Source organism: Brachyistius frenatus, unplaced genomic scaffold (genome assembly GCF_029030835.1).
Source record: "Brachyistius frenatus isolate BFR_SWC_R1_liver_20210118 unplaced genomic scaffold, ASM2903083v1 Contig_217, whole genome shotgun sequence".
In the NCBI taxonomy this organism is placed as follows: domain Eukaryota; kingdom Metazoa; phylum Chordata; class Actinopteri; family Embiotocidae; genus Brachyistius; species Brachyistius frenatus.
The window spans coordinates 1-71,579 of NW_027210816.1; the positions used below are offsets into that span (position 1 = coordinate 1).

General features: G+C 41.9%; 2 protein-coding genes across 4 annotated transcripts; one reads left to right on the forward strand and one right to left on the reverse strand.

Annotated features, from left to right (window-relative positions):
* Nucleotides 1-3,403: 3,403 nt before the first annotated feature.
* On the reverse strand, nt 3,404-15,021 carry nsd2 (nuclear receptor binding SET domain protein 2). Its single transcript, XM_069719561.1, has 22 exons — nt 15,008-15,021; nt 13,854-14,500; nt 13,242-13,410; nt 12,956-13,122; nt 12,208-12,648; nt 11,566-11,788; nt 11,162-11,271; nt 10,933-11,041; nt 10,700-10,815; nt 10,414-10,503; nt 10,177-10,303; nt 9,822-10,022; nt 9,182-9,361; nt 7,804-7,960; nt 7,499-7,701; nt 7,149-7,252; nt 6,761-7,030; nt 5,853-5,969; nt 5,378-5,519; nt 4,806-4,912; nt 4,354-4,552; nt 3,404-4,035 (listed from the first exon to the last, which is right to left on the reverse strand). The coding sequence occupies exons 2-22, from the start codon at nt 14,469-14,471 to the stop codon at nt 3,722-3,724; spliced, it is 4,164 nt and encodes a 1,387-aa protein (XP_069575662.1). The 5' UTR covers nt 14,472-14,500; nt 15,008-15,021; the 3' UTR covers nt 3,404-3,721.
* Nucleotides 15,022-17,996: 2,975 nt separating this feature from the next.
* letm1 (leucine zipper-EF-hand containing transmembrane protein 1) lies at nt 17,997-39,468 on the forward strand. Of its 3 annotated transcripts, XM_069719564.1 has the most exons (15): nt 17,997-18,355; nt 22,481-22,538; nt 22,813-23,305; nt 26,559-26,702; nt 27,178-27,315; nt 27,550-27,753; nt 27,843-27,962; nt 28,175-28,306; nt 28,501-28,659; nt 28,956-29,060; nt 30,311-30,445; nt 30,616-30,809; nt 32,066-32,098; nt 32,628-32,784; nt 33,721-39,468. In XM_069719564.1, exons 1-15 carry the CDS (start codon nt 18,271-18,273, stop codon nt 33,871-33,873), a joined length of 2,310 nt encoding a protein of 769 aa, XP_069575665.1. In that variant the 5' UTR covers nt 17,997-18,270; the 3' UTR covers nt 33,874-39,468. The 3 variants fall into 3 exon arrangements, with proteins under 3 accessions (XP_069575665.1, XP_069575666.1, XP_069575667.1); XM_069719565.1 differs by lacking the exon at nt 32,066-32,098 and having other exon boundaries at nt 17,998-18,355; XM_069719566.1 differs by lacking the exon at nt 32,066-32,098 and having other exon boundaries at nt 17,998-18,355; nt 32,646-32,784.
* The last annotated feature ends 32,111 nt before the right edge of the window (nt 39,469-71,579 follow it).

The following is a 71,579-nucleotide window of genomic DNA, read 5'->3' on the forward strand; positions in this document are numbered from 1 at the left end:
ATAACCTAAAAGTAAAATATGGATGACTAACTTATGCATGTAGTCCATCATGTCATGCATGTAGTCGTAAAAGTGACAAAGTCACACTCCAAGCAAGAACATGCAATCCTCCACAGACAGAGTTCCAATCCCCATGCTATAGTATGACTTTTTTTTTTTTTATCATATGTTAGACGACATGCTATACAGTATGACTTCTTTTAATATTATGACTTTTAATGTTTTGGACAACATACTATAGTATAACTTAATATTTTGGACAACATGCTATATCATAACTTAATATTTTGGACAACATACTATATCATATATATAGTATGACTTTTTTTTTCATATTTTTGGTGACGGTTTTTCACATGAAAAAAAAAAGTAATTAAATTATAGTATGTCCTCCAAAACATCAACGAATGAATATCTTCCTCTCACTTTTCTCGGTTAATGTAATCCTAATACTGTGTCGTACCTGCACAGCTTTCGAGCACTTTGGGAAGTTCAGTTTAGAAACATTAAAGACATTCACGCTGGCACCAGATGTAAGCAGAAAAAAAAAAAAATGCAGCGGTGCGGGCGGTGGATGCATGTTCCATCACTTTTATTGCACGATTCATCTGACGCGAGATCCTGCACAAAAGTATTTAAGCACTGCATCAAGAAAAAAAAAAAAATACAATGAAGAATACAAAGAACAAAAGAAACCTGTATGATATTTACAATAAATGCAACACTATTACCACTTATACATTATGTACATATTAGTCTCTGGTTTACTATGACAGTAGTTACAGAATGAAACCCCTACGTGCACGTTACACTTCAGCTCTACAGGGAATTACAGTGCTTACAAAAACAACTGGCTGGACTACATTCACTCAACACAAATCAAGGTTAGGATGAAGATTGTTACTTTAAAAAAAAAAAAATAAAAAAGGAAAAACTCAAGACTTGCTGCATCTCTGGACACGTCCCATTCACATGCCCTCGGGTAAAAAAAAAGAAAAGGGTGCAGGTCTTTTTTTTTTTTTTTTTAATAAAAAAAAAAAAAAAAGGGCCTCCTGTTGTGTTTGTACAGGTCAAATGTGGTTTTGGGGTTTTAGAGTGCGACAACAAAACGTAGAAAGTGGACTAAAAAGGTTAAACGACCACAACAAGGCACCTGCTCGGAGAGACTCCAAAACAAAAAGGTACGAGCACCTAGAGTCTCTGTTGCAGAACAAAAACCCCCAAAACTGACCAAAAGAGGGACCGACGTTGTCAACGGCAGCAGCAGTGGCATTTAAATACAGCAAATCCATTCAAATCAAAGCTTTTAGTAGCATAATAATCACTGTTTGGGTGAAAACCAGCACACTAACCAAACTGTAAAACGAGAAATGTAAAAATGTGCATTTTGTAATCAGTGACGATGGTTTCGGAGCTCTTCGTCACTCAGCTTGAAAGTCTCAGCTCTGTGTCGTCAGACTTGGCTCAACAGTGATGAACGGCGCCAGTCTTTTGCACTTTAAGCTCCTCCCTTTTCCATGTACAGTGATGACAACTGTTTGATTCATGTTTTAACATCTCCAGAAGACGTTGGGGAAATGTGGCCCCCAATGCTTCCTGGAGCAGAACGAAAAAAGAAACAACGAAAAAAAAATAAAAAAAAAATTATTTTGGATTTTTCTCTCAGTTGCTTCTTCACGAGTGAAATGCTGCACAATTTTACCTATTTAGACATTAAAAATTAAATGAAAAAAAAAAAAAAAAGTAGATGGAGGCTGGTATTAAGGTGTCATAGAAAAAAAAAAAAAAAAAAAAAGGTTTGCAGCTTTACTTTCTTTTGTGAACCAGCTGCATGAACCTCAGCTGCAACTAAAGCACCATCCGGATTACACTGCAGGTTTTGATTCAATATTAAGGAAATCATTTTTGGAGTACCTTCATGCACATGCATGTTAAAAAAAAAAAAAAAAAAACATGGACGTTTGAAAGTGACGAACCCAAACGGAAACAGATTTGAGCTGTTCACATATCATGCTATCACCGGTTAGCATTCACGCCTGCAGGGTTGGTCCCTTGACAATACAGCACAATACCCATCAGGGATCTGTCTAATTACCAATTTCTCAAACATCACATTGTTTTTTTTTTTTGGTCTATAAATTGTGCGCTTGAAGCTTGCAGTGACTCCTTTAAAGTGCTACTTTCAGACTTTCACCTAAAATGTCTGAGGCGGTGTATTTTGTATTTTTTTTTTTACAAATGGATGGAGATTTTTTTTTTTTTTTAGTAATGAATTAAACGGCCTAAGTTTTTCAGCACCATTAAACTTGAGGTTCACCGAGTACTTTATTCAAGTCTGTCTGACAACAGACCTGAACACGCTGCCCACTGCGCTCCATGATCTTTTATCAAGTAAAAAACATTATCAGTTTAACCCCAAATCTGAGTTACAAGGGTTAGCCAGTGTTTAAGTATTGAACAATAATCACAATGCAGTTTTGACTCCTGAGGATTGAGGAAAAAAAAAAAAAAAAAAAAAAAAGATAACAAGATGAATGTCAATAAAGTGACACTAAACCTCCAGAGTCCAGACAGCAGTACGGGAGCCTAGAAATCGTTGTACCTCAGATTTCACATGATGCAGTGGAACATTTATAAAATAAAATAAAATAAAATAATAAAAAAAAATCCAGCTTCCAAAAATGTTCAAGAGAATCGCTCTCGTTCCTTCATTTACCTGGTTTATCGTCTAACAGAGTGCGTTTCACACCTGCAGACCTCCCAGTAGTGTTTTTAATGTCAAACAGCAGTGCTCTCGTTTTAATACCTTCTGTAATCCCTTGTTTTCTGTTGTTATATATATATATATATATCTATAAAAAAAATTTAAAAAAAAAAATCCCCCCCCCCCCCCAAAAAAAATCAAATCTACAAATTAAAAACCGAGAGCTAAAACAAAATAACAGGTTGTAAAATAGAAACATGTCTACAGTTAAATGTGTTCTATGGCTACGAATACAAGTAAAGAGGTCATCTGAAGCCTATCCATAGTGTCTTGGTGTTTGATATTACATCTGACATATATATACTATATATATAAAAATAAAAACAATCCATTTGGCAACCTGTTTGATGTCTTACACTATTCCAGTCATAATAATTTTGGTCTTAGATATACACATATATAGATATAGCTATAAAACTCTGCTGTTCAAGATAATCCGTGTTGGGGGGAGGAGGGGGGGGGAGGACAGAGATTCAAGTTAGGCGTTGACTCTGTCGCTCGGTTTCACTTCCGACTGGGACCAGTCTTTAATGCAGAAACCACTTGGTTTCTCTTGTTATTCTAAATATCAATGAAATCAAAAGATGACAATAAGACAAAAAGAATATTTAAAAAAGAAAAAAAAAAAAAAAAGGCAGTTTTGGTTGGTGGAAGAATGAGTTAGAATCCAGACGTTTCCTAACCTGTGCTCGCTCTGCTGATTTGTGCTTTATCACGGATGGTTCCCCTCAGTGCAGACAAGCGGAAAACAAAATCAAAATGAATATGTTCAAAAATAAAATACGACGCGTCTGAGTGGCGAGCTGAAGGCCGTAGCAGAGCGTGTGAGAGATCGGCGGCTTTCCCTGATGACGAAGATGAACAGTGCCTCGGTTCCTGTGATCTTGAGAACATGATGTTATTTTGCTGATGGGGAGAAAAGGTGTCCGAGTCTTTTGGCTCTCTGAAAAGGACACTTCAGGCCTCTGCTGCTTTCCTCTTGGAGCCCTTTGTTTTGGCCTCGGCTCCCTCCGTCTTCCTGGAGCCTTTGGCAGGATGGCCGGCGATAGCGGCAGCGATGGCGGCGTTTATGTTCGCCTCCGAGTTGGCGTCCTGGGGGTCAGTTCCCTCCGGCTCCTCGTGCTCCGTACAGCACAGCTGTCCCGTGGGGGGCCAGGGGCGCAGCGCCCCCTCCTGGTGAGCCTTGCAGAAGGAGTTGGGGCACAGCTGGCAGAAGGCCTCCGAGTTTTTCCCGCAGACGTCACAGTGATGCCAGGGGCAGTCCCAGCGGCCTGCAGGAAGCGAGGACCCATGATATGAGCACGTACAGAATATAGGACGAAACCAACGATTCACTTTCTTTGTCAAATTTGAACCGAGTCAAAAATATACCCACAGCAAGACAAACAAAGAGGAAAAACAAACCCGGAAACCAGAATAAATAAAAGTGAAAAATGACTGTGAGTGTGTCTGTAAAACATTTTTTTTTAAACACAACCAGAATAATAAAATAATAATAATAATAATAATAATAATAATAATAAAAAAATCTTAAATGCAGTTTAAAAAGCACAAGAATTCAGAGTGAGTTGTGTTCAGGTGTTTCTTACCGAAGGGTCTCTTGGTGAGGTTCAGGCAGGACAGGTGATAAGCTTTGGTGCAGGTCTTCTTGCCACACAGCACCAGCTGCCCTCCGTCTCCGCAGCGGAAACACTCGTCCTCAGACTTCTTCTTCCCCTCCGACTTCCTCCTTTTATACTTTCTCTTCAACTTCTTTCCTTTCGTCTCGGCCGCTTGGCCGCTGGAGTTCTGCGTGAGGGAGACGCACATGTAGTTAAAGTGAGCTGCAACAAAGAGGGCAGCTTGGTACTCCCGAAGCAATTTATGCAGCAGCACGTTTTTGTTTTTTGTTTTTTCCCCCTGAACCCGTCTTGACCTCTTTAACTTCACCTGCGTCAATTAAGCTGCGGAGTGTTTGTTTCTGGCGATACGGGCAAACTGTGAATTGCATTAGTAATCTGGAATTGGATAAAGATAACACAGCTGTGATTGTGAAGCTCACCTTCGGCCGGTCACCGAGGAAACCGCTGCAGTTGGGCGCGCCGCAGCGACAGACGGTCTTCTCGTTGCCGAGGCAGTCCAGGTTGTAGTTAAAGGTCAACTCCGTCCCTGCGGAACAAACGAATCGATGAAAATGAATAATAACACGAAGGCTCCGGATTCAAAGAAGAAAAAAAAAAGGTGTCCATCTCATCTCTGATTACGTCCCATGTGGTTTAGAGCAGAAACGGTATGTTTATCTTGTGATTCGAAACCATCTGGACACCTGCTGATTCAATATGCAGCAAGCTTTTACATTTTAGGCAATTCTCGTTCCAATTTGATATTACAAATTATTACACTTTGAACTTTTTCTTATGGTCGAGTGTTAAATAAAAAAAAAAAAAAAAGTAAACAGACTTCAAGAAAGTTATACAAACAAGCACATTGAGAAAAAAACAACCTTAAATGAACCCTTGTCCCCCCCCCCCCCCCCCCCCCCCCGCCGCTAAAGGTAGATATTCCATAAACATATAAAAACTGCGATACTACGAGTGTTTATTAATGTACCTCGTGTTGACTAACTCATCTCACCTGCTGGGATGTCACAGACGGCGAACAGGCCGACTCGCGTGTCGCCGTTCACCGTCCACTTCTGTGTCTCGCAGTTGGGCTGACAGCTGTGGTTCATGAAGCGAGAGTAGTTCCCTTTTGGCCCCGCGTCGATGATTCGGTCCTTCGAGACCAAAAAAAAAAAAAAAAAAAAAAAACGGGAGGAAATTCAGACTCGGCGATTTACGAATTAGCCTTTTAAATCATCGGCTTTGACAGATGCATTTACTGGATTCAGCTCATCAGCTGAGGTTACGTTTGTAGTATTGACTACTGTAATGTTACAGTTGTCTGCCGTGCAACATTCCCAATGCAATACCATTGTGTTCATGTAGCTCGCAGTGGAAATGGCGCTGCTGCGGAGAAAACAGCCCCCCGACACACTGCGGAGCAAAAAACAACCGCTCAAAGACACTTTACGGCGCCAGCGCAAACACACTCGTTGTTGTGCACCAACCTTGTCGATAGTGAGCATGTAGAAGTCGGTGATGTTGTTCTCCTGGGCGTACTTGATTCTCGCCCTGCACTCCTCCTCGTCGATCAGCTCTCCGATGTACTCGTTCACAAACTCGCCCTGTTTGGGAAACGCTATCGTCAGACCCGAGACGCCATCCGGGTCGGGCTTTTTATTTGATTTTTTTTTTTTAAACTACGAGTGTTGACAAGAGGACTGGGATGTTTTTAGGTTTTTATCACATTACATCATAGAGGGATCGATGTCGAGGGGAAAACGGCGTCTGTGCTTTTAGAGGGAGATACGGCTCAAAAAAGTCACTATGAAAGCACCAGAAATGTTTCCTGATGTACGACAAGTCACGACAATCTAGGAGGACTTTTTCATCTTAAAGCTGAGGTTTTAGGTTAGTTTCTGATAATATAACTGAAAATAAAAGGATAAATTACTGTCTTTATGACAAGTGAGGGCCCCCCCCCCCCCATAAAATATGCTGATTAGGATATTTAAAGTTGAAAAACTAAATAATTTGTAACTTGAGAATCGCTCTGGTGGGAACGCTTTACAGTAGTGACACTTAAAAAAATATATATCTTTGGCAGTTCAGCTTCTTCAGTTATAGGCTGACATATACCTCATATACCGATGAGCTAATATCAGCCTGGCTGATTCATCGGTTGGAGTCTTGTTTCAAGTAGTTTAAAAAAAATAAAAAAAATTGTATTTAAAAAAAAAAAGCTAAAGGCATTACAGATATTGTAAAATCTGCTTGTGGTCCTTCAGAAAACCCAACAACTGAAACTTTTCAGAATCCATTTCTCAGTGTGCATCTTTGGTTTCCACGAGCCGGAAATATCAAAAACAAACAAACCCCCGAAACGTTTCACGGCAGGAACGCCACCTCTTCTCACCTTCTTGATGTCCCTCAGCGAGATCAGGCCCCAGCCTTTGCCGGGCGTCTTGATAATCTTGGTCTCCGGGTAGAGACGTTTGGTGAAGTCCTGGTTACAGCAGCGCTCCCCGTTGGGACACACCTGAGGGTGACACTCGTACTGCAGCATGCGGTTCAGGCACTCCGACTCAAAGCCGCACGGCCGCTCGTCTGTCGGCTTGCAGTTGCACTTGGGGATCTCGGAAATGTCGGCGGTGTAGACCTGGACTTTGCCGAAGGGCTTGTTGACCTGAAAGGAAGGGGGGGGGGGGGAACAAAAAAAACAAGTGTCCATTTATTTTGTTAATAAGCAGAACACAGTGGGTTTGTAGAATGCATCTGAAGAGTAATGAACACGGTTGTCAGACCTTGATAAATTTGTATGGGGGCGGTTTCCGGCTGTTCTCTTGGGCTTCCTTGGCCTCTCGTTTCACCTTCATCTCCTTAAATCGAGCTTCGGCTTCCAACAGAGCTGAGGAGAAAACAACAAAATAACATGTCAAAGCGCGTCACATTTCATTTCATCTGTACAAATATCCATTTTAACATGGGAGCTTCAGATGATGTTTTGTGTACATAAAAACCAAAAAGAAGAGAAGAACATTTTCTGCAATTACATTTGTGTGGTTGCGAATTTATTCCTCAGTTTGAATGAGATCAAAAAAAAAAAAAAAAAAAAAAAAAAGTTTAGTATATGTAAGACGGCGTGGTTCTTCACCATTCTTAAAGACTTTGCCGATGCCGGTCCTCTGATATTTGCTGCCCCTGTCGCCCTCCATGTAGGGAAACACTCTGCCCTGGTGAGTCCAGAAGTAATCCTTGGAGCCGAAGAAGAAGACCGGGAACTCTCCGATCTCGTGTCGAAGGTGCTGGATGTTTGTGGGAATGTTTCTGGGGTGGTGGATCTCTGCCGGCCACCATCTAAAGAGAAAAAAAAAACACACCAAAAAACACGTGTAAGATATTTATTCAGTTTAAAGACGCATCAGATGAAAAGAAACAACAGCTTCGATCTCTTCCTACCTGTATGTTCCCAGTTTGACCCAGATGATGTCTCTGTATTTGGGTTTCTTTCCGGCTCGGCAGTCGTTGCAGAACCAGCTCCCATCAGGCATGGCGATGTTCAGGCAGTCGGGGTGAAAAGCTGCGGGACACGACTCGCAGCACAGCAACTGGCCTCCTGCAAACAACAGAGAAATCCAATTAACACCAAAAGACATTTAAAACGGGCGCGCGGTAATTAGGATGGATATTTACAAGTCAGAGCTCCTATTTACAGTCGAGTCAACTGTACGAGGGTGATGAAAACAAGCACAATATATTGCAAATGTTTAGCCTGAATAATAACAACAACAACAACAAAAACCCTGCTGCATACCCACTAGTTTATCGAAACACGCACATGCTGCGGTTGTGTGTGTGCTCTGTGAAGCTGCCAGATACTGCAGGATTTTGCATTAATGGAAAAACTCCTGGCTGATAAAGATTAGCTTCCTTTCTGTGTTTCGGTATCATCTTGCCCACAATACATTAACAGCTGTCTCCGCAGAGCTGGCTGTGATTTCAACTGAAAATTGACTCGCAGAAACTGCTGCAGCTCAGAATTTCCTCTGCTCTTCAGCAGCAGCAGCAGCAGCGTGTGATTTATAGCTCCAAACCCGCCCCGATTCAGGTCCAGTCCAGTTAGCTTTGCCAAAATCATTTCTTATTATCCTTTATAGAGACGGGAGGGGAGATCATTTTCAGGCTTTAGAGGAACATTTGGAAAATCTACAACCTTTTAACTTCACATAATTATCTTTCTGTAAAGCTGTTAAATATTTAAGCAGAGTCTCCTGCAGTGTTCGATTTGAGCCACATCAGCTGAAATAAAAACCACCTCTGCAATTTTACACAGTACGTTGCCAGAATTTAATGAGCAAAGCTTTTGTTTATGCAATAATCTGCTTAATCAACTCTGAATGTGGCTGGCTTATCGATTCTGCGGAATAATTGAGGTGAAGGTCAGAAATTTCCCCGAACGGTTCTCCTGTAAAAGGTCTGGTTCGAGTTGTGATCTGACCTCCCTGCAGTAACAAATCAAATCAGCCACAATGTACAAAGATACAAAGAGGAAAAAGGATTGTAAACAATGTAAAGAAGGCCAGGAGAAGCGCCAAAGCTGCTTATCAATCGTAGCAACGTCATTAAAATGGACACTCACCCTCTAAGTATACAGAGATTAGGAGGTTAATGTAGAACGTGCCACTGCGCAGCTGAATTTTGTGATTGAATAAAATCAATGCACAGCTATTAGCAAGTGCAAGAGGTGCGAACCTTTAATGGCTTCGCAATTCGATTACGATTCAACCGTGATTCATCTTTCCACACTTTTACCAGATGAGAGGAAAAGCCGTCAAACCTTTGGAGCAGACGAAACACCAGCTGACGTTGACATGGCTGTGGTGGCTGTAGCCCTTCTTGGCGCTGAAGTGGTTGGTGCAGATGATAGCGGTGTTGGTGATCATCTCGCTTCCTGCGGCCACGCACAGGTCGCCGACGTGGTACGCGACCGGGCAGCGCAGGCAACGCATCAACCTGCCTGCAGTGCAGAAAGCGACGGAGGTGGGGGCAACGACAGATTACACAAATATACCGGAAGGTCACCAAGAAACTAAGACGAGCCACAATGCCAGAGGTGCCTCCGAGCACGGACTTATTCTTTTGAAAGTCTCGTCGCATGTTTGCATTTCTACACTTATATTCCTGCAGAGAGTTTTGCCTTTACTGAAACATTTCTGGCCATTGAACATGATCGAATCCATCTTTTCTGCAACACTCAAAAAGTCAAATTGTGTTCCGGGGACGTATTTTGTCTTTTTGTTTCGGTTCAATCACAAATTTCTATCCCACGGAGCTTTAAAAAAAAGAAGAAGAAAAAAAGCCAGCATAAAATCCCATCAACAATTTACAACTGCAAATGTATACAGACCAATATAAACATGACGATAAGTAAACCTCATGCTGCTTAACGTTAATGAATTCACCGACGAGAGCCTCACCTTTGGTAGACTTTTGCTTGGTGCGGCAGCCGTAGTGGCAGCTCAGGCAGGTGTGCAGCGGGCAGCGGAAGCCCTTGTTGTCGAACACGGTGAGGGGGTTGAGGCGCACGCACGCCTCGTGGTAGAATTTGCCGCAGTGAGGGACGTGGCAGCGACGGACTTCACCCTCCGGCTGCTTACAGTGGAAACACGAGTGAACTCCTGATGAGAGAAAAGAGGACGCAAGAATGGGTCAACATAAAAAAAAAAAAAAACATCCAGGACGCGCAACTGAAATGTCAAAAAAAAAAAAAACGTCTTGTTTTTGGTGGAGGAAAGAGGTCAGTGTACACAGAACAAAGTGTGAACTACTCACCCGTGCTGCACTCCTGGCACAGCAGCTTGTCGTCAGGTTTGAAGGACAGACCGAGGCAGTGCAGGTGAAACATCCCATAACACTGACCTTCACAGGGGACCAGGTCTTCACCAGCCTGCTCACACATCTGTAGAAAAACACGAGCACGCAGATTTAAACATATATGACACTGAAAGAACTGAAGCCGCCGAAACAAGGCGTGATGAAAATGGAGGGCTGCTGAGGAGGCAGAAGTACCTGACAGACAAACTCTTTCTTCCGTTCGCCCTTCTTCGTCCCGTCCAAGCTGTCACTCGGAGAATCAGGACGTTCTTCGCTCCCAGAACCCTGCAGCAAACGGCGACGAAATGAGGCAATCAGCGGTACTTCTACAGCCGTACCTTCGTTCTCAATGATGCACAATCAACTGAAGCCCTTTTATTTCCGTCACATCTGCGTGACATCCCAATCATATCCGAAGATGTAGCTTTGTTACTTTCCACCTCGATAATAACCTCGTGTAATTTCGGTTATTCCCGCTCACCTCGGGATCAGGACACGGGGAGGACCGCCTCTTCTTTGCCTTGGAGGGTGTGGGCTGATTCTCTCCGTCCTGTTTCCTTTTCCTCCTTCGCTTTGGTTTCTCTGCATCGTGGTCGTCTGTGCACAGTTAAAATGTTTGAGCCATCATTTCAAAGCAGCTGCAAGCTTCAGTAAAGCAGCCAAGTGGCATTAAGTCCGCACAGCGAATCACAGAGAAGTGATGTGGCTGCTTACCAGTAAAGGGGCCTTTTGACTTTGTCAGCCGTTTCTGGGGTTCTTTAACATCTTCTCCGGTTTTCTTCTTTCTCCTCTGCTTTTTGTCCGTTACTTCTGAAGTCGAAGCCTGGGAAGATAATCCAATTCAGTGCGTGGATGTGATAAAACAACTGAATCCAGATCTGAGTCCAAAAGTGCTTAACAGGTGTACTGTTGTGACTGGGGGTTACATCACACGTAAACTCACCTGTTTTTCAGTCTCTTTGCCAGTTTTGCGTCTTTTTCTCTGCGGTTTATCTATGTCTGCCGTTGCGTCTGTAAGTGGCCTTTTAGAGATCTTCTTTCGCTGCCTTTTCCCTAAAAGAAAATGTTATAAGCACTTTACTTTGGGTTGAATTTCATCATTAATCTCATGGAAATAGGTAGGACACGAAATGCTGTCAGGGTTTTCAGGCAGGCACCGTGTGATGAGTCCCTAACTGGGCTACAGAAAACAAAAAAAAAAAAAAAAAAAAAAAAGGGCCAAATAATAAGACCTTCTTTTCCCATGTCTGTGTAATTCTACACAATAAATGTAAAGCAGAATGCTCCACATTACTGGTAAATAAATGTCAGCACTAACACTTGCAAATGTTTCAACTTTCAACCAACCTGGAACTGAAACTGGAAGCGAGACTCCTCCCGAGATCTCGTCCGTCGCAGAAACCAGCTTTATTTTCCTTTTCCTCACGGGGTCACACGTGATGTCCGCTGCAGATTTGATCTTTCTCCTCCTCACTGTCTTCGCGGGAGACTGAGGCTGTTTGGATCGTCTCTTTTTCTTCTGAGGGACAACCGATACAGCTTCTATATCCGGGGCCGAATTTGTGGAACTCTGCAAAGCAAACAATAGAATATTTGTAATGATGCTTTTCAAACATGTTCTCAGGCTGTTAAAAGTTTGTTCATGATATTATCTCTAGTCATAAAATTCATTCCAAATTGATTTTATTGGGATATTTAAAGATAAAATATGGATGTCATGGGTTAATATGAGTCTCCACTCGGCTCAACGTCACAATACTTGCTTTGTTTGTTTCTAGAACTATGACTCTTTTCATCATTCATGCATTTCTCGGTTTCATCAATTTTTGTATGTTTCTGAAATGTAATGGACCAAATGATTAATCGAGAAAGTGTCATTTAAAAAAAGGACATTAATTATCAATTGCATTTGTATAAAGTCTACACAAGAACCTGAAGTCATGCATGACACAAGCCTCCCCCTGATGATTTGAGTGATTTCCTCTTAACCTGTGAGGCTGGTTGTGGTTGAAGAATTTCTTTGGAAGAAACCGTGTCGTTCGATTTGTTTTTTGACAGGATATTGTTTAGATGGCCCTTTTCCTCTTTTTGCCATTCTTCAGTTGTGAGATTTTCTCCAGGTGCTTGTGTCGTTTGCCCCGTTGAAGTGCTGTCTTGGGAGTGGGGGGCGGCAGGGGGTTCGTCGGCAGGACCCACCAGCAGGGAGGGAAGATCTGGGCGGAGCCTCGACTCCGTTTCCTGCCCGATCGAGTCACTGTCGCCTGGCTTGAACTTCTCCAAGATGTGGGGGTTCAGATGAGGCCCGTTGTCATCATACAGAAACATGAAGTTGGCCATGCGATTATCCAGCAACATGTTGAGTGCCTCCGTGGCCTGAATGATGCCCATGTTCCACTGAGCCTGGAATTTGCGGGGTACCAAGGGAGCCGTCTGTGGGACAAAAACACAAAGCAGCAGAGTTATATGACAAGTTACACAAAGAGAATTCTCAAGTCGTCTGACGCAAAACATTTCTTAACCAAACAACTATATTCCAGTAGTTCCTTCTAGGTTGTGTGTTTTTCACTTGCAACAAAGTTCTTTAACTTCCTACAAATGGAAGGGTGGTGAAAGTGAAATTTGTACAAAACATCTTGAGGAAAATGTTGCAAGGCGTCTGAACCAATACTTTCTCAAACAACAGCACATCACATCCTCTACAATATGGAGGGACACCACACGTAAAAAGCTGATTTACCTTTTTATGGAGGACTCGGGAGGCTGGTTGTGTGCTACCCTGGCTCAGCTCCTGGTACTGATCCTCTCCAGTGAAGGACACCATGTTCTTCTCAAAGATGTAGCCTCTCTCTGGAGCATCTCCAAAATACTGCACATGGTAAAGGAGGCCCGACCTGCTGTTGGCTGCTACAAAAAACAACCAAACATGAAAACGTAAAAATAAATTATTACTCAAGTCTCCACTCATTAACTTTGCAATAGAAGGGATTCAATTATGCAGGTGGCAGTGTGTGAGCGCATCTCACCTTTCTGTTTCTGCTTAAAGTGATTGTTGAATTCGGGGTCTGTGGTCACCATGCAAGGCCACCAGGGGTATCCTGACACCTTTGTCCAAACCAGATCCCCAACAGAGAAACGGTTCAGCAAAGGAGAATCTTCTGTTGCCTCTTCTGTGAAGTCTGACACGAGATCAGACTGGAGAACAGGAACAAGAATCAGTTAATCAAAAGATAAAAATACAAACGAAATCCTTGCTTACTAGTTCAAACATGTACAGAAAACTACTGGTATTATTCACATAGATTGTATCAAACTCTAGTCTTTAAGGACGTGTTCTTGTTGTGTAAATTTAACACACTTCCCTAACGGTAAAGTCTCATTTATTTTGAAATTAATGTCCCCAAGGTACTTGAGCAAACACTTGAATTTAATATCTTGGTTAGTCAACATTTACTGTGCAGACAGCTCTGCCTCAGAGGCCTGGTGACATTTATAGGTAGGTAAGAGGTATGTCAGAATAACTGGAGTACTTTAAGTCAATGCTCATCTTTAAAACCGAATTTGAATTGTTGCATTCTACAAAGTTTATATCTGCAATACAGAAATAGCATTTCTGTCTTTAGGAATAGAAGTAAAACCTCATCAGCTGCTGCAGCTCCCTCCACCGCATTTGTGTGGTCAAGTGGCTCCACGGGGATGACGGAGGAACTGAAGTTTGTTTGAGGTTTTGGTTTGTGAGCTCTCCCCCTCCTTTTCTTTGCGTCCTGCCTCTCATCGGGTCCAGATATAGCACCTTCGGAGGCTGTAGCTAAACTGGTCCCGCTGGCACAGCACGGCTCGAACAATGGCTGCTTGACCACCTGGGGTATTGTCACCTTGAGTTTGGGTTCAGCGTGAGGAGTGCAGTTGTGCTGATGGGTGCCATTGGTAGAAGGGGCTTCGGCACCCTTAAGCATAGGTGGCTCCGGGGTGCAAAGCTTGGGTAGCGTGTCTTGGTCACCGTTCAGCACACGGGAGGTGAGATCTTTGAGCCTCTCGTGACTGTGGTTGTTGTGACTGTGGCCAGCCATCTTCTGAAGGACGCTGTCTTGTAGTGTGGCAGCCAGCTGTGCAGCAGCTTTATCCATTAGCAGAGTTGGATCACTGCTCTTGTCGCCCCGGCTTTTCCGTACGCTGAGGGACTCCGGTGGCTGCTTCATGCTGATTGGGTTGGCTGGTTCGGGCATCGAAGGCAGGGAGCTACCTTTGCTGTCCATCCCATCTAACCCCCTCCAGGCTCACTGAGCTGCAGGGCAAAGGGGGACAGCACAGAACCGTCTTATTCCACAGGTTCAATCAGAAAACGACACCATGCAATAATTGCGTGTGCTCTTAATTGTGCCAATTTGCAAAATGGCATTCTGGGATATGAATTCGATGAGCATATCGTTACACATTTTTCAAAATGGCACTCAGTTGCTCGAGTGGAGCACGAAGTGAGCTTTGAGGCGACACTGAACACTGCACCTGTCACGGAATGTCCTAGCCGCGGAGTTTAGGATCCATTTAACAGAAAGTAGAGCGACTCGAGTCACCAAAAGTCAGAAGCAACAACACCTCCGGGTAGTAAAAGAACACTCATCCCTCAAATGAAATCCAGACCTATGCACTGATCACAACTCATATCAACGAGGTCAAGAAAACCCATCCTCGTTTACATCCATGCACGCGGAAAAAAAAACAAAAAAAAACAACCTAAAAAAACAACAACAAAAAAAACAACCACGCAGGGTCGGTCGGAAAACCTCCTTACCGCGACACTTGTACGTAGTTTTATTCTGGAGAAGGACGAGCTAGCTGCTAGCTGCAAGACTCAGCGGTGTGAGAGAGAGAGAGAGAGAGAGAGAGAGAGAGAGAGAGAGGCTGCAGCCTCATGCAGCGAAATGCCCAACGAGCGTGCGGCGAGCTGCGCCGCGTAACCAGCGAGAAAAGCCGCGGAAATGGAAGCAGCTGACGAGTCGGAGCGCTGCAACCGGGAGAGCGGATAATTGCTGGAAATCCGACGTCTCTCGCGTCGGTTAAAAAAAAAAAAAAAAAAAAAAAAAAAAAAAAAAAAAAAAAACCCAGCCAGCGTGCTCGTTGTGTTTGATGTGACGTGGTCGGTTGGATTAGTTGTAATATAACGGGGCAGCGCGCCTGAAGTTGTCTTGTTAAATGTTGAAGCGTCCGTTTACGTTTTAAGTTTGTTTCTGCCGGCCGAAAGCGCGAGAAAACCCAACTTCACCCGGTGGGCAAGAAAAGAGGCTCTGATTATCATAACGGATGATGGAAGAAGAAGCTCGGGGATCCCGGCGATGGGCAGGCGGACAAGCCTTCCTCTCCCCCCACCACCACCACCACCTCCACCACCCCCACCACCGATAGCGTACATCTCTGTCATCACCAGTCAGCCATTACACCGGATTCCAGCAAATAGACAAAGCCGCCACCCGGGGGAAAAAAAAAAAAAGCTAAATGCAGCCAACTTACAAGCTGAAAGATTAACGCAAACAAATAAAGCATATCGTACCTGAACGGCTGCAGCAGCTCGTTTAAATTGTTTCGCTACCGTTTCACCGATACGTTCCGATTTGCGGGCGCCATGACAGCTCCTTTCAAAAAAAAGCTACCCGCGCTAGCCGATGCTAACGCAGCGGACCGTCGACGCCGAGTCAAACTGCACATTTAACGTTAGCACGGTTAGCTCGCTCGCTAAGCTAGCGGAGCCCCCCCCTCCCCCCTCCGTCTCTTCGCTAAAATGGATGGTCGGCCCCGAACAAACTCGTCCCGGCCGCTCTCTCTCTCTCTCTCTCCCACCGGGGGCTGACAACAACGTGAAAGACCGTTTCTCTCCAGTTACCTGTTGAATCTCCTGTCGGCGGTTAAAGGGAGAAAATGCCCGCGTTCATCCCGTAAATTGGAGGATTTCATTCAAGGCGAATCAAAAGCTTGCGGGAAACTCAAACTCTGCGGCCAACCAGCGCGAAAAATACTCACTTCCGATTGGTCGGCAGCGGAGCGACGATCCAACCGGTCCTTTCAAAAAACCAACCGTAGGAAGTAGCTGACCTCGGAGTCTCCCGTATGTTTCCACTGCGTCGCTCCGTTTTCTGCACGTTTTAAATCGTGTGTGCAAACAATCTCTATATATGTTCATTTCCGTATTACAACAATTAAAAAAAAAATTAAAAATAAAATAATAATAAAAAAAAAACTTGCTCTTACTTTGCCAAAAATGCCGTAATTGTAGTGTTAAATATAAACAGTGACAGTATGTCGCTTGTATTTCTCCATTTGATATCAACCTTACTTCCGTAAAGGGTTGCAAATATAAATGTACTTCAAGTATGAAAAGTTAAAGTATACACTACTGAGTATATGACCTGTCAGTGTTTCACAAATATATCTAATGTTTTGGAGTAATATTACTGCAGCATTAATGTACATTTTACTGCTGTAGTTATTTCAAATTATGCTTATTTCAACTAGCCTACTTCCTGTGCTGATGATTATGTTAATGTACAGGAATGCATTATATTGTCATGTTTGTTTTGTTTCTGTCCTGCGAGAAACAAATATCTAAAAAAAGTCAACAACATCAGGAAAATAATGACTTTTCCAGCAAGTCCATGTTGGGTTTCAAATAATTTATTTAGCTTAAAGAGATTTTTCTAAACCCATTAAAATACACCCAACTCTCCCATTTATCAGAACAATTTTAATTTAAAATAATAAGCTGTCAGACAAATATAGTGGAGTAAAAAGTATATAAAGTATAAAGTTCTATAAAATAGAAGTATCCAAGTCCAGTACAAATATCTCAAATTTGTACCTTGGTTTAAGTAAATGCACTTAGTTACATTCCACCACTGTATAATTATAAACTCATTGTTCTGTAAAGGTAACAAACTTGGACCCTTATGCTGAATCATCAGGGGCCTAATGTTAATAGAGGTCTAGGGTTAAAATATATTTGAATCTAAATATGATACTTTAATAGAGTCATAAGTGGTCATGGAAAATATTTGAAACATTTCTAATTAGTTGTCAATGCTAAATGATGTGGACTAATACCTCGAAGCAACAACAAGGTTATGGCCGAGCACAGGCCTCGATGCTTCCTTGTTTCCCTCAAATGATGGACAGTAAATTCAAGCATACATCTACAGTACCAACAGGGGAACCTAGGGGGCATGAAACCTGCTGAAATAACAAATACTACCGGCTTCCGGCAAAAGTTGGCGTTTCCAAATAAAAGCCAACTATCCTTGATGGACAATAATAGCAATACATGGCAATGAAGTCTTTCACTAACACCAAGGCGGAGGTTCATTTTAATACAAGGAGAACACTGGGAAACAAACTTTTGGCATCCCTCAAAGTAGACATTTACAGGATTGTTTTTAAACTACACTCTAGTCAGATAGATATCAACAATGTGCAGTTATTGGTCCTTTCGATAAATTGTGTAAGTGGTTGTTGGTTTGGGATTTAAACAAGATGTAATCGTCAGTCAAATAATCTCATAATGGTCTCCATTTACTGGTTTTGAATTTGCTCTATAAATAAATTGACTTGTCTTAAAATATTCAAACATTTTAAATGGACGTGATAATATTCCGTTTTTTTTTTTTTTTTTTTTCCTGTGCAAAATCTGCATTGGAAATACGACATTTGCGAATATGGAGTTGTCGAAACTCATAAATACGGGCTTTTATTTTATAAACAAACCGGAAGTTTCGCCTTCTCGCGCACCCTAAACATAAAGTTTGACGTCATTCGGGATCCTGGTCTCGGCTAGCTAGCAGTCATCTAAAACGTAAAAGGGAAGGGCATAACATGGAGCTACATTTTCCGATGTGCAGTTACTTATCCGCCGCGGCTTGTTGAAAAGATTTAAGGATTGGTATTTTTTTTAATGTTGGGACGTTGGCGACACTTTCTTTTCAACATCTTGAATATACAGTAGCTAGCTGACCGGTTAGCTGGCTTATAACTTACTGTAACTGTTAAAGAGAGCGACTTCACACTGAGAGCATGGCGTTGATCCTGTTAACGAGGTCCCGGGCACCTTTAATGAAAACGTCCCGATCGCTGAAGAACGAATTCCGGAAAAGCAAAGGTAAGGTTTTAATGTTTGGTCCACCGCTGCGTATTGGTATTGTTATGCCAACGGTGACGACACAATGCTAACAACTAGCTTCGTCATATTAGCATCTAGAAGAGTCACGTCTTTACAGAGGCAGGTGGCCCTGTTTGGGTTTTCAGCAACATCCAAGGTGACGGCAGATAACTGGACACCGCACTTGAAACGGGCGATCATTTATATTTGACGTATAACACCTTTATTAATAGTTGTATTGGACGTTGGGAGTCGTATTGGACGTCAGGGCTACAACCTCAATGACAATACAAAAAAAAAAAAAATCAAGGACCCAGGATATCTGAGGACAACGTGGCTGGTCGCCCCCTCCTTCCACTGCAGTCTGAGAGGATGCTGTTGCTATGGCAGACAGGTTCCCTTCTGATTATTCAGCATCCACAGCAAGAAGATAAAAATCAGTTGGATCCAGAGACAAACTGTGTTTTAGTTTGGCTCTACCGTGCGCTTATTTTTGTCTGGTTGATTCAAATGCATTGTTTTGCTTCTATGATGGAGCACAGTTATTCTTAGTTCTGATCAATATTTCACCAGCAATGGGTCAGTATCCTGTGGAGGGTTGCAGCAAGATATTCTGTGTACATACATATACGATTGTAGAAGATTTTACGTGGGTCTATATCAGTTATTCCTGTGGCTAATTTACACCAACCAGCCTATCTATAAAGGTAAACCCTGCCAGTACCAAGTGATGATTTTAATTTGTATCTAAACGTGTCTGCCTACTGGCTCGTCTTGAACTCGGCATCAAAGCGAATATGACTCCACACCAACACAACAGTTTCATATCACTGCATATATTTGATAAGAAGCCTTTTAAGTTAGCTGTTGTAAAACCAGTTTAGATATTAAGGTGATGTCTCTTTGCACTTTAGTTGTTTATTTAATAGGTTTATTACAGTAGGCAGTGAATGACATTGAAGACAGAGGAAAACGTGTTGTTACGGTGATGTGTATCCTTAATGCATTGAGGCTAGTCTTATAAATAGATGAGAGGGTCATAATGGGGATTTGTCTGTCTGCTGCGGCCGGACTGAGACTGTTCTCTTGGCTTCAGGCCCAGATTAGCAGACAAATTGCAGGGCTCGAACAGGGAAAGGTCAGCGCCTCGTATTACTCTACGGGAGACGGAATGAGTTTAATTTTCCCGTTTGTGTTCGAGCTCATAAGATGTGTTACTTATAAGTTGTGTCTGAATACTTCTTTGCATAGTAATAAAAACAGACCCTGATGTTCTTTGACAAATGATCAACTAGCAAAACGTTTAATTAGGTACAATGAAGTTATATTTTACTTCAGATTTCATTCCGTTTCTGATGACAATCAATAAATCTAGGAGTTAATCCAGGTGTAACGATCAACCTGCCATGTATAAATAAGGATAACAAGGTAAACTTCAGCTTGACGTCAGTACTAAGTGCCGTGTCAGCTGAACAGTCTTTGCATAGTGGATGTCTAACTATCATCGACGAAGACGCTGAGGTCAGAGTTGGTTAAGATTAGAGTATTATCTAACGCAGTGGCAATATACCACAAGAGAAACAATCAAGCTTCACCTTTAGTAAGGTGATGGCACACGTGTGTAGGTGTACTGTTAGGTATTAGACAGGGGACATCTGCAACAAAATATTCAGTTGTCTATTTATTCGTTGTATTTACTCATTATGTGGTTAATTCTGCTGAGACCACTGGTCCCTGAAACTAAGTTTGCACTGAGACACCTGAAAATGTAAGTCTCGGTTGTGTCTGCACTGCTTTCAGTCTGACTGAGAGTGGTGTCGAATAGGAAATGACCCAGAAACATCAAATTTCATGTGGACTGTGACACCCCCGAAACCACGTACTTGGGACCAGTAATTCCATATTGAGCTGCTGTCTGGTATTTAGTTCACCATTATACTTTGTAATAAACACGCTTATTTTGAATTCATTCCAATTCTGCTTCCAAGCTCTGTTTTCTTTACGTGTGGTCTCTGTGGATCTCAATAAATACAGCAAGAATGTAGATGCAGTGATATACACGCTTTCCTTCATCTGTGATGGGAGGCGGTCAGTTCGATCAACCGGCCTCACACTTTTCATAGAACAAAGTACATCCAATATGTTGTTAGATGTTACGCCAATAACTTCATGTTTGGATTGGTTAAGTGCAAGACAACTCTGTCTGTGTGGACACAAAACGTGAGAAGTGAAGTGTCTTCAAAGAACTGGCCCAACTTCCCTGTTTGTAGCTACGCTGCTCACACAGGAAGAGTAATTATACGGCAGTTTTAGCACTTTACGGCCAGACAGCTGCAGGCTTTCGGTCACACTGGAGTTAACAGGTAGGAGTGAAGCAGGAGTCGGCGCTGTCCACGGCCAGATCAAGTTCAATAAGACTCAAGGCCAATTCATTGCCACACAAAAGTTCAATAAATGGTGTACAATACATTTGGATGACAGGTGTGTTCAGAGCGTTCAGGAGGCTGTTTCTTCTTGCCAAAGACTCAAGACCAGAGCTAGAATGTCAACATTTGGTCACCAAACGTGATTATTTTTGTCATCATGTCTTTAAACAAGCAGATTTGTAACATACAATAAACATTACATTTGATTTATTGCCTAATTCCCATATTTCAAGAAGTTTAGTTTAGTCAGGTTTCAGTAACAGAAGTGGCTCATGTTTCGACTCAAAGGTTTAATCTCATATTAAGTAGCTAAAAGCTTTTGGCCTTACAGGAATCATTTTGGGTTCTTGAACAGTTTTGTTTGAAGGAGGTTTTTGCACACAGTGGCTCTGCAGTCTGTGACCACATCACCAGAGACACTAAAATGAAAGTAAAAGTATAAATAGACAAATTAAAACAAATCTTTATACGATTAGTATGTAAGGCAAAGTACTTCAGGCAGTGTCTGTCTAAAAGTATTATATGATAGAAACATTATGGACAGACCACAGGTCCGCTGCATGTAAATCAGCATGATTTACATATAAATCAGCATGATTTACATGCTGCTTTGCATAAAACTAATTTTAATGTATTTTTATAATGAATAATGTAATGTGACTTGTCTTAAACTGAAAGAGAATGTGAAACCAAAACTATATAACCCCCCCAGGGAGAACAAACCCACACAGGAAGCCCCGCTGTAGAGTTAAACTGTCCGTATAGCTCAGGCAGTTGTTGCAGAGTTGAGTAATCTACTGTATTTCCAGGGTTTTCTGCCGGTGCTACAGTAGATGGCCGCTGAGCCACAAAGGAGACACTGTTCCAGTACACTCGTGTCCTCCTGGCCGCGGGCCACGGGCTGTCATGTTCAACCAGGCCGTGCTGGATTCACTCCAGTAAGCCACGTGACAGCCGGAGGAGAGGCGTGGCCAAGCCATCTGCCCCCGACGTGATTGGTTGAAAGAGTCTCGCCACTCCGCCCTCTCCGCATGCACATAACTGTAGTTTGTGAGTTGGAGAGCCCCGAGGGCCTCCCAGGGGTGTGAATATCCTGACCACCAATAGAGATGAGTGAAGATGTTAACAGCTGCTCTTCATTCATTGGCAGAGAATGTAACCACAATAGAAAATACTTCTTTTTTTCAATACCTGTCTTTCACGTGACTCTTTGTACATTCAGTGAATTCACACACTCGGGATCAGGCTTTATGCTAAAGATTTCCATTTGATGAATTTGCAAAGCCCACTCACCCACCCCCGAAAAGCTAAGCAGACCTCTGTTAGGTGTTCCTAGATGAATTATGTAAGGGGTGATGTCCCTTTATATTAAGCTATTGTGCAACCAGTCATAAGCACAGCATGTTTTCCTGGTGCCGTGAGGTCAGGAACTCATCAGGCCAGGCAGCCTGCAGATAACTGCTAATGTGTGATTTGCTCATTTTCTCATCAGCAGCAGTTCATGAAATCCCTGAATATACTCCGTGTGTGTGTGTGTGTGTGTGTGTGTGTGTGTGTGTGTGTGTGTGTGTGTGTGTGTGTGTGTGTGTGTGTGTGTGTGTGTGTGTGTGTGTGTGTGTGCGCGCTCTTGTGGTAATAGCTAATAGCTCATTTCCAGAACACAATTGCTCATGTGTTGTTGTTTTTTTCTTGCTTTCAGAGAAACTCCAGGACGGTTCCTGTTTCAGCTGCACGACCCTCAGACTCTCCGCTCCAAAGTAAGACAATTAGGCATGACGCTTGCACAGCAGATCATGAAAATATCTGAAAATGACTTAATTTAAATAATATGACACAAAAGGTCCATCAGTAGTGTAATATAACATATAAAGACTAAAATTCAGCCATACAGGTAATAATTTTGGAATTTCTAAGAAAAGTTGCCAGTTCTTTTAAAAGGAAGTCAATTGTTTTAAGGTAGTACTTTTTAATTTTTTTTTTTATCCCTGACTTGTTCTGAACTTTGTATTTTTCATCCCATTGTCCTTTTAGACTTGATGGGCTCCGACTTGGAAGCTTGGCCTCGGCCTCTTCGTTCGGTTCTTCTCTCCCCTCGTCAGATGAACACGTGGCTCCCTGTCCGAGCTCGGACTCATGGTGGCCCCACTGCGCTCTCGTGATGGGGGCCTGCGCCTCGCCGTACCCTGCGATCGCAACGGGGGCCCAGTGGACGATAGCACGACCTCGGGACATCCCCGGTGTGAGGTGGATACACACCTCCAGGAGGAGGTGGGACGACTCAAAGGTGGAGAAGTCACTGCGTTCGTTAAAGGACAAGAAGAAGAAGCTGGAGGAAGGCGGGCCGGTGTACAGCCCGACGCTGGACTCAGGGCTGGTCAGGGTGACAATCCGACAGCGGGTAATAGATGAAATCAAGCACTACTACCACGGCTTCAGGCTGCTGTGGATCGATACCACCATCGCCGGGCGGATGCTGTGGAGGGTGCTCAACGGAAATCCTCTGTCTCGCCGTGAGAGGAGACAGGTGAGCACGGAGGGAAATGTACATATTCCGAAACATTTTCTCTGGAGACGACAAGCTTTGATTGCGATGCACTCTCATGCAACCAATTTGGCAATTCATAAGATGCAATTAGGGGCCATTGTTAAAAGCTAAAATCAAATTAATTTATGCCTTCGTTTCTTAACTGAAAAATCATTTGCACAAACTAGAAAAGAGCATTTCTCCACCATTTAAATTCCCCATCAATTTTCAATTAGAGGTACTGTAGCACTGAGCAGCTGTAAGAGTTAAACTTGATGCGAACTACCAGTCAGTAAGCAGCTAAACCTCTTTTTTGCCTTGGACCTTCTGTCGCCTTTGTCGTCTAGCACAAATATTTTGCATGTAGCCATCAATGGCATTTTAGGGTGTTTTTACAGCATTTTTCTGTGTAAAACAAGTCAACCTGAAACATTAAATTAGTAGCTGAAGTCAGCCAGCTGAGGGGGCTTATGTTAGCTTCGTGAGCTTGTTACAACTGCATTTTATTCTATTATTTCTATTATTATCTTATTGCTTCTGTATGCTGCTGTAGCGAAAAAAATTTCCCCTCGGGGATTAATAAAGTAAATACCTACCTACCTACCTAAAATGTGGAACAGAAAGGCTATATGCAGGTGTAACAGCAGTAACTGGGTCGCAGGGCTTAGCGAACAGTTAATCACTGCTACATCCCTGAAAATTATTCTGCCAGCAGGAAATGTTTAAAAGTCTGTTCAAAACTTTGCTGAATAACAACAAATTAAAGGAATTCACGATCCACCGTTTCCAGTGAAAGGAAGCCATATTTCCGGTAGTTAACCAGTTCAGAGATCAGGGACGTCTGAACGAGGACTTGCAGCTTAGACATCTTGTCCTATAATGTTAAATCCGCTGCTTATCAAACCTAAGTGGATCAATTATAGAAATCTGAGCGTTTACTCACCCGGCCCTCGGCAGATTGTTCCGCTCGACGAAAGCTCTTTAGGTAGGAAGAAGCTTTACGTGCGGCAGCTGTGAACAGAGAACAACTCATTTAACATTAGCTTCACCAAATGTTTAAACTTAGTCAAACTCTCTCATCATTTTTTGCTTTAGTTGCGGGTTCCATGAGAAAAAAAACAACACTGGGAGCAGAGAACAAGCAAAGTGATCACGACTTCACCTACATTGATGAGATAACTTTTTAAAAATGTTACAAAATGATAGAACAGGAAAGTAACTCGTATTTTTCTAGTTTATACAGTATTACATCATCACAATTTTACTTCCTTTTGCAAGTGGTCAAGTAAACACTTTTTTTTTTTTGAAGGGACAGACTCTTCTCGTATTTCATGAACACGATCTTCAACTTGTTCTGAATTTCGTGGCAGCCTGCTGTCCGACGTGCAGAGACGCCGTTTGGACTCAGGCCCAGTGCCCACTGCAGTAATCTGATGAAGGTGCCGTTTCAGGGAAGGTGAGCGGGTCAGCTCAGCTCACACTTCCTGTTAGCACATCCCTCGGTGGTACAGGATGATGCAGATTGAGGTGACATGATTGGCAAAGCTGCAAATGCTCTTCTTAAAAGGTGTGATATATTGAGTTGCTGTCGCGGCTGATTGCATATCTCACTGACCTTCCCTGCAAATCTCTCCGTGTGCTTTGGTTTGAACACGTGGACAAATTCAAAACTGCTTTTTGCTTTTTAACCATTTAAAGTCAGATTAAAACAAAACAGAAAGACCTTTGAATGTTGTCTGTTAGTCTGCCGTGATTTAAATAGTTCTTCAAAATTTCCACCCAAAACTAGGAAGCATTGAGTGAGAATTTCCTTCTTACTCACAAACTTGATTTTTCTAAAGGAGTGTTATGTAAATACAGCTGCTTTATCTGCTCCAAAATGTCAAAAAGAAATCCTGTATTTCCTGATGAAATGGATCCTTTTAGAACATTTTAGCTGTATATTCATCTTTATTTACACAATACTGGAAAATCAGGAAATTCAGAATCTAAATATTTTATGCAAAAGAAGGAATGTAGAGGTGTTAAACTTGCAGAGGCATGTTTGACAATGTGGAATTTTTGCATTTCTTACTGCATTTCTTACTGATGCACAAGAACAATGGGAGCTCTCTTATTCTAACAGAGATGGTAAAGTTAAGAGCTGAAATGTCCCTCGCCCAAGTCAAATTTAGATAACAACATCATTTACTGCAGTAAATACATTTAAGGTGTACCGTGCTCTGTGTGGTGATGTTAAAGAAACTGTAGAAAGGAAGCCTCCCTGCAGTGCCAATGGCTGCAGGGCAGCGCTGATGATGACTACCGTTCCCCCCCCCATTAAAGCCACACCATGACCTCATCTGCACCTTTTTTCAAATGCATCAGCCTCCCTCGGAGCTGCATGGTCCGAACCCCATCCGCACCCCATTCATCTAACCTGGGCTGGCTTTGCCTCCTTAATCTCCTCCTTTCATATTACAATACTCTAGCCTCTGTCTAAGGCTGCCTCTATTTTAATGCGCCACCTCCCCCACGCTCCCTCTTCCCCCTCTTTGATGTGGAACTCTGGGAGATGATATACATGTCAATGGACCTGCAGACAAAGCCCTATTCACTCAGGCTGGCCTAAATCCTTCACCCCACTGGGCCACTGACATGCAGGTGGACAGGCTGGAGAAAGAAGGACTCGTGTTTTTGGCCTTCTCTCCTCGGGGCCGTTTTCTGTAGATGGGTGCTTTGGGATTGTGTCTCGGGCCGGTCAGAAAGCCACCGTCGGACAGCCGTACAATGAAGCGGCCCAGCGCTGGGCCGCAGCTTCTGTACTATGAGGGTTGTTCAGGTCTGTGCTGAACAAACGCGCTTCCTGTTGGATGAAGTGGACGATTTTTGAGCCTTGTGAGGCAGAATGTTCACTTTGGTCCACAGATCCGTGCAAATAAAGCACTAGTGAATTAGGACGTGCAGTCGGGGGATGTATGGGCACAGAAGTGCTGACGGCTGAAACTGTTATTAGAGGGACTGAGCAGGGGGACAAAAAACAAGTCTCTGTGTTGGCTTTGCACGCGCTGCTGCTCTCTGCTGGTGGCATGCTGGAGGCCCATGTCATGCATGCGTGAAGGCCATCTTTATTGTTGAAAAAGCAGACTCAGGCTCCGGTTGCCACACTGCTCGTTGGCCACTGTTTGTTGATGTCAAACCTGAGTATATACAAAGATCCCCTCACATGATCTTGTCTTCACATCAGTTTTCCTTTTCTAAATTTTCTCCCCAGTTTCTCAGAACATGTGCGGACGTCTTCAGACTTCTTCCCTTCCTGGTCTTCATCATCGTCCCCTTTATGGAGTTCCTGCTTCCTGTAGCTCTGAAACTTTTCCCCAACATGCTGCCGTCCACCTTCGAAACCCAGTCGAAGAAGGTAATCACAGCTGGGCATTTTTGGAAACAGTCAGAAAATGTTCATTATACTTTAATTTCCCTCAACCGTATGGTGACGTATTTATGGGCTTTTTTTTTTTATTCCACACATGGTTATCACCTGTTAACTGTCACATATGATAATGAAAAGCATAAAATCCTCACATCTTAGAGGCTGGTTCCAGTCTGGCATTTTGTTTGAAAACCAGTATTTTGTAGAACTTTATACAATAATAATAAATAAAAATATTTTTGTAACCATTATATTGGTTTTTGTTTGTGTTTCTATTTTCTGTCTTAATCAGACAATTTTTGCAGATGATATTGATAAATAAATACTGTATAATGACACACTGACCTCATATATAGACTTGTGTTGACATTATATATATTATAGAAATGTTTCTTTCATCCTATTTCAGCATCCCTTGAAAGAGTGAGTGCTCTACAAAAATGACTTCTGTAACTTTTTTCAGGAGGAGAGGTTGAAAAAGGAGCTGAGGGTCAAACTGGAGATGGCAAAGTTCTTGCAGGACACCATCGAGGAGATCGCTCTGAGGAACAAGGTTTCCCAGGGTAACGTGACGGAGGAGTTCTCCACCTTCTTCCAAAAGGTTGGTGTTGGCCGCATGGACACCAAATGCATTTAAATGAGGGTAAACGGCCTCGGTACTGCCATCCGGTGGTGGAAAAAGTCATTGAAGAAAAGTAATGTAGAGTGAATCTGTGCATCTCAATCAGAGAAATCTTTTGAAATCTGAACTCTGATTTCGGGTTTTAATACACGAATCTGTAAATCTGCCGTCATTTTAAATGATTTACAAGTCGTAACGTCTTCGTCTCTGTAGATCCGGGACTCGGGGGAGCGTCCCAGTAACGAGCAGATCATAAAGTTCTCCAAGCTGTTCGAGGACGAGCTCACGCTGGACAACCTGACCCGACCCCAGCTGGTGGCTCTCTGTCGCCTCCTGGAGCTCCAGTCCATCGGGACCAACAACTTCCTCCGCTTCCAGCTCATCATGAAGCTGAGGGCCATCCGCGCAGATGACAAGGTAAAAATCTCTCAATTTTCCGTCTGGAAATTTTGTGTGCTAACTGATCGTAAGGAGCTCTACATGACCGCTGTGCTGTGTTCATCCAGCTGATAGCAGAGGAAGGGGTGGAGAGCCTGAACGTGAACGAGGTGCAGGCAGCCTGTCGCGTCAGAGGGATGAGATCTCTGGGAGTCACAGAGGAACGACTGAGAGAGCAACTCAGCCAGGTGACGACAATATTGATGTTCAACAAATAAAAGAATTAAAAAAAGACATTTCTGGTCAGAGGGGACTCTTTATATCCAAATTTTAACGTTTGAAATTCTCTCATTCCTCTTCTATTATCTCCCTCACACAGGTTGTTTAGACTCAAATATAGAAGTTTATGCTCTTACTGTTTTCCGTGTTAAATCTCCATCTTTATCGTAACCTCTCGTAGTGGTTGGAGCTGCATCTGAACCAGCAGATCCCCACCTCTCTGCTGCTCCTGTCTCGAGCCATGTTCCTCCCCGACACGCTGTCTCCTGCCGATCAGCTGAAAACCACACTGCAAACACTTCCTGAAATGGTGGTATGTTCAGTATTTTATTCAAGTTGAAGAAAGGAAATACCAGAATTAGGTCAAACGTATTTAAAGAACAGAGAAGTTTCTGTAGCTATTGGTCCTTTTTATTCCTTAATGATAACGTGCAGCCAGCATTTTTAAAAATTTTTTTTATTCCGTCTCCCTTGAGATAGTTGACTCCTCTCTTCTCTCCTCTCCAGACCAAAGAGGCCCAGTTAATGGTGGCAGAGTTGGAGCTCTCCAAGGTTGACAACAAGACCAAGGTGGAGGCGACGCTGAAGGAGGAGGCGGCGATACGCCAGGACAACGAGGACCGGGAGATGGAGAGGCTGGTGGACGCTGCAGAGAAGGCTGCCCGGGTAATGACCTTGTCTTTTAATTGTTTAGGGCCGGGTACGGTTTGAAAGTTTGGTACCGGTGCAAACAAAAGACCTGGAGCTGACTTTGTAAATTGCAATAAATATCTTTGACGAGAGTGAAATTTGACAAAAAGCGGCAACATTAGAACTTAAGGTCTTCATGGATTTGTTGTTTTTCTTTCAATTTGTCGACATAAAAAAGATCACTAAAAGTTAATAATAAGACTGACTTCTTTCACTTCGATGACTTTATTCAGTCCTGTTTTTCTCAGTTGCACTGTCACTGTCCTCCACAGAACGGTGAGTTGGAGCTCGAAGCGGAGGCGGCGTTATCGAAGGCTGACCTGGCAGCTCATAAAGACACTCTGAGGGATACGGCGCCCGTCCTAGAGGGGCTGAAGGTAATGTGACTGAGCATACAGGGGAATCAGTAGAGCGCAAAATGCTGGACAAAGGTTTAATTTTAATTTAAATTTAATTTTTGTTTACATTTTACACAACATTTACCTTCAACATTGAAGTTATTTTGTGATGGAAAAACTTTCGAGCACATTTAGATCTCTGAAGTCAGTCCTGGACATGAGTAAAGATTAAATATTCGTATAGTGACATTTTTAACTAACACAAACTTTATGTCACAGATCATTAATCATATTTTGTGTGGACACAATTTCTGCTTCTTGTTTCCTAATGATGTACCCGACTGGGATTATTTTGTCACTCACTTGTTGCCGTTCTGTACCACACAGTTTGAACAGTGGCAGACGCTTCTGCGCTTCCAGGTTAGGTTTAAAAAAATGCCTCCTCCCAAATGACCCCTGACACCAGTTTATCCCTGATATCCCCTGTATCTGGTCTATCTCTCCGCACACCCGGAGGTGGGTTAAACAGTGCTTGCATATCATTCTGGCGTTTCATGTTTTGTACAAGTGAGAACATAATAAGGGATAATTTATGGGGAAGACAGGATGGCTGTTGACCTCAGCCAAAGCACTCATTTTCAGCTTTGTGTTCTTCAGCAGGATTGACAAAGGTTGACAAAGTAAATTGTCAGCAAAGAACACGGTGAGGAATGATCAAATGTGTCGAAATTCAGATTATTTTTGACCATTTAACCCAAAATACTGGCAATAATTGAGAGCATTTCCTCTTGTCACAGAAAATCTCACTCCTCCGTTCTCCGACTTTGTTAAAGAAATGCTAAATATGATCTGCAGACTCTGTTTGACCCACGTCTACATGAACTCTTCCTCCTCTTTCCCCTGTCCATCCTTCAGCCAGTGTGACTGACTGACCTAACAGCCTTTGTAGCAGCACACAGTTCCTCCCACCATGTGGTCATGTGTTGTGGGGTTTATGGGGAATATCCCAGTGTCCCCTCGAGCTTCCCTTTTTTTAAATTTTTTTTTTACCAAGTTTGTGTTTTTGGGTCAGTTTCTTATGTGGGTTTATATTAAAAGCACAGGTGGTACTTGCTAATTGAATTAACAAAAAAAAAAAAACAACAACAACCAAAAAACAGCTTTGAACTGCTGTGTTCATTATTCAAGATCAAAAAATTAGCCTTTAAAAGGATTTATAAATTTTACATATAGGATTTTATTTCAGATATTTAGGCCCAAATTTCCTCACATCTAACTCCCTGTTCCAGGGTGAGGAGATCACTAAAGAAGAGATCGACATGCTGAGTGACGCCTGCTCAAAGCTGAAGGGGCAGAAGAGGCTGTTGACTCTGGAGAAGGAGGAGCTGGAAGACCTGAAGGACGACGTCCAGGAATACAACGAGGTGACAAAATTCAGGCATCGTTTGCGTTCAAATCAAAGGTTTTTAAGGGATTCATTTGTGAAACTGTTGGTGCATTTCCGAGCTTCGGTTGTGCACGGATTCATGTCTCGCTTTGTGTTTTGTCTGCGAGTGTAAGCATTTATTCATCTCGTTTCCTTCGTGTTTTCTAGGATCTGGAGGAGATAAAGAAGGAGCTCTCAAAGACCGGCCAGGAGAAAGCTCTGGAGGAGTCCAAAGCCAGCAAGCGCCTGACGAAGAGGGTGAACGGCATGATCGGCCGCATCGACAAGATCATCCTGGAGCTGGAGAAGGACAAAGTTATCCTGGACGGACAGGTGGACAGCGGAGTCACTCCGCCTGTTGGGTAAGAGCTGAATCATAACAGTGTGTGGCGAGTTTCATCCCAAAATGTTCCCTGTAGAAAAATTAACTAGAAAAAAAAAAAAAATCCTCCCTTAGTTGAGTTATTGTTTCAGGGGTTGGCTTTGGATTATAAATGTTTTGTTAAGCTGCTTATATATATATATTTTTTTTAGTATTTGCATCGCTATTTGCATATTTAAAAAAAAAAAACTTATCAAAATGGTAAGTAAGAGAGTCATGGCAATGAACTGAGCCAGTTCTGTAAAGTTAAAATGCTAACTTTCCAGACCATATCTGATCATTTGGCTTCATGACGGTTTTACTCTTTAAATGAACAGTTCAAAGTTTTGGAAATGTGCTCACTTGTGATCTTTCAGAGGGTTCGATTACAAGATCAGCTTCATGTCTGCGTGTTGAGTTCAGAACTGGACGTCGGACATAATCAGCTTGGCTTAACATAAAGACTGGAAGCTGGTAGTAAATTACACCTGCCATTAAATATCATCAAACTTCTCATATTTCTCTTTTAGGAATAAATCAACTAATCAGATTTCCTTTTCCTTGAAACTAGAAAACCTTGACTCTCATGGCTTTGCTTCATTTCATAAGCTGTCGTGTTTGTGTCTGTAAAGGACGTGAGGTTTTTGAAAGTGAACGATGCAGAGGCAACTCTTTGTTGGACAGAACTGTCTTTGTTTACACAGTTTTAAAAAGTCAGAAAAACACTCTGATTTCAACAAACATCAACTCTGATGTTGTTGTTTTTTTTTAGCAGAGTTTGCATCATATAAGTCAGAATGAGAATATAAAATCATCTGCAGTTTACATTGCAGTCCATCTCCATTGCTTTTGCGGTCAGCTCCTGCACACGCTGATGATAATTATCAGCAGTTGAACACAACAGTGATAGAATGAAAAGAAAATATGTAACTTGGAAACAGCTAGTGATCCAGTTTTCTGTGATTTTTCTCCAAATGTTGCATGTGCATACTTTACTTTATCTCTTTATGACACGTAGCTGTCTGTCATAGATTATGTATTCTGTTGGTAACAGTCAATATCATCATCATGTCTTCATCCTCATCTTCATCATCACTACTTTCCTTGTAAAATGGTGGTGGAGATAGATAAAAAAATAAAAAAAAAAAAAAAAAAGGTTTCCCCCAAAAATAAAAAATAACCCCCCAATCATGTAGTTTAAGATTGTAAAACCAAATCCTCTTTCATGCATTTAAAATCCATTTGAAAATTTCACAGATTGTTCTTTACTAAACATAGTGATGCCACAAGGTAAGAGGAACTGTGGTCAATCGCCATTTGCTTGCTTTTCCAATGCTAACATCGCATCGTGGTTGGTTGAAATCATGCCGTAAAAACTAAAGAATCAAGCGTTTCATCTCAGCTTCCATTTCTGCTCTCCAAAGCTCCGCCCACTCGTCGCTGTGCTCCAAATTCATTGAACAGCTTTTGTGTTTTGATGAATGAAATCATATTGAATACAAAGATATGACCCGCACTGCTTGATGGTCTTTCAGACTCTATCTCAAATTCACATGAATATTTATGAGCAAACATCTTGTACGACTAATTTATTGTTTGTTTAAAATCCGAACGTTAAATGCATATACATCAGCTATAAAGAAATCAAGTAAAACCACGTGTGCTGCATTCAGCATGAATTAACGTATTTACCAAATTTAGACTCAAAAATTGGTTTGATTGGTGTGCTCCGGGGACCTTGAACGCAGCATGTAGACCTCCAGGCTTCTCCACCGCATTTTACGTCCAGTCAAACCTGGTAACCGTTTCCTGTATGCAGTCTGTTCTACACCTTCAGGGAGAACCTGATCAGCATCGACGAGCTCATCGCCATCATGCGGCAGATCCAGAACATTCCCGAGCACAAGCTGCAGAGCATCGCCCAGGCGCTCGACGACAACAAGGACGGGAAGATCGACATCGACGACGTCATCAAAGTACGTTCGTCTCCTCCGGGGAACACGCAGGAGCGTTCGTACTGTCGTTTGTGTACTTTTTATAATGACTCGCTCATTCTGTTTCAAACAGAAAGTAAGCGTTTATTTTTGTGGCTCATGATGTGGTGATGAAGACTTTCACCTTAGCATTACAAAATATATTTAATGTGTGAAGTAACACTGATTTGTCCAGTTTCCAGCTTCTGGATTCAGTCAATTCTGAAAAAGACTTTGTTAGATTTGGGCTGGTTATAAAGACTAAGTGCTCTATCTTACACCCAGCAGGTGTCCTTGCTAGTTTGAGACAAGTATACTTTGTCATTTTCCCATCCGGTGCCGGCATTGGTGGCCAGTTGCAACAATCTCAGTGCCCTTGAGTGTGTTAGTCTAAAAATGCGGTGTGGTCAGGAGCATTGTTGGTGCACTGCTATCTTGGGGCAGCAGAAAGTGACTGACCAAGAAAAAGCTGGTCTTAAGTCAGTGTCGCCGTGTTTTACGCTCACATAGGTGGTGCACAACACACATACCCGTTGCTTATTACAGACACGTGCAGCAGCACACAAACATGAAAAAGATTAAAAAGAAAGATTATTTATTATTATTATGTACATTATTTGGCATGCAAGCAGATCTGTTTCCTCTGCAGAGAAAAGCTGCTTCCTAGTCCTTTTCAAATCTGCATTTCTAATTGCAACCTGCAATTTTTTATTTTTTTTTCATGTCAACGGGCCAAAAATACATCTATAATGAATAAATAAAGTAAATACAACCCTTTTGAACCACGCACCTCGCTTTGTACTGATATTATCCATCTTTTAGACAAGCACGAGTGGATTTGGACATGTCTTAAATGCACTAATGCAATGTGCTTTAGATTGTGCTAGAGATTTGTGCATCTCTGGTATCTGAATGAGTTCCTTGGGTCCTGATTTCCAGGTGGTGGAACTGATCGACAAGGAGGACATCGACATCTCCACCACGCAGGTGGCCGACATCATGGTGATGCTGCAGAAGGAGGAGAAGCTGATGGAGAAGGAAAAGGCCAAAGACAAGGCTGAGAAGGAACAGGCGGCCACGCTCAACAGCTAACTCGCCTTCCTCACGGACACAGAGTGCTTGTTTGTGACCGGTACCTGGTCACATGACACTCTGAACACCAGACTAATCTGGAAAACATCAAGAGAAAACTACAAGGTAACAGCTGCCTTCTGAAAAGAGTTTTTCACTGTAAATTGAGCTCCTAAAAAAAAAATAATAAAAAAAATAAATAAATAATATTAAAAAAAAAAAAATCCAAAAAAGAGGCTTATTGCCTTTTAAAATGCACAAAATCAACAAGAAACTTAACTGTTATTATAATAACCTTTTGTGGACTAATCATGTACATGTGTAAACTTCATTTTGTGTAATTATACGCAATTATTTATTGAAGCAGGGAACACAGTGATATGAAACCATGCTTGTTTCTCCCAATGTACAATTTGGAAAATAGGAAAAATGTATCAAAAAACAATATTTTTGGGAAAACATATTAGGAGATGCATTATTTAAAGTTTGGGTTGTACCGTCTTTGCCTTTCATTTCCTTCATGTCATCATCTCAGAGAAATGAGAGATCATTTCTGGACATTGCACAGTGAACATCATTACCGTCATTCCACTCTGTTTCCTTTCCTCTTTAGAGTTCATTTATCCATCATGCCCCCACATTGTAAAGTGAAATGTTATGTTTTTTTTTTCCTGAATTGTACTCGGACAGGTAGCTCAAAGTTGGTTGTAGGTTGTTTAAATGGTGGCTGCAACCAAAAACGTTGCGAGACAACATAAAAAAGAAATCATGAAAATTCATTCAAAAATGTCAAATTAGTGCAGGTTTCTTTAAAGGGTTGAATTCTCATCTAAAAAAAAATTAAATATTGTAGTTTCAGGTCCATCATTCCCTCTAAAACAGTTATATTCATCTGAAGTGTTGGATGTTTGTCCGAAAAGCCAGGGACTACAGTTAAAAGTTTTAATATTAAATAGTACTGAACTGTAGTTTATTTTCAGTTTGCACTCATCATCCAAAAGATTCCTGTGAGTTCTTTCAGTAGTTCACGTCTCATTTTAGCGCAGCTCTTTGTTTATATTCTTTTCGTATTCATTCTTGGCTTTTTTTTTTGTAAAATGCCAAATTTGAACTGTGGCACATTAAATAACAAGTTTATTCCTAAAAACCAACAAACTAACCAGCAAAGACTGATTGATGCGTGTTAAACGGTCAGTGTGGGGGACGCTAAACGGGCCACCATCCAAATATTTTGTCTGTCGTTTCCGTGACAAGAGATAGAAATTAGTTTTGTAGCAGTTAGTGTAAGAAAATCAGTTATTCGGAGGTCGGAGGGTGAAAGTGTCGTTTCGTGGATGTTAAGTTGTCTGATAATCGAGGTAGTCTTGGACCTTTAAGGGTTAAATGCAAAGTGGCCTTCGCATGACACTGATATTGTGGTTCAGATACTGTTGTGTATTTGTTTTGGAGTATTCGAAGGAGACAGTAGAGCTCCTGATATTATTTTCACTTGACTTAATTAAGGTTTTTTTGGGCTGAAGAAGTTTGGCTGAATTTATCTGTAGATCAGGCAGTTTTGAGTTTTCGGCACATACCGAGTCCTCGTTGTGTTCTTTGCGCTGCAGCCATGAATGTTGTGTTGGTTGGATTCATCAGGACCAAGTGATAATTTCAGATAAATTATATTTATCCTGATAGCTGTTGAAATATGTTTGTCTGTGTTCACAACGCAAACAGCTTCGCAGTTGTGTTTTCATACACAGGGCTGCAAATAATGATTAGTTTGATTATATCATGTAATTAATCTATCCAAAAAAATGTAAAAAATGTTTTTTCTGACTAACACCCGTTATATTTGGGTTTGATTTCCATAAAAGAGATAAAAAAAACAAAAATCAGCAAGTTCTCACGAGCTAATTTTCAGCCTTTTTGATCACTTGCTAGTTATACAAGTAATAGATTATTTTTAAATGATTTTTCTGTTGATCTAATCAGTGATTAATCTAATAATTTCAGCACCGATTTACACAGAAGCTGCAGTTGATGATGCATTTTTTTTTTTTTTTTTTAAATTTGCGGCACACATTTGATAATTAAACTTAATGAACTCACTCAAATGAAAAAAAGAATAAAACTTCATTGACGTACAAACAAACCCAAAATATAATTGTTCTGGTTTTCAAGTCAAATCTTCTGGTTGATTTCCCAACAGGTTTCTCTTCGCTCATTGACATCAGTATTGTGTGTCGTGTTGCTCGCAGTGTGAACCCGGTAAAGGGTCCATCCGCCTCTTTATGTTGAGGAGTTTATGGTCACTGCCAACCGTCCGTCATCCCCGTTTACACCCGAGGTCTTCTCGCGGTACTGCGGAGGAACACCAGAGTGGTACTTGAGGTAGCGGCGAGTGGTCGACGCGCCACTTAATCCGTTCCCGGAATCCTCCGTCACACACGCGGGTGATCGAGCGCTTCTTCCATGAGAGCGTCGTCCCCGCTCGGGCCCAGCGCTGCTCCGCCTGGGACCGCTCAGACTGATGGGGGAGGAGGGGGGGGGTGCCGGGTAAACACTCGCCCCATACATGGGCCACAGCCAGCTCCACTGGAGGGTTGTGTTTAGGTTCGAGGCGCTCCGGCGGGGAGATGGCACGCTCTGCGCCCCATAAATCAGCGGCGGGTGTAAACACGTCGGAGCAACGTTGTGACAACTGCTTCGATTACACTCGGCAGGAGAGAGCGGTGTTTGTGTCGCCCTGACGGGTCGGACCGAGGGCAGCGCCGCGCCGCGCCGCAGCACCGCCACTGTTTCCAGACAGGGCGGGGTCAAAGGTCAGAAACAGGCAGGCTGATGGAGATCGATACTCGGGTCCAGTGGAGGTCCAGAAAGGTTTGACAGAACATTCATTTAAAGGCCTCTGTGTTTGGGCGTTGACAAGACACAAAACTTTGATCCGTCAGCGGGACACCGTTTGATAATCGATTACATTAGTCTATAGAATGTTTTAAACATGATCTCTAGGTTCTGCACAAAAACACTTTGGGCACTCAAAGATCAATTCTATCTACATTGATATAAAAACACGAGAGCGACTTCAGCATGAAATGTCCAACTTCCGAAGTTACATCATAAAATGACTTTGTTTGTCTGATCAACTTTCCAAAATTCTGTTTTATATCATCGTAAAATGAACATGTTTTTTTTTTAAAAACAGCCGAAAAGTAGCAAATCCTTAAAACATAAGAACCTGAAACTGCTGAATTTTGCGGGAGTTTATTTTCATTTCATGCACGGACATCGTTGTGAATAATAAATGTCAGTTATGCAGTCATATATATGACCTGACAGCCATATTTCCCATATGCTACCAGGATAAGATTATAATATATGAAACCTGTCAAACCTTCAAATGCATTCAGGAAATGAAAATAAAATTTTGAAATGACAGAGACGCCGGGACCCTGATATGATTACCAGCAGAACGCCACAACCTCCTGAATATGGATGTCTAGAAACAAACAAACAAACAAATATATGTGACCTTATATCTCCGAACGTGTCGTATTACAGGAGCGTTCTGAAACAAAGGTTTCTCCAGCCGTGCATCGAGATGGTTCTTTGTATGTCCTTGTGTTTGGCTGCAGTGTGAGGAGAAGAGCCGAGTTGTTTGGTTTAAGCTGCTCTCTTTTAAAAAAAAAAAAAATACTTGAGGGAGGAGCACAAGAGAGATACAGTCGGTGGAAAAAGCATTTTGACAGTGAGCTTAAATCAGTCATTTTTCATTGCCATGCAGTCCAGTAACCAAGACAAGGGTCGCGTTTTTTTTTTTTTTTTTTGCCTTTCTTCCTGCATTTAGTTACTTTTTGTAGGCATTTTAGGTGACTGAGAAAAAAAAAAAGAGCTCATTGTCATGAACTCTGACTGTTCTCTGCAAAGTATTGCCACTGTGTAAAGTGCACTATTCATTTTTTTGATACAGCAGGTGTGTGTGTGTGTGTGTGTGTGTGTGTGTGTGTGTGTGTGTGTGTGTGTGTGTGTGTGTGTGTGCGTGTGTGTGTGTGTGTGTGTGTGTGTGTTCGCCGATGGACTCAGGGTGTGAATGTTCAGCAGGGAAACGCGAGTGTTGTAATCTACCATGCAAACCGTCCTCTTAAGATTCCCGTTGCGTTTAAGGATCTGATTTTTGTGCTAGAAGAACAAATAATATAAAAGCAATAAGTCATTTACGCATCATGTAACTTTGTTTTTGAATTTTGTTTTTCTCTCTTTTTGAGGTGGAACAAATGTTGTTAAAAAAAAAAAAAAAAAAAAAAAAAAAATCTAATGTAATAATAATTTAGCATGTTAAAAGCACCAAAGAGGATGGTGTAGGTAAAAAAAAAAAAAAAAAAGAAAAGCCACAGAAGATAACTTGTGGATTCGGCTTCTTTTGTTGATATCTTCTTATTTGGGGTTGATGTGCTTACAATTGGTAATCGTAGAGACTTTTTGAGAACAGATGTACCCACTTTTTTTATTTTTTTTTTTTTTTAAGTATATTGCACCAGTCTGTTTTATCACCAGAGGGATGCTACTTTTTCTAGAATATATAAAAAGATGAGTTTTTTTCTTTGACTGGGAGTAAAGAGTACAGTTTGCTGAGAGAAAAAAAAAAAAAGGGGCAGCCAAAAACCGGATCAGCAGCGGGCTGTCGCTGCAAATAAAAGCTTGAAGGAGCAGTTTTCTCAGATTCATACAAAAGTTTTATGAGACTCTGAAATGAAACGAGATTTAACTGCATCTCAAATAGTCGTGCAGCCACCATCGTTTTAAAGAGGAATCTGGTTCTACAGGCGTTGAGGAGGAATTTAAAGTGTGTTTTTCGCCTCGCATGAATCGCACAAATTGTCAGTCATTAGCTGTGAGCGAGCTTTAAACAGCCACCAGGTCTGTTTGCGTTCAGCTCGGCCTGCGACTGAACTCGTAACCCACCAGAGACTCCAGCCCCTTCATTATTTTCCTCCAGATTCATAAAAACTTGTGGATGTGCAGGCAAATTCAAATTTTTCTGTCTCATTTTGTGTTTACAAAATGCACTTTGGTTTCTTCCTGAACACAAAGTAAAAAGCTAATTTCAGCTTACAAATGTTTAGAAGCACCAGCTGGGCCACCGTCATCTTGCATGATATCAAACCCCAAATCCAATTTTCAGATGTACTCTACAAATAGAAAAAGTAAAAAAAAAAAAAAGAAATGGAGTTTTGAAAACCAATCAAAAATGAGGCAGAAATCTGAAGGGACAGCTGCAGTTTAATATCTTACTTGATAACATTATGTTTTTGAAACTATATAAAAAATATAAAAATTAGTCATTGGCTCAGTATATGGTAATAGCGTACTGGAGTTTGGATTAATTTTTATGTTATTTATTTATTTATTTGAATCAGATTTTTTTTCTTCTTCCATTTTTTTGTTTTCATCCCAATGTGGAGATACGACATCGTTCAGGACATGAGGCGATGCTGGGTACTGGATTTGGTTTTTAGTTGAATCTCAAATGTATAACAGACATTACTTTTCATTTTTTAGCACAAATTTAATGTAAAGGAAGCATCATTTACAATATGACTCATCCGTGTTGAATAAATCGTGAATGATCCCGTGTTTTCTTTTCGTTTGGTTTTGTTGGTTTCTGTTTCTCATCTCATATTTCCCACATTATGTATAACTCACTTCCTCTCTGCCATTTTTTTTAGGCTCTGTGTGTCATTTTTTTTTTTTTTTTCATCATTTCTCTGCCCGAAACCTCGTTCATTCCTGAGTCCTGACTGGCCTCGCCACACTCGCGGCCACTCCCCACTCAGCCTCCGTTGCTCCGCCGCTGGAATGCAACCAGACTCATTTTTCCAGCGACAGTTTTAGGGTCCTGCTTGTGGAGTGGTTGCTTTAACAGACTGGAGCAGGATACCCAGAGCATTAAAAAGATCTGGGTTTTAACTCTTTAGGTAAACAAAGTTAACTGGCAAACACAATGTAATCAGGAGCTTATGTGTCTTGTTTTTTTTTTTTTTTTTTTATCATGAAAAGAAAAAGAAATGTAATGTCCAGATCTGACCTTTTAAAAGAAAAAAGAAAAAAGAAGTTAATAGTTTGGGAGAACATTTTTCAGGGTTAGAGTTTAAAAAAAAAAAATTCAACCACAAAATCTTTTGTTAATGCTTTTAAGGCCATGAAACTCGTTATTTACTCTCAAAATCTTAAACACAAGCTTCACTGCTCTAAGATTTCTTGGAAAAGTCTGTGGAAAGGTCTATTTTGATCTGAAGTTAAAATGCAGAAATCCAACAGAAACAGCATAACTTCAACCAATTGAACAAAGTTTGTCATATGTTCTGCTTAAGATGTGGGAAAAAAAAAAAAAAACAGCCTCCATTTGATGGCAGCATTGCTCCATGGTTTACGTGGCATCAAATATGGGAAGATGTGTATATGTTTGTGCAGATTTTCCTGGAGTAAGTCGCCTCTTTGAAAGTATGCTCTTGATCCAAAGGATGCTCGCAGCCTGTGAGTATTTGCTGGGAGCAAATAGGTACAAAAGCAGTTTACCAGCAGTTTTTTCTGGTATTATAACATACTACAGCTTCCTGCAGACTGCATGTCAAGTGCAGTGATTTGTCTGCAACACGTTGTATAATGAGATCTGAGATGAAAAAACGCCGCAGTCGGTGCAGAAACCGCTCGCGTGCGTGTTCCGAGACGAGTCCTGACCTCACTGTGAGCTGACCCAGACGCTGTGTGCAGGTTTCAAACGTGCTCTGTCAAAACATCCGGAAATATAACCTGCAGGTATTTGAAAATAATCCGTTTTAAACCCAGTCGCGCAGAATCTGCGTGGCAACTTTTAAACACCCACCGACAGAGGTCTAAAGAAGTCGACCTGAAGCTCCTTGAAGCCGCAGACACCCTGTAACAGTCCGTTCCATCCTTCATCACGTCCCCACAGAGTCAGATATTTACACCTCGGTCGGTTCAGCGGGTTGGTGTGTCGGGGGGAAGGGGAGGGGGGGATTGTTCGTTGGGACGGTGAAGTGCGTCTGTAAACCGGCTCACGCTGACACCGTTTTCAGGCCCGCGGCCTCTGACTGATCTCAGGAAGCGAGCGCTGTCTGCTTCGGGGAGTTTCTGTTTTTGAGGCACCGTATTCTGATGAGGAGGTTTTGATTACTGATGAGGGGGAAAAACACCTAGGAGGTTTTTGAGTAGCTTAAAAAAAAAACACCAAAAAAAAAAACACCAAACGATGATGTTGACAGTTTTGCACATGCAGTTTGTACTCGGGTTCCTGAAGACAAAGACTTGGATCCCTTTTATTTTCTAAGACTTCAAAGTATCAGTGTGTGATGCCAGAGGTCAGAGGCATTCAGCAGTATTAGGAAATTGTGTGTGAGGGAGAATATGAGTGACACAATTAGGTCTTTTTTCAATTTCTGTGATTTCATTTGGTAGGGTTGGAAATAAGTTGGAAATTCAAATCTTTTTTTTTTTTTACCCTAAAATTGAATTGTAATGCAGCTCAAGTGAAACAATTTTGAAACTGGGTTTATAGATGATCCGATTTTTTTTTAACGGGAATTCAGGTTAAAGGCTCAGAAGTGCAGAAAACGACATGTTTTGGAGCGGCACGACACTAAAGGAAGCTGATGGCCATTGTTTCTAAAAGTGAATCTTTGTATATGTTTTGTAAATGGGAAATGTAGGTATTACTGTATATATAAGATGATATATATCAGATGTTTCTTAAGTAACTGATCCCTCATTTCCACGGAAATAAGTCTGCAAATTTGAATGTAGCAGAATTTCTATCCGTTTAGAAATATTCCTTCACACGACAAAGCTCGAGTTTCACAGGTTTGAAGGGCCTTTTTTTTTTTTTTTCACAGATTTTCCCTCCATGAGTCTTCTTCACACTGATGGGAGTAAAGTGCTACAGTTTTTCGTTTAAGGTTTCAACCAGTTTCCTCCATTTTCATCCCTTTTTGAAAACATTTTCCGCAGATTTTGGTTTAATTTATGGAAATATTGCACTAGTGAAAATAAGTTTTTCTTTGTAGGCTTTATTTGTTGTAGAGCATCTTAAGTGAAATTTGTTGAAGATTAATAAGATGTTTACACATGTAACACTCAACCGAAATACTGAAAACACCCAAATATAACAAGTGTGCTAACTAGTGTTCACGCAAACACGTCTCCAATCTCTAATTTGATCACAAAATGAAACATTTAAGTGATTCTCAATCAGGATGACGAGTTAAACAACAAGTGTTTCCAAGAAGTGGACACTTAAAACAGCTGTGGGATCGTTGGGAATTTTATTTAACTGCTGTATATATTGTATGTAGGACTTCTTGTAGATACAGCATGTTGTGCAGCAGTGAGTGAAGATCCTCCACGGGGCATGCTCAGTGTAACTCCCGCTGCAGACTGCATGCTGGAGAAGAAATACTCACGTTTTCACGTCAGTTTACAGATCCAACTGTTCTAACAGCATAAAACACACGCGACTCTTTGTAACTGCAACATTTTGGAGGCTTTTTCTGCCGCTGCTGAACAAGAACACCCCGCAGACTGTCATCCTGTATATTTCAGACTGTCCTCACAGCTCCTGTGTTCTCAGATGTGTAAACTGACTGGGTCAGCTTGAGTAAAAAAACAACAACAACAACAACAACAAACTGTCGGGCATGTGTTGCACGCACCGGCTCCTCGTGTACTGTTAAAACACGAGAAGAAGAGGAGGAAGGGACTTGTTTCGACACACTGATGACGTCTTTTCAGCTGAAATGTATTTCAGAGTCTTGTCATCTCATCACAGGTGCTTCGTGCTGCCGCACGGTGACGTTTTTCTCGTCTTTCTTTATTTCCTCTGGAAGTTTAGTTAATCAACGAACGTCTGCAAAAAATCAAGCGCCAGTAGATCAGTTCAGCTCTGGTCTCGCACATGTCCTTGTTTTTGTTCCCGGTTAAAACAAGTTGTTATTTGTAACTTTTATTCTCGTAAACACATTCATTGTTAACATCCTGTTTGGGTCCTAAAAGGAGATTGTGGTTGCGGTGGACTTTTTATGTTAATCACTTATTTCCTCTTTAACAGGGATGCTGTTTGTTTTGTTTGCTCTGAGGGCAAAATTGAATTTTAGAAGTTACACTTTGATATAAAAAAGAAGCAATTAATACCATGACACAAGATTTCAATCTCAGCTCTGCAACATTATGTTTGTCAGGTTTAAACACAAACTTTAAACTTAGTTTATTAATGTTTCGAATGAATCCACTGAAAATGATGAGTTCTTGAAGTATCAAAAGACAAATAAGTGACGCATAGATCTTGATCCACAAAATCACAATCAGCTGAGATAAAAAAAAAAAAAAAGAGCCGCAGGGTAGCAGTTGCTAAGTGCAGATAAATGGGCATGTTTTCACACATTTCCTCCTCCTGACCTTTGACCTTTAATTACACTCTGCCGTCCGGCTTTTGTTCTTCGTTTTAGTAACCTTGGTGGGTTTAAATCTTGCAGCGTGCCGAGCCAAACAAACCGCCTTATAACTGGCAACAGCATCACTCACTGCAGCCTTCAGTGCCTGTGCGTGCAAAGTGTTTCTTTACTGATTACTTGGTTTATATTACTATCAGTATTTCCATGCAGTTTAAATTGTCTCAGTATTGTCACATGTGAAGCTGCATTAGTTGATATTTTCAGTCTCTTAGCAGCAGTGGAGCCGGCTAAAAACGCATCCTAAAGAATTGTTTTACAAAGTTGTTATTGTGAAGCTGGCTATTGTTTTAAACATACAGCAGACACGGAACAAACTTAGTATGTTAAAGTAAAATTTTCGTTCTCCACCACCTCCTGCTTAATGCTTCTTTTATGTTCACCAGCTCATCTCGAACTGGTTATATATTGGTCTGATTAAGTGACGACATTATGGTTAAGATTTGGTCAGGGTTAGGTTTAGCAGTAAAGGTTAAGGGACATTTGTTGTCACGGTGACAGCAATTAAAACTCACGACAAACACTCGGTTAAAAACAAAATGTTGGCAATCAGGAAAGGCTTAACTTTTTACATGTGCTGCATCACTTTGCTGTGGAAATCTTAGCTGCATTTCGAGAGGCTGCACACTGCAAGAGTCTGCCCACCTTTAGTTTAAATTATTCTATCCACACAAAAACAAACCTCACTTTGCGACACTGGTGCTAACTGATGATGTAACACCTGCCAGATATGTTATTAATACCGCTGTAATGGTTGGACACCAACAAAACCCCCAAATTACACCTCAAGGGCAATATAAAACATAAACTTGTAAAGAATGTGCATCTTATTATTTGTTATTTTACGGATCCTGGTATACAAGGTTACTCCTATATCCTGGATTTTTGTATGACTCTTCAAGTGTCCCTTGGTTGTATAGTTCAAAGCCTTAGCGATGAAAGCCATTCGTTCAGCCATAATGCATGGTCACTCTTGTTCTTCTGTTTGTTGACAGCTGAATGTTCACGTCGCAGGATTCCTGCACTTATTTACAAAGTCAGGAAAAGACATGAGTGTAAGAAACAAGAAGGAAAATGTGCTTGCAGTAGCTGTCATTCTACATTTTACACTGAAATACTTGTGGAAGAAGGTGGAGAAAGAGTCTCTCGCGTTCACGTAAATCGATGTTTATGAAACAAGAATTTTATCCCTGTTTTGGGAGAAAACTATTTTCCACTGATGGTGAAACTGATAGTGAAACCACGCTGTTGTCTGCTGCAGTGAGAACTACACCATGCTGTCTGTCTGCTCTGCTTGTCTTAGTCTGATGCGCCGAAGCCGCTCTGCTCCTAAACGAAGCAGAACTGAACACATCTGAGACATCTGGATTGTTCAGAAGCTGCTGTGATCACATCGCTTGAAAATAACCTGCAATAAATCTCTCAACACAGCTTCTCTCTGTGGTCCTGTCTTCTCTACTCGCTGTCTGTTGGACTCTTATTGGATATAATCCATTTTAAATAGAGATACAGTAGACTGCTGCTCTGGGCTGATGCTCAAATATTGGATGGTTCTTCTCTGTAATCTTCGCTAATTGTATTTCATTGGTTTAATGTATTCATTAAGTCCTTTATGTAAATTAATTCCTCGCGTAATAGCAGCATTAACTCTGAACATCCCCTGCCTGTTTAAAACTTGGGTTATTTTGGCATAGGAGGAATTTAATGATTCTGGATTTCAGTCTTTTCAGGAGTCTTTTTTGAAGTTTTTCCACAAAAGAACGATAAAATAAAAAGGATGAAAACACTTTTTTGGCATTAAAGTGATAAATAAATGTATCCTGATCATTAGCTCCTGACTTCTTTGAGTATTTTTTGTTGAATACAAAACACATTATACTGTATGAATAATAAAAAAATAAGTTTTACTTAAAACCCCCCCACAAAACATTAAGATAAAAAACAAACAAACAAATAAAGCAAAGATATAGGTTAAAAAAAAAAGAAAGAAGCAGTGATCAGCAATCAAAAACACAGTCTGGGTGTACTGTGGGTGGATTCATGGGGGTGAAGTGCTTTTGCTCAGGGGCTACTTGGCAGGTTTTGCTGCAAGAGCACAATATTAATGTCTCACTCAGTTCCCTGTTGTTTGCAGTCTGGCCACCAGATGGCAGGGTGTGACAGTTTTTCAAGAGACAAATAAATCCTCTCACTGACAACCTGAGACTTTTGAGAATTTATGAGCAGACCAGAAATTAGAAAAAGAAAAGAGAGAAATTAGTGGAAACTATTTATTCCTCACAAATTAGGAGATTAAGGTCAGGGGGGGGAGAATTTTTTCTGGTCTGGGGAACTTTGATACTGTCAGGTGAGCTGTTAATAACTACTAATGTGTAGTCTTTCTGGTCCTTGTAGCGAAACTTCCCCTCCATGGCATTACAGTGAGGAAAACAAACCATAAAAATGTTAGTTTTATTCAATTATTCATAAACTTGCCAACTTCTTGTTTTACTGATGAAAAATAGAAAAGTGATTCAGGATATCCTGAATAAGGTTGTAAGACAGGGAGTTGTGCAAAAAGAGACGCCGGGAAGAGGTAATTAGATCCTTTAAGCCTTAGAATTAATATTTTACTTGCATTGGTTGCTCAACATGATTTACGACCACATGAGGGATTATTTGCTCTTTTATTGGTGAGAAAAATGATAACAAAATACCCCAAATACAGGTCTGTTTTGAACCAGCACTGAAAAAGCATTTTAGTGCGGCACTGTATTAAATACCCCACCTGAATTAATTGGATCGAGATGTTGATTTTTTTTTAAATGCCAAAAGTACCTAGACTGGACCCATTATTAGTTAGTATTATAGTAGTAGTAGTAGTAGTATTATATAGTGTTATTGTTACAGCAAACCGTGTTTTTGACAGAGTGCATCCAGCTTTGTGGCAGCAGTTTGTGTAAAACAGGTCCATAAAGGAACATTAAGTTCACTGACTGTTGTTCGTGAATGGGAGCAGAGCGGACGCTGAAGTGTTGAAGAATTAATGTGCCCGTCCACCAACCTTTGGCCTTCCAGAACAAATGTAGAAGACTTTGCTGCCTAGATGTAAAAGTCTGAAGAATTATACTCTAGTCCTTGGAGACTTTCAAAGTGCAGCACCCGAGTAGAAGTAAATGCAAATTTTACAGCTCTGGTCTTTGTGTACGGCTCTCTTAAGTTTTGTGTGTGAGTTAGTGGGCGAGAGAGAGAGAGACAGAGAGAGTCTCCAGGCCTCTCTCCTCCTCCAGACCAAACACAAATCCATCTCTGTCCGCCGGGCTGCCGGTGACCTCTGCGATCTGGCGTCGAGCTAACCTTCGCTCTGGCGTCCGTAAACAGCTTGGCCCGTCACCGAAGGCCACCCAGCAACTCTGTGGTCTCTCACAGGGATCCGTATTAGTGGGAGATGATGAACGTCTTGGAGCGCCTCAGTGAGCCTCGCAGTCACCGAGGCTTCCCAAAGTTCTCACAGAGCTGTTGCTTTTTCTTTTCTCTGTTTGAGCTGCAGGAATGTTTATTAACTTTAATTGTTCATTTCAACCAAAGTGTACCGGTCACCAACAGGAGGAGGGTTTCATGTCCCTGGAAACTTTGCTCTGTCACACTTTGTGTGACTTGCATTGGTTTTCTATTGACTTGTGTTTCTAGTGCTGAATATGCATCTTCAAATTAGAGGTCATTTGCTTGTTTTCTTCACTTATTTGCTGTATGTGTGCCATAGATTTTCCTCTAAGTGTGCTCCTTTTTGGCACTTCCTGCATCTTTTGCCAATCTATCTAACTTGATTCTAGTCATCGATACACTGGGAAAAAAAAAAAAGCCATGCATGAGTCACAGTGACTGCAACATGTCACTATCCTGAAAGCAAACCTTTTTGAATGAAACCCGGTGAACCTCTGGAGTAACAACAAGTCATGAAAGCGATATTTGAATTTAAATGCAAATGATTGCAGGTGACCGGAGGCCGAGTGTTTGGCCGGCTGTTCGGGTTCACAGTTCGGTGCGGAGAGATGAAGGGAGGCTGCAGCACCGTCGGCCAAGTGGGAAAGGCCTGATGCAGGTTGTAGAGTTGTTGGCTCATCTGGAAGGGAAAACAGGGCGGCGATGAAATGCTGGTTTTTAAACGTCGGGGGAGGGTGGAGGGAGGGGTACTGGCTGCTCCTCGGATACTCATTAAGAGATCCAGCGGGTCCTGGTGTCTCCTGGCATCATCCAGTTCAGCTGACAAACACCAGAGGAACAAAGAAAGCTGCTTCACCGACAGGAAAACTGCCGTGTGTTGAAATCAGTTGTATCGGGCACTGACGGTAAAATGACCTAATTAGAGTGTGCATGATTGGAGTTAAAAAAGGTGCGTCTCTCGTGTGTGAATTTTATTAACCAACAGTTGCCTTCCAAGTGGCAACCAACAGTGACGTCACCCGTCGGTTTGTGAACGGTCCCCCCGACCTCAATGAGGACTGGCTCAGGCCTCTTCACGAGAAAGGTGAATCACTGTCATCCTGCTGAATTATATACACCGCTCAAAAAAATAAAGGGAACACTTAAACAACACATCCTAGATCTCAATGAATGAAATATTCCAGTTGAAAATCTTCATTCGTTACATAGTGGAATGTGTTGAGAACAAAATACCATAAGAATGATCAATGGAAATCAAAATCATTACCCCATGGAGGTCTGGATTCAGAATCATACTCAAAATAAAAGTGGAAAAATCAGATCACAGGCTGATCCAACTTCTGTGGAAATTCCTCAAGACAAGTCAAAATGAGTCTCAGTAGTGTGTGTGGCCTCCACGTGCCTGTATGAACTCCCTACAACGCCTGGGCATGCTCCTGATGAGACGATGATGTTCTCCTGAGGGATCTCCTCCCAGACCTGGATCAAAGCATCAGTCAACTCCTGGACAGTCTGTGGTGCGACGTGGCGTCGGTGGACGGAACGAGACACGATGTCCCAGATGTGCTGGATTGGATTCAGGTCTGGGGAACGGGCGGGCCGGTCCGTAGCATCGATGCCTTCATCGTGCAGGAACTGCTGACACACTCCAGCCACATGAGGCCCGGCATTGTCATGCATCAGAAGGAACCCAGGGCCCACTGCACCAGCATATGGTCTTACAATGGGTCTGAGGATCTCATCCCGGGACCTAATGGCAGTCAGGGAACCTCTGGCTAGCACATGGAGGGCTGTGCGGCCCTCCAAAGAAATGCCTCCCCAGACCATCGCTGACCCACCGCCGAACCGGTCACGCTGGAGGATGTTGCAGGCAGCAGAACGTTCTCCACGGCGTCTCCAGACTCTGCCACGTCTGTCACATGTGCTCAGTGTGACCCTGCTCTTATCCGTGAAGAGCGCAGGGCGCCGATGGAGAAGCTGCCAATCTTGGTGTTCTCTGGCAAATGCCGATCGCCCTGCATGGTGTCAGATGAGCTAGCAAGGAAAATGAGACACTACAGCGGAAGAACGCACTCCTCCGGCACTGCCACAGCCTACTCGGCCTACCATCACGACACTGAAACGGACTCTTCAGGTGCTCCTTTGCTGCTCTGAAAGGCAGCACAGGAAAAAAACAACAACCTATACTTACAAAGGATGTGAATTATTTCATCCTTCTGCTGTTACTGAGCAGAGCACCTGCGCGGTTGTCTTCTCCTTTTAGTGGTCCGGCTAATGTTTTCGACTGAACCACCACCCCCTTATGGCGACGTATTTGTTCTCCTCCCTTGAGAACAGGACATGTTCTTGGACACTGACGTGTGACAAAATAATGAATCCCTTGCCGAAACTCGAGAGAAGGGGCAATGGAGATGATGTAGTGTCAATGACTGATGTCTTGTTGAACAATACTCAACAACAATTGTGTGATTAATGATTTTCCTCATGATGATTCTTTTTAAAAAAAAAATTATGTACATGTTATACCTTGAATAAACAGGAGGGATATGATGGAAAGAAAATAAGATTGTTTCATCTTATTTGCAAGTGACTCCGGAAAGTTTCTTTCGTTTTTATTTTCGGCATCTAATTTACAACTCTTTTGTGTCTTTATCTTGTGACCTACAACCAACTCAGTATTACCATACGAAAGCAGACACAAAGGAAATGGGGGTGACTGTCAATTGTTTGTCACACTGTATAAAAGCTGCCCTACGGAGGAGTGACGTTGAGCAATGCTGGCCATCCTTCTTTGAATGTACATGTATTTTGCTCTTTCTTGCAAGAATAAATGTCCGATATGTTTGATTTTGAATCGAGCCTCTGAGTAATTTTTCTAACATAATTGGTCCTTCGAGCCGGATCCCAACATCTCCTCTTCACTCAAGAAGCATCCTGAAACCGTGCACGGGGGAGTCTGGGACTCCTGAGGAAATCCCTCCGCCCTGTTTCCTTATCGAAACAGTTTGGACATTGGTGAGGCCAGGACTAACTGGAAAGAGGACGAGTGACGGGATCCTAGAGAAAGGCTGATTCACCATCAAGCGTCGGACACCCGGGTAAGACATTTTTTTTTTCTCCTAAAGAGTAAGGTCAGGGACCTACTAAAGAGTCTGAGTAGACTATATATACTAAAGAGTCTGAATAGACGAGGTAAACTAAAAGTCACGCGCAAAAATAGGTCAGGGACCTACAGATAACTACTATATATATATATACATGTGTGTGCGTGTGTGTGTGTGTGTGTGTGTGTGTGTGTGTGTGTGTGTGTGTGTGTGTGTGTGTGTGTGTGTGTGTGTGTGAGAGAGAGAGGGAGACAGTGACAGCTTCACAATTCAAACTCACTGCGGAGTCCGTCTGTCAGAGCTGCTGGTTTCATCTGTGAATGTGACTGTTTGAACACTTCGGTGGTGAAGGTCTGTTCTCTATTGAGATAATGACCCACATTCCCTCTGTGGGGGGGGAAGAGCTAGTGATGAACCACAGAGAGCTCCAACCTGTCAGTGTGTCCGTCAACCAACCGTTGCCCCTCATATTTTAACTGCATGGAGGTTTAAGGGTATCATTTGCAGCATAGACTCACTCATTTTGGAAATCTATTGACTGCATGAATAAGGAAAACAAAATTCTAAACAGTGCCCTTTGTGTTTTTGCATTGGCCTGCAAAGATAATGCCTTTAGAAATGATGGATACTAAATATTTACTGTTGTGGAGATTGAACCAGGATGTCTCGGCCCCCCTTTTATCTGATTTTGAAGATTCAAATGAAGGAGAATTTGCCTTTCTTTGATTTTTCAGACACATAACTCCATCTAATTGAGTCCTAAGCAAACGGCAACCAACAGTGACGTCACCCGTTGGTTTGTGAACTGCTGTTATGAAGCCCCGAGTTTAGATTTTGGCCGTCGTCATCTTGCTAGTTCGGAACGGTTTGGAGCAGGAAGTGACCATATTTGGACAAGCCGGGGAGGAGCGAGCGGTGGATCTGACTTGACCTGATTGGAAACCTGACGATACTACGTCCCGCCCACCAATAGCTGTAACCTGACCACACCACAGGCCTGCCAATCAAACAGACGCGCTCCCAAAAAACATGACTTTTTGAAGCTTATTTTCTAATTAATTATGGAACTATTTTCAGATGGACCGCCAGAAAACTAATAAGAAGGAGTGACTAACAACACTGAGATAACTTGTGGAGAAAATGTATGACTAGAGAGAAGTTGAATGGAAGTCTATGGAGCCGGAAGCTTTTTGGAGCCGACCTCTAGTGGCACTCGGTGGTATTGCAGCTTAAGGCACTTCTGCATCGGGCTCATTTTTCAGACCCGGAAGCTACGTCCACTTTTATATACAGTCTGTGGTCTTAATGCAGAATGCAGGTCAAAGTGAAGTTGTAAATCCTTCTTTTTGTGACAGATGTGACCCGTCTTCCAGAGGTAAGAGATGAGATTTGTATGCAAGGAACCAAAAACGTACAAAACGGCCAGCACGGTGCTTCAAACTGGCTAGGAAACATGTCATGACTCTGGTTTCTTCGATCCCCCTTCATCTCTCTGGAGAATCACCAGTCCTTTCCCAATGTGATAAGATGCTCTGTATTTTATTTTATGCTAATACAGTCTCATCATCTCTAAGAGCGTTTGTTCTTCACAATTGCTCTACGGGTCATCAGGGGTGATGTGATGGAGTTTCATATGGAGCTGGAGCAGAAAGTTGAACTTTTACATCACGCACACCTCCCTCCACGTCTCCCTGCTTTCCAAACCACACTACAGATGTGGCGGGAGCTCTGCTGTGGGATGGAGGGGGAGAGTGTGGGGCGTGGGGGTGGGGGGAGGATAAAACCGGCTAAATAAGACGGCTTGAAAGAGGAAGAGCGCATGGACGGCACTGCCAAGAGGATATTTCCATCTTTCTTAAAAGCATCTCTGTTAAATAGAAAACAAATGTGTGATTGATGTGTTGGACTTCGGCGATGACGACAGACGCAGGAGAAGTCGGGAGGCCGTCCCCATCGCCAAACGATCGCTTTGAAATCAGAGAGCGGCGCGGGGGAGGGAAGCAAGAGTGAATAGTTATATGGAGTAACACAAGAATGTGAGGTCGCTTTGATGGTGAAACAGATGAGATTTTTCTTCAAAGCTTGTGATTAAAAATGCATTAAATACAAATAAAGGTGTGAAACGTAGACAAGGAAGATTTAATTAGGGGATTCAACCTTGACAGAGAAGCTCTTGAAGAACTCAGAAATACAAAAGAAGTCACCTTGATAGAATTAGTTTTATACCAGAGAGATTTACAGAGACAAAGTCCGAATCTACAAATAAATCTCCAACATCCAGAAACAGCGTGAGAGCTCAAACTACTAATGAAAAAACAAATGGTTCACTTCCTGTCAGTATTTTGGCCATGAAAACCATCTAATGGAATTTGGAGTTAAGCCTTTATTGTCATTACTGACAGTTATGACTGAAAAGCTGCTCCTAACTGTTCCTCTGTGAAAGATTGTCCATCAACTTTCAGTAATCTGCTGCAGGACAAGTGAAAGCTTTTTGGCTGAGGTAACAACAAATTACATTCTGCTAAAAGGATTATCTTCATACAATGGTCTCTTTCAGTATTTTCAAAGATTAATGAACAAACCCAAGAACTGAATTTTGGTCCATTAATCTTTTTAGGAAAGGGTAACCATTTAATTTTTCAGCAAATAGCGGCTAGAAAACCAAACAAATCTGCCAAAAAAAGTGCAGATTGAAAGGCGAACGCATGTTTGATTCAGCTTTCTCTTTAGCATCCTTTTCAGTTTTGCATGAATGGATTTCACTCAAAGCAAAATTTCGAGTGGAGTCCATGAAAATAATGCCCAAACATTTCTAATCATAGTCATAATCATAATCATAGTGATTATTATCATAATAATAATAATGGTGCGAGAGCTGATAGAGCAGTCATGCTAAATATGTAGTGATTTCTGGCCGGCCGAAAAATCCTTTTAACATGTTGCAGAAATTATTTTCAGAAACTAATCTTTGATTTTTGTCTACACGGACTTAAAGAAAAGAGCTTTGGCAATTTTTGTGGACATGGATGAAACCATTTTACAGTAGTGGTGTATTCATGAGCATCTGGGAAGTGGGAGAGTACCTGAATGCCTGTCAAACTGGAAGTATTTGAGTGCTCCGAGACATAGGTTGGATGTCACTTTGTCATGTCAGTGTTTGTGTTAAAAGGAAGAAAAGTACTTGCTGCAAAAATATACTGAAATAGTCCGACTTGGGTAGCCTACCTGGTTTCCAATGGCAATAAGTCAAAACATGTAGAAATATGGTGTACAAATAATATTGACTTCCAGAGCTCTATTGCCTGTGATTTTTTTTTAATGGATGTATATGGATGGTTGTTAATTTTTCTGTTTCTCACAGCAGAATAGAGAGCGTGTTGCCTGTTTGCGCTCAACCAGGACGTTGGATGTTCCCAATTGGGAATTTCCCCAATTCCCAGCTGCCTGAATGCACCATAAGTACCTATAAGGTTTTGCTTGGGCCCTTTTTTTGTTTTGCTTCCAAAGTAATGTTGCCTTCTTATTGCTGTCTAATATGGGGAGAAAAACTCAATTTTTTTTTCATAAAGACCAGTGAACGATGCTGAATAAAAGACTGCAGGTTAAGATTGACTTTGGCTCTTTCATGTTCTTTTTGTACAAAAATTTCATTTTAAAATTTTAAAACAAACCCTACAATTCACAAATATATCACCGGAAAGATATCAATGAATGTTGATGCGTCAGACGCCCTGTCAGTGTGTATTTGTGTGTACAGGAAGCTCCACCCTCCCCAACTGTTGCAACACACCTTCTCCAGAAGCTACTCAACGCCCCCTCTGCAGGCAGGTGACTAAAGGACACACACACAGGCACGCACGCACGCACACACACACACACACACACACACACACACACACACACTAAACATTTCACTGTGCTTTGAATGCTTCTGCACTTGGCAAAGCGCCGGCTGGACAACCTGCCACCACCTTGGCACCCAAACAGACGGGACCCTCTGAGTGCTGAAGTTGGGGGTGGGTGGCCTCCCTCCCCTTCCCTCCTCTCCGCTCCCTTCCCCACCCTCCCTCCCTGTTTCTTACTTTACTCCTCACACATTCTGGCAAGGTGAGAAGGAAGAGGAGGAGCTCCACTTGTAGTCAATCTATCCTCACCCCTCTTGACTTGACCACCTTAACAGGAAGGGAGGGGTTTTGGGTGGGGGGTGGAGGGGGCACCATCCCCACACACTCTCACACCCCCCAACACCACTCTCAGCAGCCACCCACTGCGCTTCCAATTTAAGACCCTGGCACGACCAACGGAGGGAAGGGAGAGGAGGAGAAAGTGAAGATGGAAAGGAGATTGGAGGAGGTGGAGGCGTGGGGCTCACCTTGTGGAGAAGGAGACCCCCCCCCCCCCACACACACACACACACACACACACCGCCCACCACCACCCCAGTCCTCCCAACCCCTCCCTCCCTCCACCAGCACAGCCACAGTCCCATACTGGCAGGAGGGGAAGACAGGTGGAGTTCCCTCCTTCTCCCTCCCTCCGCCTTCGCTGTGTAACTGCATTTTCATTTATACAGCCATGTCCAGTGTGTTTGAAGGGCATCCACACACACACACACACACACACACACACACACACACACACACACACACACACACACACACACACACACACACACAAGCTGTGGAGAGCTGCCAGGTTGCTGCTGTTGATGAGCGGGAGAGAGGGAGAGAAGCCTTTACAGTGACTGATGCAGTTCAGAGCCAGCTCTCATCCCCACCCACCAACAGCAGCTCTGCGCTTTTTTTTTTTACTGCCTTTAACTTGAAGGAGAACAAAAGAATAACATTTTTCAATGTAATATTATGATTTAAAGGTTAGATAATTTTTTTTTAAAAAAATCAATAAAGGTCATGAATGCATTGTTGTTTTGAAGATTCGACTTTCAAACATGCATCAAAAGTATTAATTCACAACTACTAATTTACAGGTATTGTCTATTTACACGATGATGTAAATAGAAGAAAAACAACATATGACAGTATAAAGTGTAATATAACACTTGGCTAAGTGTCCTTCGAACACTTTTATATTCTGTCCCAATTTGTCCATTACTTCCCGTTCCTGTTGTTAAATCTTTTTTCTGTTTTGTTCGGTTTTGCATGGCTGACCCCCGTCACTCCGTTGATTGGTAATTTTAAAGACCCCAGCAGGTACAAGTCCAGACTCTAAACAACAAATGAAGCAATCTTATACCTCTCCTCAGGCTCTGAATGAATACCATTCATGCAGGGAGCCCGTCTTCGATCATATCACATCCAGGCTCGAAAAATTTTACGTCATTAGTCAACTTTTCTGTTGTTGTGTTACACATTCTGAATTTGCAGAACTTTGTGCTTAAAGAAAACATGTATTTTGATATAAAAATGGAGCTGATGGTGAACAGGATGCAATATGAAATCATTTCCTCTCCCCAGTTTACAAAAATATTCAGTAATCAAACATTCTACGTTACCCTCGTGTGAGCAGACTGAAGCCCCGTTTGTCAAATGCAGCTCTGATTTTTGCATATTTGCATTTCCAATATGTAAAACTCACATTTTATGTGCAATATTTATTTCCTGTTTGCTTTATTTGAATTTCAATTCATAAAAGTTGTGTTCAGGGAGAAAGTGAAGCCAGTTTTGGCCTCATGGCTTGAATTTGACCCCTCAACCATTTGTCTTAATTTGTCCAAAGCAGCCAACATACTGGCTGTACAGACATTAGCTGTGGGCTGCTAAAGCAATGACCGTCTGTGTGTGTGTTTCAGCTCAGCCTCTGAATCATCTTAAATACACCAGAAACTCTGTTATTTCCTCCCACCAAACTCCTTTTTCAACTCTTTACATTTATGCAGCAGATTCATAAAGCCTGGAGATACGTGCAAATAATTCACTGCAAACTGAAACTCGAGCCGACTCCTCTTTGCATCAGCCCGGATGACTTCATGTCTAATTGGAGGCGTCACACCGTCTCGGAAAAATCGCTTTATCTGAACACACGGTGAGAGTGTATGTGAAACTGGTCTTTAAAACCAACCCCACAAACGCAAAACAAACAAAATAGGTTGTCAGTGTCCCTGCCAAGCTCTTTATTTTGTATATCTGTCTCTAAAGATTCTCTCTTCTACAATGATGACACACTATGAATCCAACCAGCTTTGTTTAAATAACATAACAATGTGCCAATATTATAAATGTCTCTATGTATTCCTGTTCCAGGAATTGACCAATCTGAGGTCTTTTGGATGAGTAGTCTTATAAAATATTGTTATGATTTTCAGAGAACGACCATGCCTTCTCTCACCCTGCAGTTACAACTAATGCATGTGTGGTTGAAAGCTCTGGTTGTACTATGAAGCTGGACTTTAGTGCAAACTTTTCCCATCAGTTGGATTAAACACTGAGAGGACCCCGAGTCCGGTCTGGAGGAGGAACAGCAGCGACAGCTCAGGGGAACACGGCGTCCTCTCTGTGTGGTGGCGAATAGATCTCTTTCAGATGGAGATGGATGAGGCTGCGTGCAGAGCTGCTGCAGCGTGGCTACATCACCATTTGTTTTCATTACGCAGCCAAAACAAGCTCATGAGAGACGGTCGACGGCTACGGTATAGATGTTCTACAACACGTCATCGTTTCTGTGAGACGGGCAGCAAAAAAAAACCAAAAAATGTTGAAGAAGAAAGGTAGTTTTCAAATTCGAGACCAGCAGATTCACGCGAAACATAATGTATGGAAGATTCAGTCACAAATCACTGACTTGTAGGTCAAAGAGGAGAATGAATGGCACATCTCACTGCACCTCTCACTGGCAGACAGCTGACAGTCCATTTCTAACCGCCTCTCTGGGATTTCTCTGCCGTCAAACTGTCTCAGGAGCTTCCCAAGAGCTGAAGTTAGCGACAGCCCAATCTCATGTGCTTTGTAGTCTGTGGACAGGCTTTGTGATAGTTATATTCTCAGGGGGTGGATTTTATTCTTTGACCCTGAGACAGACAGACAGACACCTCAGCGTAACTAGAGTTGCAGCCTGGCGGTTTTATGCCTCTGCTAAACACTAGAGTTGTAGTGTACATGCAGTTCATGTGTGCAACAGTTGTAGAGATTTCCTCAAGGTGTCCCTGTGATATCGCGTTCATAGTCGAAAATGGATGTGAACTCTGACCTTTGACCACCAAACCTTTTTTTTATCAGTTCATCCTTGAGTTAAATTGAACATATGTAACAAATTTTAAGAAGTTCCCTTCAGAGGTTCCTAAAATATCACGTTCATGAGCATGAGCCAATGTGATGGTACAGTGACCTTGACCATCAAAATCTTAACAATTCATCGTTGGTATCAAGTGAATGTTTTTGCCAAGTTCAAAGCGTTCGAGATTTTCACGAGAACGGGAAAGACAGATGAGAAGGACATGGGAACACGGTGACCTTGAACTTCAACTTTTGACCATTAAACTTCAATCAGTTCCTCCTTGAGAGCAAGTGAACAATTGACAGATTTCACGAAATTCCCTCTAGTTGTTTCTGAGATATGTTCACGTAAAATGTGTACAATTAAGGTCACAGCGACCTTGACCTTTGCAGCCCATAATCAAATCAGTTCATCCTTGGTATCAAGTGAATGGTTTTGCCAACTTTCAAGAAATTCCCTCTAGGCATTCTTGAGATATCACGTTCACAAGAACAGGACAGACAACCTGAAAACATGATGCCTTTGACATAGAGACAGAAAAATTGTATGCAGCACACGTTTTATTTCAGAACGGGAGAACATACATGTGACATTTTAAAGCCTTCACATACATGGGGAGACGATATTCCCTGAGGTGCTTCAGTGTCAGAAAGACTTGGGATGACATTCATTTATATTTTTGGCACAATGGGGAAAAACAAATCTTCACCTGCAGAGTTTCCTCACTTGTCACGCTGTGATTTAGAGAGAATAGAAAATAAATACACTCAATACTAAAAATACAGGCTCGTAAAGCACTGAACATTCACACCCTCCAACTGCACAGCGAGGCATCCTGTACAGTAGATTTATTCTCTCGGTACATTTGACTTAAATACTCACAAGGGCGCTTGTGAGTCTCAAAAGATTTCAGCTGAAATAAGAATGAAAGCCTGAGGCTTAACTTATTTGCCATGACATTATGCAGAACTACTGGAATAAATGTGATTGATTGACTCGGGCTTATCCTTTCAAGTGCGTGGCCACTTATGAATCTCAAATATTGGTTGATTTCACGGATAACGTCGACACTCAGGCTTCACGTCACGCTCGGCTTTCTCTCCCTCGGCGGAATTGCGCTACAACAGGTCAAAAAAAACAAAAAACCTCAAGGAGCGGTTGATGAAATTTCATGAAAGAGCAACGAGGAGTTAGTCACACTGCTATACTGGGACACGTGGGAAAGTTTGATGTGTTCCCCCCCTCGGCGCTGCCCTTCGGTTAGCTCATACTTTTCTCAGTGTGAGAGAGACCCCCCAGATGTCTCATTAGCTATATCATTAGGGAGACAGCTGGAAGGGGGTGCAGACAGCTGACGCGGGGCTGCAGGGGCAGGATTAGCTGTGACTTTTCAGTGTGGGGGGGAGGGTTTGGGACGTGGGATATATTCAGATCTCATGTCCAGTGTTTCAGGGTCTCATATGATATCCCACAGAGCCACTAGAAGGTTTACTCAGAGTGAGCACCATTGTGTTTGCAGGTTTCAGTTCCTCGACTCCAATCTTTGTTTGCACAGAGTTTGGTGGAGTATTTCTTTAATATTTACAGATGATTCTCTGGTAGACTTGAGGTGCTTCTAACATATCAGAACATCTATATTAGCCCCTTTTGGAAATTGTGATCTTGCAATCATAGTAATCCTTGCAAGTCTGACCAAATTTCACAGTATTTACGGGAACTATTTTGCAAAATTCCCATGATTTCTCTAAATAAAAAAGGCTCTCAATTGAAGGCAATGCTGAAGGCATTAAGGTGAAAAACTTCTTTCATCAACGAAAAAAAAAAAAAAAAAAAAAAAAAAATCCTCATTTACAGCCAGCAGATCTCCTCAACCTCTCTTCATAATCAAAACAAACCCCATGCTGATAGACTAACAGGAAGTGATGGGCTTTATGGGAAATGTGATCTTATGAGAATTAGGCTGCACAATTTTTGTAACTTTAAACTGGTTTGTTGAGTTCAGAAACAAAAAAAAACAAAAAAAAGAATTCTGTGATGTGTAGTTTGCCTTTTGTCATGGGGAGCAATTATATATGACTGTAATTAGTTAGTAGTTAAAGAAAAAAAAGGTGTTATTTTCATTTGACTTGCAATTTTTTTACAATTTCTGCAAAAAAAATTAAAGTTTTTTTCAAAGTTTGCTACAAATATCAGGTGTTTTTGTTGTTGCAACAATAACACAAAACTCTGCCAAATGCTGGAGGGATTGATATATAAACATTTTAAAGCACTCTTTCAGGATAATCCCCTTTTGCAGGGGTTTTCACGCCTTTGTTTTCACTTTAAAGCCGCAACAGTAGCAACTGAGTCGGCTACAGCAGAGCTTGTGATGTGAACTCGTCAACAGGGTTTCTGTAATTCCCTCCCTTGTTGAAGGGGGAGACAAAGTTCAGCTCTGCAAAGTAACCAGCAACTGAAGCAGTTGAATGTTAAAAAATAAAATATGTCCTGAAGAGATCAAATTTAGTGTCCCCTCTTACATTCAGGATCCCAAATCTCCCTTCATAGTCTGCTGTACTGTGATATCATAAAGACCTGGGGTGGAAAGCCTTCAATACACTGGAGACAGGATAAAGATAATCATGAAAACCCCATTTAGTGAAGTCACGATGGACAAATTAGGCGTTTAAAAGTGCAACGTGATAAATGAAGAAGCAGAGTAAACATTTGCTGCGGGTCTTGTTGAGCGGGCCTCAGTGCAGTCATTAATGCGCTCTGCGTTGACTCGAGGATCACTCACGGTTAAATTATAGGGTTCCCTTTGCTTATACAGTCGATGGGGAAATTAATGACGTAGCAAGCCACAGTTAAGCCTTTTTTTTTTTTTAAGTGTTGATTCATTTACAGGGTAATATGGTTTTCACATTAAAGCATGAAAAGTTGCTCCGCTGCAACTTTGGCTGCAAACCACAGGGATCAAAGCCTGGCGGTGGATTTGTAATGTGGGGTGGTATGTGCAGTATTACTTTGTGTAAATTTGCAAATGTAAATATGCCTGTATGTCTGTGCATAAATCAAGATTGTACTGTACACTTTTTTCATTTAGTTACTTGTATTCAAAAACCAAAACGGGGACAGTAAAAAGGTTGATTTGATATTTTTAGGACTGCAAGTTATGAAATTAATAACACTGGCTAGAAAGGTCAGAATTATACACTTGATGAATAAAAGTGAAGGTTAATTATATATTCTCTCAACTCTTTAACTCTCTCTCTACAGTTATGTCTGTGAACCCCCCCGTCTAAATATATGCAATGAACACGGGAGTGTGATAATTGTAAGAACAGCACTGAGGGGGCGGTGAGGATCGAGGTTTACATTCTTGGGGTATTGCATTTTGCTGCACTTATGCTCCCTCAACAATGTCGTGCCTCATCGGGGCCGCGATCCTCGGCGACCGCAGGGCCAAGCGGGCGACAGCTGCTGAGCCAGAAAAACAACGGACGCCATTTTATTTCCATGTGAACCCCTGCGAGAGAAAATTCCTGGAATGGCCACGATTGTAATGTGGTCCTCTAAGGTTACATAATGAGGGTGCTTCATAAACATAATCTCCGCTTCCTCTTTCCTTCCTCTTCACCTTCTCATCTCCCGCCCGTGCACAGGCTCACGTCCCCCCCCCACCCACTCCCTCCCCACTCACTGTCTTTTACATATTTCACATTATGAATTTGGACATACACAGCTGCGCTTACACAGCTGTTATTTAATTGCAGTCGTGATTTGCTTTTGCACATCGTTGTAATTTTTTTTGTTGTTGATTCGAGTCCTCCCTGACAGCAGCTCACATCTGACTATGAAACAGTAAACATGTGTAATCCCCAACATGATCCAGAGCTGAATGATAATTCCTGAATATTGTGTCGAGCACCTGGTGGCTCATCGTGTGTCTCTGAGGTTAACAGACATCAAATCATTTTTTTTTTTTAAAACCCAACTTTTATCGATAGCTTTGTGCCCAAGTTAGAATTATAACAATAATTTTACAGGAGATTTAGTTTTCTTTGAATGCCTATTTCTTTTCCGTCAGGATCTCAGTTGTTTCTTCATTTAGAGTCCAACAGTATAACATTTAGGTTCAGGATGTGTCTCTGATGGGTTGTGTCCTTATTTATGGAGATGACGCCATCAAATCTGCCCTAAAGAAGCATATTAAATAAATATAGGAAGGTGACGTGAACTTAATGCCGCTGCAATCCTTTGCTTTTTAATGGCAATGATGTCCACTCAGTTTTACAGAGATTTATTGTGAGTTTCTATTTTAGCTGTTCACCTCACAACTGGCTGTGCTGGTTGACTGTCACTGCTTCAGTGCACTTCTGCACTTGTTCAGCACCACAAAGCAGACACACGGTCACAAACTGGTAAATATAGTGGGGCATTTAGTGACGAAACAGCCCAGTACATCCTTCAGGAGCTAAAAGAGAGTGAATATTCACCTGGTGGACACAAACATGATCCCAACGGCAAGATGTGTAACAATTTGTCATGTGAACGGAGAATATAATGTTTAATTTTTGTGATAAACATGCTTCTACCAGCCACTTAGAAAATCAGGTTTTAAGGTTCTTTTTATATGCATTAACTTACTAACACTTAGTTGTTGACAAGATTTCTGCTTCAATAATTTGGGTACATTTCAGGCTACCAAGGCAATAAACCCTTTACATGATAATAAACATGTGGCCTATCCCTGATCGACACCCTGAAGGCTGAGGTAAGTTTGAAACAAACTAGTTTGTATGACGTATTATTTGACGTCGTCTAAAAGGTATAGGAATAGGCCTGTGAAGATTCTCAGTCATGCAGATCATGGTCTGGCTAAGTGTTTCTGTGAAGTTGGATTTGTTTGAGGTTCTCGAAGACGTTTCATCTGAAAGATTTCTTCAGTTCTGTTCTCAAGAACCTCGCAAAAGTCCAGTTGTACTTAAGATATTTTGAAATGTACGAGACTGTCCCAGACAAATTTTTCATTTTTGGCCCTGCAACTCTAAGCTGTTTGGTCTATGAACACCGTCACATCACGGTGGCCTCCAGAGGTCGATATGGGACTTCAGAGTTTATAGTCTTTGTTTTTTTCACAACAGTTCAAAATGTTTGATCGGTTATGTGTGTACCCAACATGCCTGGTTGAGTGTAACACTCTCTCCTCCCGTTCACCTTCATACACCGTAGAGAAAAAAAGCTCCGTCCACCAGTGTTGACAGTCTGAAATAACAATTGTGTAACTGAAGAAACTGCCAGCGCTCTGTTTCCACAACAGAAGTGGCTACAGTTTATTAGTACGCTCCATAAACAAGCAGATCGCCTTCGATACGCCGAGTTTTGTTGATGGCGGGCTCATCGTCCTCTTTGGCCGCCCTCTTCTCCCTCATCTTTGTTTCTTGGAGTACTTGGAGTGGGTGTTGTATGAAAAGGCCTATTTAAAAAGGACCTGAGGGACCCTCTGCCTCCCCAACAGCTGCCCAGCTGTGCCCTTTGTCAACTGCCCCAACTCCCCCCCCCCCCCACAGCCTCCCAACTACCTCCGACCACCCCGGCCTCTCACCAAAAGCCTCAACATCACAGCAGCGCCAGCAGCTACTGTACAGCTGTAATGAAAAGAGCTCCTTTCTTTTCAGGGTGATATGAGGGTCAGCGTTGAATCTGTGTGAGGTTACCGACTTGGACACTTTCAGGCTGCAGCTGGAAGCAAAAAAGAAAAAAGAAAAAGAATCTCCTTTTGAATGTGTAATGAATGTAAATCAGCAGATCGAAAAACTGCATTTCATATCAGAAAGATTAACACTGATTTGATACCACTCTGCCTTTCTTTCCCTGCACGCGCTCCGTCACCGCTCCTGCTTCACCCTCGAGATCCACTCGTTCCCTCCTCCACCCTCACCATCCTCCACCCGAAGGCAGGAGCGACAGATGAAAGGGAGCCAGCGAAAGCATGAAAGGCAACGACTTGGCAGTCAAGTTGACCTCTAGGCTTTTCTCCTCACATTCGCTTTCTTTTTCTTTTCTTTTTTTTTTTAAAATTTAATCCCCACCCTCCCACCTATTCACCTGTAAAGCCCTCCATCTCTCCTGCCTTAATGCCCGTCTGCTCCTCCAACAAACCCCCAAACCTCTCCTCCATGTCCATGGGTGGGATTTAGTAGTTCGAAGGCAGGTGATTAAAAGTCCATCATCCCATTTTTCCTGTTTTGTGTTTGCTCCAGAGGGAGAACCTTCAGTTCTGCCATTAGTCTAATTTCCCTCTTTCAAAGTCCATGTTTTGATAATCACAGGGGGTATATTAATGGTCTTATTCTGGCTTTTATCCTTTTGCTGATAAGAAAAGCGGGTCAGGTAACGGGGAGCTGTGGGTATAAAAGGTTGAATAAAATTTGCTGATCTGAGGCAGCCGCCTTTGACACGCCTCGAATGGCAGTGTGCAGTGTAAGCATTTGTTCATTGTTTGCAGGTGGGGATGTAATCAGAGGTGAATGATGGAAAACCGAGTTATGGATAGGATATGGGGCCAACAATGAGATTTCACCATTCATACACAGTGCTTTTAGAAAATGCTGCCCTCTGGACAAACATCACAAAAGGTCTTTAGATAAAAATATTTTTTTTTAAAAAGCTGCAGTTTCCAAGACGTGCTTTAGAAAAACAGAAAACAAATTTGCCATTGATATAATATACTATTCCTTGTTTCACAATATTTAGTTTAATCAGTATCTTGCCAAAACAAAACGGCAAAATCCTTCAGTTTTTGGAAATGTGCAACACAAATGCACAGGTTCATGCACTTATTACATAAATTACATCAATAAGACTGATCAAAAAAAAAAAAAAAAAAAACTATGAAATTTATTTATTGATAATTTCTCATGGTAGAACATGAGTATTTCATTGGTATTAAGTTTGTGCTCTAACCGTGACGGCACCCATCGGTTTGTGAACTGTCATTCTGAAGCCGCAAGTTCAGCATTTCAGCCGTGACCATCTTGCTATTTTGGAGCCAGAAATTACCATATTTGGACAAACTGGGGAGGAGCCAGCAGGGATCTGACTCTGACACTATGCCCCACCCACCTATCTGGAAACCTGACTATATCACAGGCCTGTCAATCAATTAGACATGCCCCCAAACATACTGCTTTTTGAGGCCTGATATCTAAATAATGATGGGATTATTTTCAGATGGACCAACAGAAAGTTAATAAGAAAGAGGGACTTTAGCAAATGACATCATAATGACTTGTGGGAAAAAAATATTGGCTTTGTATTTCATGAGATAAGGAATAGGAGTCACTGGAGCCAGAGCCTTTTTGGAGACAACCTCTAATGTCCATTGGTGATATTGCACTTTAGGGAACTTCCGCCAAAGAGGGTTTAACAGTTTAAAAGGTCAGATTTTTCAACCATTAGTTGGTAATCCAAAACTCAAAAGTATAGTAATGTAAAGAAACATCCTCCTACAGTCCTCTACAGGCTTTTTCTAAGTGGTCGACAATGTTTTGGTGTTAAATCCACCACTAAAATCCTCCTACGGTCCTCGACTTTGTGACAAAGGTGTCGCTATTTGAAATGCCTTTACGAGTGCTGAGCACCAGAAGAACACGAACGACTGGATGAACTCAACATCCCATCCCCGCAAAGCACCTGTCAGGCCTGCTGGTTGCTAGGCAACAGCTCCCCTTGCCTCTCTCCTCCACTTTGCTTTATTCTGATGGTCCATTTCTGTTTTATTTCCACCACCCTTCCTATCTCTGTGCACACGCCCTGAAAAAGCTCAACCCGGTGTTCTGCTTAGCACAGAGGTTCGTATTACCTCAGGGATGGGTTTCACCACGCTGAGACAGAGCGCTGTGTTAGCTGCCTTGGTGTGTGGACAGGTTTAGAGGGCTAACTAGGTTAGGGACCAAAGTGTTTTTTTTTTTTCTTTTTCCTACCCCCCACCGCCCTCTTTTCTCCCTCCGTTTATAGGGATGAACAGCAAGGTGCTAACAGCCATGATAAATCAGGCATGGAATTATTCAAAAAGCAATTCAGTCTAAACAGTGGGGAAGATATGGAGCTAGCCTTTCCCAGGAGCAGGCACCTACTGAAAAAAAACACCCACAACTGCTATTCACTTCACCCCATGAGTGATTGAATGCTGGAGCAACAAGCTTGAACACTCAGGCTGTGATTCTGCTGCATAGATTTCATGATTCAACAAACTATTGTGAATTATAAACAGAATCTAAACAGGGCAGGGTTTGTTCAAGATGGAGTGATATTTTAATCTATACTTCAAGCCAGGTTTTGACTTAAGGTGAGAACTTTTCAGATAAAAAGACTGCTCCCCAAATGCTACATGGAGTTTTTTGTTTCATTCATATGTTCTGTCCACTGCGACAGCAAAGACGGTCTGACAAGAGTTCTGCCAGAGAGCTGCCTTTAAGCCTTCAGTCTGACGAGCCAACAGGAGGTAGCTGAGCAGGTAGCGGGCCAATCAACTGACGAGAGGCAGGTGTGCTGAATCAGGAACCCTACAATACTTTCAACTACTTTAAATTAAAATATACATCTTATTTACATGGTAAATGTGATCTACTGCAGTTTAGTGTCATTATACAGGTTTTAAATTTGACCTCCCAACTGACAGAACATTAAAAATGTGTCTAACATTAAAGTCTAACATTAAAATATATTAATATTGTCCCTTACAAATAAAATAAAACAGGATCTGGAAACTGCAGACATATCAACTCAGAAACTTTACACAGGTACAATTCTTAAAACACCATAAAGTGGTAAAGTTAAATGGTTATGATGAATCATTGCAATTACTAATATATATATTTATTACAAAATATGTTTGGGAATAAACCACACTTTGGATTACATTTCTGTCCAATCAGGAAGTGTCAGAAATATTTAAAAATGGTCTTTTACTTCAAATTAGTAATTTTTTTTAAAGATATATTATGTTATGAGCAAACATGAATATAAATAGAGTTTTTGGACTATAATCACAGCAAAATCTGAAGCTTGTATCAATCAGTGGGCGGAGCCAGGCTAATAAGTTGACTCGGAAAAAAAAAAAACATTGCATGTCTTAGCCACACCCACTGGTAACTGATTGGTGAGCAAACGTTAATGTGATCAGGGTTTCTAGAGTATGATCAGAGAAAAAAAAGGAGGCTTTGGGCAACAGGTGGGTGGAGCCAGCATAATAAGAACCTCAAAAGAGATAACCAACCATTTGAATTAGCCACACCCACTAGTAACTGATTGGTGAGCAAATGTAAACAGGGTTTCCAGACTATAATCACAGTGAAAACTATGTTTTTTTTTAACAAAAGGTGGGCGGAGCAAAGCTAATAAGTCACCTCTCAAGAGAAAAACAACCACCTGAATTAGCCACACCCACTAGTAACTGATTGGTGAGCAAATGTAAACAGGGTTTCCAGACTATAATCACAGTGAAAACTATATTTTTTTAACAAAAGGTGGGCAGAGCAAAGCTAATAAGTCACCTCTCAAGAGAAAAACAACCACCTGAATTAGCCACACCCACTAGATTGGTGAGCAAACATTAACGTGATCAGGGTTTCCAGACTAAAGTCACAGGCAAAAACGGAGGCTTTGGGCGACAGCTGGGCGGAGCCAGCATAATAAGAAGCTTTTCTTTATGATGCAATTAAACTTTTCAATTAATATAAATGTATCAAATTCCAGACCTTTCTGCAGATTATTACATGCCGTGGATGTAAGTAAGAAAATGCCATCCCCCCCAGATCTGTCAAAACTAGGGTACATTCAGAAGCAGAGAAGGGTATAACGGTTGGATGGAAGTTTACCCGATATCGCTGAATCAATGAAATTAAAGCTGTGCTGTTGTCTGTGAGCGTCAGTGACATTTTCACGTGTTAGGGTGTCTTTTTTGATGTTGCTGGAAATGTAACCTCATCCCCGGTGGTTTTGTGCCAAAACTCTTGTGTCTCAAGAAATGTTTGGTCTGACTTGACCATGTTGTAACTTCATTTCGACTGCCAGACTATAATTCCCACCACATGTTTTGAAACATGTTTACCGCTTGTATAGCCAGGGATAGAATAACAATCCAGAAATATGAAATATATTATTCTATTCCCACACAGGGATTTCAAAGCAACCACAAATTGCAAAGGGAAACATATTTCGTAGAAAAACTAATTAGGATGCAAACAGGAAAACAGCTACTCAACATTTGTTGTCCTGATGATAAACAAAACCAAGTAAACAACTTTTTTTTTTTGGATACATTTTACACACTATTAGCCAAAGTTTATCTGCATGCTTTAAAGGAGTTGCAGTTCCAGATGTGGACATAATGGCGACCCCGTCATCTCTGGTCACATAAAAGGTTGAGCAGGTGGTAAATGTTTGTTGATACGGGAGCGAGGACGTCAGGAAGAATGTTCCAGATATGATGATTGCTCACAGTTGAAAGAAAAAAGAAAAAAAAAAACTGAGGAGGAGGAAAAGAAGCAGACATACAAAAAGAAGAAGAAAGAGAGGAAGGCGATGAGAGAAGGAAGCAGAGGAGATAGAAACCCGTGGGTGCTCAGCAGGGGTCAAGACAGTAAATTACACTTGGCAGAGACAGGTGTGTGTGTGTGTGTGTGTGTGTGTGTGTGTGTGTGTGTGTGTGTGTGTGTGTGTGTGTGTGTGTGTGTGTGTGTGTGTGTGTCATCTTCTTCGTTCTCATTGCTTCCTTTCCGTCTGTCTGCTTTCATCTCTTGCTTCTCTATCTTTACCTCTTCTTTCCTTCCCAATGCAGACTTCGTCCATCTCAGACATCCACCAACTCTTTCTACTTTTCTTCCTCCTGTTTTTGGAACATTATGGATGAGATTTAAACGATGGTAGTGTTAAATAATCAGCCACATCTTTGTTTCAGACTGACCACTGGATGGATTGCCATACAGTTTTGAGCAGACATTCATGGTACCCGGAGAATGAATCCTTGTGATCTTCAAACATCTCTGACGTTTCCTTCAGCAGCAGATCAAAGATTTTTATTTCTCCAAAACCAACAAGACTGTGAAGTTCATATATCTTTAAGTACAAATGTAATTTTTGATTTGATTTCTCTGTCTCTGTCTTTTAGGCTTGGCTAAAAAAAAGCCACAAAAGTACCTTAATAAGTGTAACCCTTTACCAAAAGGTTTTCATGCTAATCTTAGCATGTAGCTCAAAACACTGCTCGATAACATCCTTGCAAAGCTGCAGCACCTTGTTTCTTTCCTTCTCCTCCTTTTATTCTTCTCTTCTGCTCTCTTCATACTACATCTCACCAGTTTTTTGTATCCAGTCTTTACCCTCTTATCAAATATTGGCAATGGGCTCCTTCATTTTTGTCCTCCTTATCTTGTCCTTTTCTTTCTCCACCTCATTTCCTCTCCCTCCTTCTCCTCCCCATCCCTTTCCCCTCAAATCCTGTCTCCCTTTCTCTTCTCCATCTTTCCCCTTTTGTCCTTCTTGACATCCCTCTCCTCCGCCTTTCTTCCCTCTCTTCCCATCTTCCCTGTGCTCTTCCTCTTCTTTTCGCTCGTCTTCTTCTTCTTCTCTACTTTATTCCTCTGTGCGCCGCTGCCTCCAGGAAGTGCCTTGTCAATGGGGACCATTGAGCGTGCCCGGCTCTGGCCCAGTTGGGCCTCTCTGGCCCGTCAACAGTTGTCTTGGAGAGGGACAGCAGCCGCCAGAGCTGGCCGTCCTCCCACTGCGCTCCTTTGACCCGGCCCGGCTCGAAGCTGCCGGGCTGCCCGCTCCCAGCCCAAACAAGCTGGTCCAGAGCCTGCGGTGCTGCTGCTGATGGAGGATGTGTGTGTGTTTGTGTCAATGTGTGTGTGGGCTGGTTAGTTTCTTGGCTGAGCTCAGTGTCACAGCACAATAAACTCCCTGGCTCGGACGGAGCGGCCAGCAGTCGAGAGGAAGCAACAAGACTTCTTTACTTGCTTAAATACCATCTCAACACTGTGTTGGACATAAAGCATAAACCAAAGTAACAACATAAAAACAAATTATCTTAATTTTCCAAGTATGATCTAATTGTAAATAAGCCCCATCGCCCACATTTAAAATGCTGCAAGATGTCAATTCAATAATAAGTAACATGAGGCCAGAGATTCCATTAAATTAGGCATCAAAACTTCATGCTTCGGTTAAAAAAAGATCTTGCTTTGGATTAAAATAAATTTGTTACCTGTGTATTCTTGGTGAAAGTCCTGTGTTTGACCCATCCAACCACCCGAACTCCTCCACACTGGACACTTTCCACCCTGAACCGACGTAAAAGAATCTCAACTCAAGGCGTCTGAGAACAGAAGAATCAGTGTGTTTATTGAGTGTGTTAAACAGAGGGCACAAAAACATGTTGCTTTCTGGGTAAAATATTTAAAGCTCCAGATATTTTGGGGGGGTGATGTGTTCACATGCTGAGATTATTTCCGGTCAGTGCAACACTGACAACACGACCCTGTCGAATTTCCTGCACTACACATGGAGACCTTGAAACGAGTGGAAGCTGTTATAGCAGCACGTTAATGTGGATGTTTTTGAAATAAGCAATTGCATGTGTTTGAATACTTTTGGCCATCTAGTGTATGAAAAGAGTTACAGGCCATGCTACAAATGCAGACAGACTTAAATTAGAGCTCAAAGTTTAGACTTCACTCTCAGTTCTCTTTAAATCCAGTGTGCTAGATGTACTTCATAACACCAATGACTCTGAAGAGGATGAATAGAAACACGGAAATACTGTATAATTATACTGTAATGAGTTGCAGCCCGTTTCTGAAAGAGAAATGTGAGATTTATGTGATTTTATTTTGCTCTGCATTTAAATGCTCCATGAAAACACAGTCTGTTTGTATAAACGCTCGCACCGCTGGAGTTACACCACATAGAAACTATCCTGGAAGCCACAACGGAGGCCTCCGTCGCCGAGGAGAGCGGGACATCGCTGTGATTTTTATTTGGCTCTTCTTTTCCGTGATGTAGGAAAACATGCTGCAACTGTATGAGTGCATGGTGATACTATAATTACGCAACGAACAGTATGTAATTACACTGTAAACCACAGTCTGTGGTTTCTTTCAACAAGAGAGGTTGTAGTGGAGGAAAAAAGAAAGAGGAAAAGTAGGTTGGTCTTCTTTACCGTGCAGCTGTGAAGGGAAGAGAGAACCAATGGGAGCAACTGCCACTAGAGGTTGACTCCAAAAAGCCTTCGGCTACATAGACTCCCATTCAACTTCTCATAAAATTCTCAGTCAGTAAAATGTCTCCACCAGCTATCCTCGGTGTTGTTAGCTAAAGTCGCTCCTTCTTATTAGTTTTCTGGCGGTCCATCTGAAAATAATCCCATCATTAATTAGAAAATAAACTTTAAAAAAAAACAATGTTTTTTTTTTGATTGACAGGCCTGCGGTGCAGTCAGGTTACAGCTATCGGTGGGCGGGATGTAGTATTGTCGAGTTTCCAATCAGATCAGTCAGATCCACCGCTCACTCCTCCCCCAGCTCGTCCAAATATGGTCATATCCTGCTCCAAAGCGCTGAACTAGCAAGATGGTGACGGCAAAAATCCGAACTCGAGGCTTCATAACGGCCGTTCACAAACCAACGGGTGACGTCACTGCTGGTTGCCGCTTGGGTTGGACTCTGTGGCTTGCTCAAGCGTATGTCGTCCCGAGTGGTTCGACACTGTAGAAGATATAGCCTCACAAAAGTTGCAGTCTAAAACTGGAATTCAGTGACTGTTTGATCAAACTTTCTGCCTCTATTCACCTCTTGAGCCCATAAATGCTGAACTGTAATATATTCAGGCGATATGTAGCTCAAAAACGAAAAAGAACAGTTGCAGCTTTTACTTTAAATAAAAATGATTTGTGCTTTTTTTCTGCTCTGCTTTAAGAACAGAAAAACCACACTGTATATATGCATGTATGAATGAGAGCTTATAATAACTCTGCTGTATATGTACTGTATAATTACCTCCACCACAGCTGTCTGTTGTTTGGAGAAGAAAACACGGCGTGGCATTTCTGTGCTTTTATTTTGTGCAGGAAGACGCAACGCAAACATATGCATGTATGTAACTCTATACAGTATTTACAGCATATGTAGGCAACAGTCGCTGCCTCTGTTGTTGAGAGTTGTTTTAAAGAAAGAAGCTCGGAATGTTTTCACTTTGCAGTGCATTGAAAGGATGTCGACAGAACAAGGACGGCTGAAAATATATCAAGCAGCCACAACATATCGAGGCTATGAAATAGTGTTTACAATGTGCAGCTGTCACATTCGTAGCCTCGATCGATGGATGGAATACTAAAATTGAGACGTTTTTTGTTTGTTTTGTCTCGTTGACATGGCAAAGCATGATAACACCCCAGAATACTTAATGAAGTGCAATCACCATAAAA

Excerpts from the sequence above, each read along its gene's own strand:
- nsd2 (XM_069719561.1), bottom strand. The coding sequence starts at position 14,471 with ATGGACAGCAAAGGTAGCTCCCTGCCTTCGATGCCCGAACCAGCCAAC. Across the intron at positions 11,789-12,207 it reads AACCACAACCAGCCTCACAG|AGTTCCACAAATTCGGCCCC; the intron begins GTTAAGAGGAAA and ends TTTGCTTTGCAG. Across the intron at positions 7,031-7,148 it reads CCCCATACAAATTTATCAAG|GTCAACAAGCCCTTCGGCAA; the intron begins GTCTGACAACCG and ends CCTTCCTTTCAG.
- letm1 (XM_069719564.1), top strand. The coding sequence starts at position 18,271 with ATGGCGTTGATCCTGTTAACGAGGTCCCGGGCACCTTTAATGAAAACG. Across the intron at positions 30,810-32,065 it reads GGAGTCACTCCGCCTGTTGG|ATTGTTCTTTACTAAACATA; the intron begins GTAAGAGCTGAA and ends AAAATTTCACAG. Across the intron at positions 32,785-33,720 it reads ACATCGACGACGTCATCAAA|GTGGTGGAACTGATCGACAA; the intron begins GTACGTTCGTCT and ends CCTGATTTCCAG.